The following is a 69,466-nucleotide window of genomic DNA, read 5'->3' on the forward strand; positions in this document are numbered from 1 at the left end:
CACAAGTCCAACTACCAAAATCTAAACTAAAACAACAAAAATTGAATATATTCTTTACAAAAAAAAATCAATAAATTTTCCTCAATTTCTACAATCATAAAAATAATGGTAGAGAAATCCAAATACAAAAAACTGTATCTTCATTTTAAAGCTCTTAAAATAAAAAAAATTCAATACACAACCTATATGACAGAAAGTGAACAATAGTTATGAACTGAAATATAAAATCAAATCAACTATATACAATAGATCAAATTTATTACTACTAAAAAAATAAATTAAAACTAAAACACATATAAAATACATTTTGATTATAAATAAATTTATAAATACACTACTATAAAATACTTATATAAACACCAATTTTAGAGGAAAAAAATAGTTGTATTAACTAAGTTTTTAGAAAAAAAATTAATATTTAAATTAAATAATTTTTAAATTGATATCTAATTAGTTATCAAAATTTTAACTATCTACAATATAATTTAATTTAGTTGATCTAATAACTAATTTTTTTTTCTAAAATAATTTATTTTTATTTAATTATTTTATAGTAATTATGTATGTATAAAATCTGTTACGAAGTGAACTTTAAGCTTAACTCAACCCCATAAAACCGACTCATAGGGTTGAGGTTTGCATCCACTTATATATAATGAAAGACTCTAATATCTAATCGATGTGCGATCTCAAACACACCCCTCACGCCGAGACTGCCAACTCGTGCGTGGGACTATATATTATGGGTGGTCTGATAGCGGCTCGATAGCAGGTGACCTGATAAGCCCAACAAACACTCGCTAGGATAAACTCAAAATGACTCTAATACCATATTACAAAATAGATCAGAGATGAATAAAAGAGAACAAAGATGAACAAAAGAGTAAAATGAAGGTAAAAGATATGAGAATGAATATCTCTTTTTCCTTTTTATTAAAATCAAAACAAATGGTCTGAATATATACAAGTAGTACACTCATTATAGGATTTAAATAAAGAGAAAAAGAATCAATAATTAAATACTAGAATCAAAAGTTATTCACCACTATAAAAGAACAACTGATAATTAGAAAAGACACTCAATTATTCTCTTCTATACAAAATTGATAATTAAAAAAAACACTCAATTAATATTAGGATTCTTCTATAACTCTGGTATCCGTATCCTTTAATAAAATCACGTATATTTTTCACAATATAGTACATCTCTATCTCTTTTAATTTAATAGCCTAAGAGAAAGAAATATAATATAAAAAAATAATTAATTTTCTTAATATTTATAAGTACTCATACTAGTATCTTTTAAACCAATATGAAATATCAATAAACATAAAATAAAAAAATGAGTTATAATGTGATTTACCCAATCATTGCAGGAAATTGGAGAATGACGACATAGAGCCACGAAAAATGTTTATTTAATGATAAGAAAGCATTTTTAAACTGTCTTAGAGTAAAAATATTATTGTGGAGAATATTGAAAACAAGTAGTTTATTATTGGATATCTCATCTGCAATTGAAGCTCTACTTAATGCTCAAACAGCAAACATGTACGATAACTCATTTCCAAAAGAGTCTAGTACTTTCCAAGAAGGTTCAACCCTTTTCAGTAATGCATTAAAAGACGTTTCACATCCCAGTAAATTCTACCTGTACACCTGTGTTTTTTTTTTTTCTTATTCATGTCTATATAATTTTTTTTTCACATGAATTAACCAAAATATACATAATTCCAAATGAATTTTGATTCATGATTTTCAAATTTATAAAAATTATTTTTTTAATAAAAGTTTGAATTATTTCACTACAAACAAATAATTAAATAAAAACTAATTTTAGAGAAAAAAATAATTAATTACTATATTAATTAAATTAGAGATTATTTTGGAAATTAAAAAAAAATTAATTTTTATTATTTTAAATAGTTTCTTGTAGTGTTTAGTACAGCTTAAATTATTTAGTTATATATCCATTTAAATGTACCTAGAAAAAATTATTTCATATTTAAATATTCAATATTTAGATGTAAATAATATTTATAATAATGTATATTTATTATAATTGTTACGTCTATTTAAAGTATTATTAATTTTTTTTATTCTTTAATCTAAATTAAAGTGTGTGTCCTACTTACTATTTATATTACTTAATTTTTATACAGTTAATACACACTTTAATTAATATTTTCAAACTTAAATCAATCGGTGTTATATATCAACATGTTCGAAGACCATTCAACTCCTAACAGTATATTTTCTAAATAAGAACATCTTTCAACTTTAAAAAGTAATTTTTTTAATAGTTCATAAATATTTTTTTTTAACTAAGTCAAATGACCTAGAAATTAGGTGGTGTTGTTTAAATTTTTTGAATTGTAAATTGGTTCATAATCTATGATATTTAATCTAATATTTTTAAACAAATTGATGTTTTTCTTATCACTAATGATGTAAATATATTTACAATTTTATACTTTTTTAATCTTTGAATCTTTATTAAAAATTATAAATTGTAATGAAATAATTTAATATATAAATATAATAATTATTTTAATTTATCTTATTAGATACATTAATTATTAATTAAAAATTAAAAATATTTATATAATTAAGTGTGTTTTGAATATTATATATATAATTTTTAAAATACAAAACTTTAAAAAATATTTTTGTCAATTGGTCAGTACGCTGATTCGTCTTTATGACTGAAAAGACTAAATTTTTTAACTCGTTTTATTACGAGGAGCTAATCCACTCTTCTCTTTTTTAGAGAACAACCACGAAATAGATATAAAAAGATGAGACATTTTTGTCATCCTTAACTAAAATCATCAAAATGTAAATAAAAAAGGTAAATTAGAGAGGTAAAAATAGACTTAGTAACTTAAAATTTATGCACATTGCTTTGATATAAAGAAAAAACATTAATATTCATGTGTGAGTCTATTTGATTTTGAAGAAAGTTGCTTTGATATAAATAAAGAGCATAATTATATTCATGTGTGGGTCTGTTTGATTTTGAAGAAAATTTTGCTTAACCAACATAAAGTGCTAATTTGTATAGAGATATTCCTGAAGAAGGTGTTAGGTAGGAAAAAATAATTTTAATTTCTCGAGAATTGGAGGTTGAGAAAGAATATTCTCATGTTTAATTTATCCTTTAAAACTAATACTTTTAGGGAACTATATTTTCCGAAACCATTTTTAGCAAAGTTTTCATAAACATTTCTGAAAGAGGTAAAGTCTAACTTCCTAGGTGAACACAGTTTTTTTTAATAAAAAATATCATATTATTTTTATTAAATTATTTAATGCAGTAACAAATTAAAGATTTGAATAAAAATGATATAAAAATATTGATTTTGTAGTCTAACAATCATCATTGCAACCTCAGTATTGATACTATGAATCTTGAGAGATGCATTGAAAAACTACTTCATAGATTTAAGAAGAGATTCTTTGTCCCCTGATTTAGTACTCTATGAGATTGTCTTAGTCTGATTAAGTGAGCTAGTTGTGAATTGAGCTTTAAACATTCGAGATCAAATTAAAAAAGAATCGAATATAATTTGTTGGATACGAATGTACTTCGAGCGTCATAAGGAATACTCGATAAAGAATTGTGCTTCTACTAGAACAGTGACTTACTTGGGTTAAATATGTCTCTATATGCTCATCAAGATAAGAAGAGTGATTTCACTACTCTATATTGTTGGAGGTTTTCAACCTAGAAGCATGAACCAAGAAGACACGTAAAACTCAACGATTTTCTCTTATCAATTATACATTTTTTTTGTCTTTAATACTAATATAATCTTCTTCTACCTTCTATAATGCTTAGCTTGATAAGAATGATTATGAGTTTGTTGTCCAAAATAAAATGATTGGTTTGATTCTATGAAGATTGAGTTTCATGTTGAGAGAATGTTCAAAATAATTATTGAGTTGTTACTTATCTATTTTTCTTTGTGATTTTTTAACAATGTTTTTCATCTCACTTTTTAATTCGGTTTGGTGTTGCATTTTAAGCATTCTCATGTTTTCTATTATCTTTCTTTGCATCTCAAGATTACGGATAGTAATAAAACAAAGTAAATACAAGTTTGATTATTTCATCTTTATTTTTGAACTAAAAATTCACCTCATTCTCATTCCTATATTTAATGGGTGTGAATTTTTTTGTTTCATCTTATCCTATCGAAGGATGTGTATACGTCCCTTACTATTTCAAATAATAATTAAATAATTTTTTTATAAAAATTAAAAATCACAATAAAGGGAACATAATATTATCAAGTATTCAATGTTAAAATAATACACATTTTATTTTTTCCAATGTCAAATATAAAAAAAAAATTATAATTGTATAAATATCAAATGAAAGCATCAAATAACAATTGAATAAAGGTTCAATAATTATAGAAAAGAGTAAAAATGATGAAATGTATGGCCAAAAAATAAGTTACAAAATTAAGGACTAAAGAAAAGTTAATATAAATATTTTAGGTTACCTAATAAATTAAAAGTGTTTTAGTAATTTAAAATGAAGACAAATATGATGATGAGAATGAATATTGAGACGAGTATGTAGATGATGAATATGTACATACTTATCGACATATCCATATCTAGTTTTTTTTTTTTAGTATTATTCATATCCATATTCATACCTAATATAAGAATTCTTCATCAAAATGGAGAGGAGTTTGAATAATACCCATAAGGTTATGTTTATTTATCATACCTACTTTAGATATTCATTATTTTTAAGTTATATGTCTTATGAAGTTAAAAAACTTTGTTATGTTGTCATACATATATGTGCTTGTTATGCTTTATGTGCATCTTCTTAACATGAGCTTTAAGGTTGTTGCTAATGGATTATCTCTCCATCTTGTTGGTTGATGAGTTTGACATTTTGACTTCTCATTAAAATTATGTACCTATGAGTTATGGTTGGTGTCAAATAATTTTATTAAAAATTAAAATATTTATGATTATATTATCAGTGAGATAACTTTTTCACTCTCTAAGTTAAGTTGTGGATAATAGTGAGTAATGAACTCAATAATAATAAAAAGAAAGAGTAACATGCTGAAGTTAATAAACAAAAAAATAAAATAATAAACAATTATAAATATTGAGGTATTAAATTGAAGAAAAATACTCCTATATAATCTTGTGTAATCTTATTTTTAAACTTTCAATAAGTTTTATGATAGAGTTATAAGAGATAAAAAAAGACAATTAAGTTATTAATTCATTAAACCTAAAGTCATCAGGTAAACATGCCATTTAATAAAAAAATTATATTCTCAAAAAATTGATATTTAAACATGAGAGTTTAAGTTCAATATTTTAAAGTTGAAGACTATAAAATACATACGCGTCTTTTAAAAATATTATTGAATAAATTATATATAGTTTTCCTTTTTTAATCACAAAGCCCCGAAATGTCTTATTTGAAGTTGATGTTGTCAACATTATTTCGAGCAAAGTATGATTTTCACTTGAATTCTAACAGTTAAAAAAAGACGTTTTATTTTGTTCAATGATCCACTTATTATGATATCACGTAATCTCTACCTACCCACTCGTAAAATATTTTCTGTCCCACATGAATGAGTATATGGTCTTATTCAAACTATTTTATCTGGTCCATGACTGGAACTGTGAAGGACAATTCATTAGTCACAGGATTCTACAGTAATAATAATCTACTTTCACATAATATATAACAGTAGTGAGAAAAACATGTAGGTTGTTACTGATAGATACTTCACAAAGTGGACATCACTCACCTTCTAATCTATAACCACTTTCGTTGTCTTTTATGGAAACTAAAACTTTTCTGTAACTTTAAATTTAAAATTATACAACATATTTAAATTTAAACTAATCACTAATTTGTTTTAAAAGGATCTTAATATTTAAATTAAATATAGTAATTTATTACTAAAAGAAGTTGTAAAGTGAAAGTAATGGAAAAAGATAGATTTGAAAGGATTTTTGTTGATTGTATTTTTTTAAATGAATATGTTACTAACGTATTCGAGTTATTTGACTGTTTTGAAATTTCAAATTTTATCGTAATTTTGTCACGTCAAAAAATTAAGAAAAAAATGTATATTTAATTAATTTTAAATTTAACAGTGAAACTATTTTACGTATCAAAACAAATCTCTCAAATAATAATTAAAAAAATAACAATTCACGGTTAGAACCTCTCTTCATTTGTTACAAACAATATTAATGTTTTGAAATTCTGAAATTTCAAAAAAAAAACACAAATACAATAATTAATCTCAATAATATTTTCTCAACCAATTTGAGTACAGAACAAATAATATTATTGATTGTTATATAAGAGTTCTTATAAATCATACGGTCAAGTCATCGTCCTATAAATATATCCATAGTTATATTTATCCATAGTTTACTTATAAGCTAAAAATAAATATTTAGAAATATATATATATATATATATATATAATTAAAAAAATTAACTTCATATATATATTTTTTTCTTTAAAAGTGTTTAAAAAAAAGTTACTTTTATTTGATATGATGTAATCTATACTATATATAAAGAGATTATTCATTATAATTATTTTTAGTGTATACAAATTTATTTATATTTTATTTTTATTAATATTTTATTTTATTGTTTTATTTAGATATTTCAATTATTTTCTATTTCTTAAGTATTTACTAAATAACTAATTATTTGTAAAATTTATTTTCATGCACCAAAATACAATGTTTGATTAATTATTTTTGAACAGTACATGAAATTATTAATTATTATTTCATTTAAATTTGGATTCTTAATTCTGGTTGACTCAATAATTATATGCTAACTTTTTTAACAATTGTATGATAGAATACATTTATTTTTATAAAATATATGAATAAATTAAATATATTCCTATTATAAAAGTAGACAAATATTATTATTCAATTTTATAAAGTTTATTTCAATTAAATATCCATCAACTCAATTTTATATAATAAATATATTCTATTTTTTTAAAGGTATATATATATATATATATATATATATTAGTAATGTACAATTTTTAGAAGTATTTATTAAATGAGATAATTAGGTTAACTATCTATTATTATTTTAAGGAATAAAATTAATGGTTTTCTCAATTTTTAATTATTTTATCAAGTCATATTTATATTTTCACAAAAAAGGCCTTCATTGCTCTCTTCGTTTCCCTACTCATTGATGTTATTTTTTGGTATTGTTTCTTCGCCTTTTTATAATGATATTGAACATTGGAAAAGAAACATTAAATGAAATTGATTACAATAATTAAATAATAAATTATAAATAAATTATTACATCTCAACAAATTGCTTCTAATAATTAAAAATATATATTTTCCATAGATTCAAATAGAATTTAGAGATATAATAAAAAAATGATAAAAGTTAGAGATATAATAAAAAATAATAAAAGTTAGAGATACGATAAAAAGGATAAAAGTTAAAGATATAATAATAAAAAAGAAAAGATAAAAGATTGAAACACCATGAAAGAGTAGCATGTGTTGGTCAAAGCATAGCAGATTTGGATTCATGCTTCTGGAATTTGATCTTTTCTTCATAATCATGTGTTTATTTCGTTACGTGGGGTTAAAAAAATATCATGGGAAGTGATTTTTGGTTTGACTCTTTCACTAACCTATTAATAAGTGAGAGAACATTGAGAGGAATAAAGGGTTAAAAATACAAGGAAATATACATTATTTAAATAGTGATTATTGGAAATACTAAAAAAAAAAAATCACAAAATAAAAACCAATTTTAGAGAAAAAAATAATTAATTGCTATAGTGACTAAATTAGAGACTATTTTAGAAACTAAATAATAAATTTTTGGTTTCTAAATTAGTTTCTATTATTCTTAAATAGTTTCTAAATTAATATGTAATTAACAACCAAGGTTTTTGCTACCAAATTTAGAATCTAAATAATTGGTAGTTAAAACATTGGTAGCTAATTAGATACCAATTTATAAATTATTTAACAATAATATAAACTAATTTAGAAACTATTTTTTTTTTCTAAAATGGTCTATAATTTAGTTATTATTGTGATTTGCAACTAATTATTTTGGTCTTTATAAATTGATTTTTATTTTTTATGATTTTCTTGTAAAATTGATTTTTATTTTTTATGATTTTTTTATAGTGGAATTTAATTTGATTAATATAGGTGGAGGAGGATTAAGCTACACATGCATTTAGCATCTTGGGACATATCATAGCTTTGGAGGATTAGAGTGTCTAATTGTACCACATAATACAAAATATTAAGACCCCACAAACATAAATTATTCTCTTTGTGCATTGCTTGTGAATTTTGACAACCAGAAACAAAGTAATGATTTTTCCTGTGGATGTACTATACAACAATTTTCTTTGTGCTGCTTAGTTGTCTTTATTAATTTCTTTCTTGTTGGAGAGTTAATTAGGTGGTCATTATTGCAAAAGATAAGACAATCTAATAATTTTTTTATAATTATTTAATATTTACTTTTTTCATTTTATTTTTTCCACTATTAAAAAACGTACTTTTATTAATAATATTACCCTTATAACCAAGTTATCTATCATTTTTCCCTACTGCAAATAATATACAGATAATTGTGTTGTGGAAAATTGGGTTGTAGAGTCCCTACCTCATCAAACAAAAATGTACTTATATAGTTATTTATCAATTATTAAGAATATCGCAACAAAAGAACAAAATGAGTTAAAATGGGGATTGCCGCCAAAAAAAAGTGTTTTTTTTCAGGAAAATATCTAAATTTCAGAATAGATTATAAGTAAAAAGGTTGACACTTTAACACTATACAATTTTAAAGCAAAACTTTGAAAATAAAAATAATAAATATATAAAGGATAAAACATCTTCTCGCGTCTTTTTATAGATTACTTCAAAATTCAACGAGAATGATGTTATTAAAAAAAAAAAAACTTCTCCTCACACTTACTTTAAATTCTTATAGTTTAATTTTATCATGTAAAAAATAATTATTTATTTTAAATTTTATTAAGTTTTATTTAAATTGAATTTAATCTTATAAAATTCTGGTTTATAAAGTGAGGTTAATTATATATTATAAACAAAATTATTCTCTCAAATTTATGTGACATCTTTAATACTCTCATCTTTAATACTCTCACGTCAAGATCTATCATTTATCAATTTTTATATTTTTACGTAAAACTTATATTAGTTTATAAAATAATATTTGAACTCAGTTATATATTATGAAATATATTTAATCTCTAACAAATTCTAACATATTTGTTATTATTAAAAATAACAAGTAATTTATAATTTATTCCTTTTTCATTTCAATAAATAAAATAATAACTTTTTATTTTTAAAATTGAGCTGTTTAAAAAAACTTAGAAAAAAAAAAGATTATTCTAAATAATTTCAGAATATGATGTGAGACCACCCTATAAGAAAAAGACTAGTTTCAAAATACTGAAAATAACCACTAATCATTTTACAGTTTGACGTTTTCTTTAGTTTTCTGCATTAAATTTCGACGTATCGATGTACTTGCTTTGAAAATTGTCTCACATGTAGGAATCTAATAGGTTACTGAAAAACGTGTGTACCTTCTCTCATCTTGCTTTGTACAAAATTCATCTATATTTATCAATTTTTCATATTTCCTTTAACTTTTATTTTATTTTGTTCAACTTACGTTTTCATTTACAGTTATTAAGCTTCTGATTCAAACTCAACATTCTACCGTACTCTGTCAAATGTCAAATTCAAATTCAATGATATTTCAACCTTATAAAAAAATATAATTACTCTCTCTAATTCCCTAATCTATCCTTCATCAACCAAAGATAATGTATAATAAGTATACACTAATAATAATATAAGTACACATTTTCATAATCATTCAAAGTCACAAAGTTAAACTCAATTAAATTTAATTATACATTAGACTAATGCAATTCAATTGGCTGTTTAAATATCAATATTTTAATCAAAATTGAAAATTAGGGTCTTGAGTCATTAATGTATCATTCAACAAAAAATTAACCAAAATAGATTTTTGTTCTAAATCTGCAATACCATCATTTATAATTAAATAGTAAAATATATAAAGATTCACTATAAGAAAATCATGAAATAGAAACCAAATTGTAGATACCAAAATAATTAATTATAAAAATAATTAAATTAGAGATATTTTAGAAATTTAAGAAAAAAATTAGTTTCTAAATTAGTTTATATTATTGTTAAATAGTTTCTAAATTGATCTAATTAGCAAGATTTTAACTAGTACTTATTTAGTTTCTAAATTTGATAGCAAAAATATTGGTTGCTAATTAAATACCATTTTAAAAACTATTTAACAATAATAGAAATTAATTTAAAACATTTTTTTTAGTTTCTAAGATTATTTCTAATTTAATTACTATTGCAACTAATTATTTTGGTATCTAAAAATTGATTTTGATTTCATGATTTTCTTATAATGGTTTTACATTTAGATCAAATAACTGAGGCATTATGGAGTCAATTTTATTAAAAATAAATTCTAAGTTTAGATATGAATTGCACAAAATACTCAGTCGTAGGGATTCATTTTTGGTCAAGGGTAATAATTTCTCATTTAAATAATTTTTCTTTTGTATCGGATATATTACAAAATAGTTTATACTTAATTTTATCCTATAGAATTATTTATAAAGTAAAATTGTCTTCATGTATATAATATAGCGTGACCTTTTTAATGAAATTTTGAATTTTTTCCATCACACACTCCCTTGTTATAATACTTTTAATAAATTTAAAATAAATTATAATCCTATATTATAAAGTGATTTAGGTTGAAGATGAATTTGGTGTAAATTTGTATACTATGTTTTAGTATTATTTTTGAATAAAATAATTGTAGTGGGTTAAAATAAGAACTTGTTATTTTATAAAAAAAACTTACACAAAATTCTTCAAAACGAATGTGTAGTGGACATGCTTAAAACTGTTTTTTTTTTCTGATTCAAAGTAATACAGCTTGGGACTCCCGTTGGGAAGCACTCAAAAGAACATAAAAATTGTTTTCTATATTATTTTATTTTTCTTTTTGATAAATTACTATTTTTTTTCTTCTATATTACCGTATATGAATAATTGGTAACATAAAATGTTGTACATACTGTCCTTTGATAAGCACATGTAAGTAGATGGTCCACACCTACTCTACAAGTCTCTAACTTTTTTCTCTAATTTTTTGCAAAATTTTATCCCATCTAATTTGGTTTAAAATTATACCATTTTTTGGAATTATAAATTACTTAAAAAATTCATAATTAAATAATTTTAACATTTTACTACGTTTATATTATGTATTAGAAGGTAGTGGATGTAACAACTTGATTGGGTAACTTAAAATAACTAAAAATGAGTATGAAAATAAAGAAGAATAGGAAAGGCAATACACAGTAGAAAGTGAAAGAAAGAGGAAACTTTATTATTAGATAAGAAAGTTAGAGATTAAAGAGATCAAATAAATGATAAAATAAAGAGTAAATGCGCACTTTTGTTTGTGAAATTATAGGTAATGTTCAATCTAGGTCTTTGAAATTGTAGTACGTGGATCACGTTTATCCACAGTAATGATTGTGAATGTTAAAATTGGATTGAATAATTTATAACAGTGCATATAAAAAACATTTTATTAAAAGAGATCTTATTTCGATAATAAATAAAATTATTTTATGATAAAAAAGTAGATATAAATTTTATTTTATAAGCGAGTTAGATTTAAAGTTTAGTATTTAATAAAAAAGTAAAGCTTATTTCAAGAATATCTAACTTATCAGGAAAATTAAATTGATTTTGATAAAAAATATTATTTTTTGTTTTGGAAGATATTCTTGATGCAAATGTAAAGACAAAATAAACCTTGGGAGGTACAGTAGATTCAAAAACGTGGTCGTTTCTTAAGGATATTTGTTTGTCCCATTTTGGTTGTTTATATATTAAGGGATGTTTGCGTGTCTTGTTCTTCATCCATGCATCTCAACCACCAAAGCATAGCCATAAATGAGTATCCCCTTTTTGGTACAGTAGAACATGGAAAAGTTGTGGTATGTGTGAATTTCAATTTCATGTGATTTCATTTAGCCAAATTTTGTGTTAAGAAAGAGGGTGTGAGAGAGGGAAGTAGCAGTACTTGAATGAAACAAACAACTTCATTTTAAGTCCATTGTAACCGTCCATGTTCTGACTTTACGCCAGAGAAAAGAAAATTTAAAGATCATTAGTATTATATAATGTAATGTGTGGCTGAGATGTTTCCGCACACATCCGTGCTTAGTACATCTTGCCCACATGATCAACACATCTTAGTACTCTAAGTAGCCGTCTTCACCTAGTCACCAAATTAACATGTAATTAAATACTACTTGTGAAATTAAAATATGAAAACTTATATATACTTAATTCAACTCTATAAATAGATTATCAAAATCAAGTCACGGTATATAATTATTAACATTTATTATCAAATTTTAAATACTATCTTAAATCTTTTTTATAACTAACTTAGATTCTGATGAAGGTCCAACAACCGAGATAAAAATTTGTGTAAGCTGAGATGCATTAGGAACACATAATAATTTAAATCGTAGTGCTTCATGAGTTACTACAAACTACTAAGAAAATAAAGTACTTTAGGCAACTTGTTGTTTTAGTCTTTTTTATTGATCATTGCATCATTATGTGATGTTTTGAGTTTTTAATTAGCATTCTATGTTCAAACCATTTTATTCACAGATTACATGACATGTATATAGATTTTTTGAGTTCTTATATTGCTCGGTTGTAATTGGATTATAGTTTGAGGACACATAGTCTCTTTTGTGTATATGCATTAGAATATCCTTTAATTATCACCTTTAATTTAACGTAATTAGTTCATTGGAAATAAAAAAACAAAATTTATCAAAAGTATGAGAAGACGAACAACAATAAATACAAATACAATATCTTTCCGATCCATACAAAAATGTATAATACTATAAAAAAATTATAGTTGTTAATAATTTACATAACTGAATAATATACCAAGTTTATTATTTTTTGAAATATTTTATTGCGAAACAAACTCTAAAAATAATAGTTCAAGATCAAGTTTTCATGCAAGTTAAATAGGAAATTGAAAAAAAAAATGATAGTCGTAAATCTTTTGCTTTAAGATTTTTTGAAGGCAAGACTTATATTTCTAACTCTATGTGTACGTTTACATTAATTAAAGAAACATTTAATGGATATATATTTTGTTAAAAATTCGTTTACTTCTGAATTAGTTTTTATATCTTTTTAATATAACCACTATTGTTTTAATTATATATAACAATGTCGTTGAAAAATTAGTATAAAAAACTAAAAAGACTTTTTAAAATAAACACGATTAAAATAACTGAATACTAAATTGACTATTGAAAGATGAGTGAGCTTACTAATATATTTCCGATTTTAGATAAATTGATTATTAAAAAAATCATTTACTCTCGTACAAATGATTCTGTATCAAATATAAAGAGAAACATGTGATTGTGTGTGAAATATCAAATATCCTAAATCTTATATATAAACAAATAAATTTCTCATAAAAGTTTTAATTACGGAAACATATACATTTTCTACGCCTCATTTTTTATACCAATTTAAATATTTCATCAAATTAAAACATTAAAAAAGTTATCTCTTTTCATTAATATATATTTAAAAAGGTTTAAATATATTTTTAATTCTGTAAACATAACTCTTTTGACTTTTATTCCTCCCAAAAGTATTTGTTAATTTGATTTTTTTTTTCTATATTTTCTAACTGTTGTTTTTAGTTCTTATTATTAATTATAGTTAATTAAATAAAATATAATAATCTATATAATTAAAAGTACAAAGAAAATTTTAAATTAATATAATAATTTTTTAGACAAATAATTTAATTAAGCAATACTTTTTAAATATAAATATAACTATGATAATTATACATTATTTTAAATTTTATTCAATAATTTATTTATTTATTTTTATTTTAAATGATTATATCTTACTTAGAGTTTATAAATTATTTTCTAAATTTGATATTGTAAGAACGTAGAAAACTCCAAGTTCCTTTTTTCTTATTCTCTCTTCATTTTTTGATTTCATGTGTCATTTATTTCAGAATCTAGTTGCACTTCAAAGCAGTTGAGGGGTCAGGGAGCATTCCTACATGAATATATTCTAAAATAGGATAATTTCATATTTGTTCAAAATATTTCTTATTCTTGTTTTTTTTCCTAGGAATTTAGTCATAAATTTTGTTGGGATCAGTTGAGAAAAAAGACACTCTCAAGTTATTCTACTAAATAATGAGTTTATGTTATGTTTGGATAACTTGCATTAGGTCCTCATAACTTGAAGCTTATCCAAATTAAAAAAAATAAAGTTCTAGAGGTTATTTGGAAAGCTAAATAATTCAGGTAAGGAAAATTAACTTTAGTTTTTTAATGGAGGGGGTGTGATCCCAAACTTGAATTTCTTCTACAGAGATGTTGTTTGATTATATGTTGTCTCAACTTGTAGAAATATTAGATTTTGATAGTTTAGTATTTAAGTGTTGTTTTTGTATGTTAAATAGGTTTTTGAATGTTGTGAATTGTGTTATGAATGATTTGGAGTGTTGATTTTGGATGAAGATTTAGAATTAAGTCAATTAGGTTACTTAAGTCCTGATATTTTTGCACGGGCACAAATTTTTGCTCAAGCGAAATATGGCTGAAAATTTACCCTACTTTGGGGTTCATTTTCGCTGAAGTGACAAATTTCGCCCAAGCAAAAATAATACTACAACCAAGCGTAGTCTTGGATCAATTCTCGTTCAAGCGAAACAATTTTTGCTCTAGCAAAAATATCACTGTAACCTGGTCTGGTCTCAACCTCATTTTCGCTCAAGTACTCATTCTCGTTTAAGCTAAAAATTATCGCTCAAGCAAAAGTTTATTATCGCTTGAGCTATAAATTCTCACTTTAGCTAAGAAAAGACATCTTCTTTCATTCTTTCTTTTCTTTTCTTTCAAGTATTTGAATTATGTATGAATATAAATTTTTTAATACAAATTGGATATTAATTTGTATTTTAAATTGGATTGTGAAATTTATGAATGGTATGTAATATACGAGTGATATTGTATGATTAATTGAATTGTAAAATTTCTAAATGATATGTAATGTATGCGAAAAGAAAAGTTTGTGTTAACTTGATGTCATGGATTTGAGATATTGTATGGGATGTTGTGCATTGGTACACTAAGTATGAAAAATCTATGTTTTAACATATATCCTCTAACTTCACAGATGATTTAAGTCACAAACTAAGATATCAGGTGGTAAGAAGCTGAAGAGGGATCGTGACCTGCAGAGACACACGGTATTGGATATCCTAGAGGTATGAATTAGATGTTAGTATCTGGTACGATCATTCTTAATGAGTCTTACGAAAGACAATAGATCTATATGCAATCATTGTGATTGAAATGAAATCAAAAGTACTAAGGATTGAAAGAAAATCAAGGTATTGTGAAACAAATGGATCTATGAGGAGTCAATATGAATGAAATGAAAATGACCTGATTGAGAAATTGATCCATGTAATTTGGTTTGCTCTTTTGATTGAATTGTTTATGTTATCTTTATTTTCACTATCTTACCCTTGTTTTTCTTGTTGCATTGTGAACTACGATGATTGTATTACATACACAAACAAATAATCATACCAGTACAAGAGTTTCTAAAAGACTTTAGGTTTTATTTTGAGCTTTGAATTATAATTATTTTTATTTATATAAGTCATAATTATGTCTTATGAATATTTTGAAAAATTATTGTATAGAAACTTGTGGAACTTGTATTTAATAATTAATTATATTTATGGAATATTATAGATATTATAATATTAAATTATTATAAAATAAATTTTCAACATATCAAAACAAAATATTTTATATTTAAAGACAAAATTAATATAAAATGTTATATATTTTTATAATTAATAATTATAATAGATGAAAATTATAAGTGACATAGAAAATAATCATTAATATTTTCTTTTCATCTTTGCCCAATTTAAAACTAATACAAAATAATTAAACGATGCTTTTAACTCCTAGAAAATATTATCCAATCTTATTTTAGTCTATATATATTTTTAATGTTAGTATTTCTTAATCCATATTATTCTATAGCTAATTTCGTATAAAAAATTATAAAATATTAATTAAAATATTTAGATTATTTTAAATGAATAATTCAATTAAATAATTCATTTGATTTTTTTTTATAAATGAAAAATATTACAAATAATTTTTTAAATTTACCATGAACAATAAATTTTGTAAGGACCGAGAAAAATAGTCTTAGAGTAGAAATGGTACAATTAAAATGACACCTGAATATTTTATTATTAAAGTGAAAAGGCTATATAAATAGAAATTTAGTTATTCAGGTTTCATTTTAAAAAGAACTATCATCTCTCTAAAAACTCCTTTTTCCTTTCCTCTGCCTTCTCTCTAAAATTCCGACCTCCTCGGTCATTGTTTGACGATCGGAATCCACCATTGGACTCCTGGCAGCGAGATCTACAATATTGACCGATCAGAATCTTTCATAGAGTATGTTCATTTTTGTTCCCTTTTCCCTTTCCTCTCCCTTCTCTCTTAGACTTTGACCTCCTCTTTCGTCAGTTTGATGATCAGAGTCTGCTATTGGACTCCTGGCAGTGAAATCTACAAGATTGACCGATCAAAATCTTAGATAGAGTAAGTTCATTCTTGGCTCTTTTTCCTTTGAGTTAGTTTTGAGCTGGTTGGGTTGCCTTTTAATGCCTTTTAATTTAAGTTTGCATGTGAGGTTTTTATCTTCAGAATTAGTCTCTGTTAGCTCAGGGTCCTAGTGATGTAGTTAGATTTGTGATCAGAACTCTGTGGTGCAGGTTAGGGTATCCTTAAGCTTTTGGCGGGTCTGGAGCTCTTAGTGAGCATCTGCTAAAGTCCAGGTAAGGGAGGGAAGCTAGTTTAAAATCTTCAATAGAACCCTAGGTTAGAAGATTTGAATGTGAGTGTGACGTGGTCACCAATTCCAAATTTTGTTGCAAGATTTCTTGTTTTGAGTATATTGTATTGAAATTGAAAGTGTTGTGATTGAGAATTAGTTGTTTGATTTAAATGGTTGTAGAATTAGAAATCATATATATGTATAGATGGAGATAATAACTCAATGATTCAATGAGAGTGATTGTATCATGCTGAACAGGAACTACCAATGTAATGTGTAGATTTATAATTTATGAATCGAATGAGATGTTGATTTATAATCTGATAGGTATATTAAGTTATGCAGAATTTTTCTGCATATTTCGCCCAAGCTAGCAAGTTCTAGCTCAAGCTAGAAAATTATGGGTGCTCTCTGGAGGATTTTAGCTCAAGCTAGCGAATTCTAGCTCAAGCTAAAATTTTGGGTGCTCTCTGGAGGATTTTAGCTCAAGCTAGCGAATTCTAGCTCAAGCTAAAATTTTGGGTGCTCTCTGGAGGATTTTAGCCCAAGCTAGCGAATTTTAGCTCAAACTAAAATTTTGGGTGCTCTCTGGTGGATTTTAGCTCAAGCTAGCGAATTCTAGCTTAAGCTAAAGTCTAAAAAAAATGATAATAATAAATAAAAATAAAATATATATTAAACTAATTTTTATTTGCTTTTAAAAGATTGATTGATTTATTTCTATATAGTTTTTCTTATAAAGTATGTAAACTTTTATTTCATGTATAGTTAATTGAAAATCTCTTTAATTAGACATTTATATGATTAGTCAATGAATTGTTGTGTATTTTGGAAATTTTAAACATTGGTATGATTTGATTGTTTGATGGTGGATATTTTGAGGTTCAAAATATGAATTCTAATCAAGACATAGTATTTTCAGGAAAGAAAATACCGTGTTAAGATTGTTTAGGATGTGCATTGACTAGGGATTCGTCTAGAAGGAGATATCCTGACTCTCCTGAGATAATGGAATCATATAGATGAAGTTATTCAGGTGGTGAGAGTCGAAGGAGGTTCATATGAATGGGTAAGTTGTTTGAAAGATAATTAACTTGACCTGTTATATGAATTAACCCTGTCATACTAGGAGAGAGATGATATTGAAATTAATTATGCGCATAGCTGTGTGGATTTCACAGTGATGTAGTATGACAAATGCAGATCTCTGAGTCTAAGTCAACGCACGAGTCTTCCGGAAGTAGAGTCAAGTGTCTATTTGTTATGAGTCAGTAGAAGTCTGACATAAGAAAGATGAATATTGAAATTGTTGATAGACACTTGATGGTTATGTGAAATGCATGAGAAATGATGAATTTATGTGGATGTTTAAACTCATATTTGTGTTATAAGTTTTAAAAATACCTAGTTTACCCTTTGTTTTGTTTTGTGGTTGTTTTTCTTTGATCTGTGATGATCGTGTATTTTACACGGGAGCAGATGATGTTACAGGTGATAAAGTTTCTCGGTGAGAAGATGGATAATAGAAAATGTTTATTTTTCTTTTGAAATTTTGTTTTAAATTTTATGTAAATGTTTCAAGTCTTATGAAGTGAGAGATAATTTGAAACATTATAATAATGAAATTTTAGACATATTTGTATTATGTTTATATATTTATTTTAATATTTCATACAGATTATGATTATAGATATGGGAAAATATAGGGATGTTACAAATTTTATATTATTTTTAAATTCATTAATTTTTTCTTTATAAAAAATATTAAACGAAAATTATTATATATGATTTTATTATATATCATTTTATATGTAAAGAATGATTCGCAACGAAATATATCAATATATTATTAATAAAAATATTTTATATTACTTTTAAATAGTATAAAGAAAAAAAAGAATAATAATAATTTCTTGACATAACATATAATTTTAACATATCGTAATTAGTAATTCTTTAAAATATAAAACATAATATATTACTTATATATTAAAAATAAATGGTTTTACAATATTAAAAGTTATAATATCAAAACTAATATATAAAAATTAAATTATAAGAATCTAAGTAAATTATAATTATTTTCAATATAAAATACAGTTTGAAAAGTAAAATATTGGATAAGAAAATAACACGTAATTATCTAATTTATATTAAGAAATATATTACTTGATTAAATCGCTTACTACAAAAATTTAATTATCTTATTTTGAAATATTATTTTTTATTTTAATTATAATAATTAGTATTTTCTATTTTTAATGCTAAACTAACTATTGTTTATAAGGACAAAACATATTATAAAATTTTAAAACTATCAAATTTTTTTATAGACACTATAAAAGCATATATTATTATATTTGATGGGACTAAAATACATATTTAAACTATTAAAAAATTACTCTAATAACGAATTTTATAACATAATTTCAGTTCTTAAAGATTTATTGTAATACATGAGTAGTATGTGTGCGTAAGGACTGTGCCGTACTTACATAATATTATAATGTAACAAAAAATTATAATATTATTAAAAAAACAATCTTCTATGATTACGAAAGCAATATTCTTTTTTCTCCATCTTGGCATGAATGTCTGCTCTTGAATTTCCTTTCTTTGGGTAAGGCTTTTTTTTAATCAGCAAAAATTATGTGATAGAATAAGCATGGAGTATCTTAAGCAATGTTAAGTTCATGCCATCAGTAGCATGAGTTCTGTATGCATGTTAAGATGTGGTACAATGTATTTTATCTTAGCTAACAGCATTGTATTTTATTAAAAGCAACCCTAATTAATGTGGTACAATGAATTAAATTTTTATGTTTGATATAAATGTTAATCTATGAAATAATGTTTTTATTATAGATTTTAATGTTATAAAGTTATAATATTATATTTATTTGATCTAATTGCTTCCGGATAGGGCTATAGACATACTTAATCCACAAAAAATAAAAAAAAATTAAAAGTATATATCTACGATGACAATTTTATTGGTGTCTATTTAATTTTCCATTTATAAAATTTATTATCGTGTTTAACTTAAGTGTAAAATACAAGAGTTTGTCTGGTGAGAGTAGAGTTACAAAATGATTCAGAGTCTAGCATTTCGAAGTTGTTGCTTCAGCATTGGTCGAATATATTCTTGAAAGCCGTCCGGCACAACTGAATCATTCAATGGATCCTTCCATGCCTCCTCGTACAGCTTTGGGTACACATCTCCATCATAACGCCCAAGAACCGAACCAAGGTAGTGATCAGTGTAGTTAAACGCGTCAACTAGTCCAATTGCATTAGGACGAAGCTAACCAAACAGATAATCAATCAGTTTCATAAATAAAAACCTACCACCAAAGCGACGCAATCGTTTAGGACAAACCTGTGAATACAAGGACCTCAGCATATCATTTGCAAGGGAACCCTGTGTGGGAGTGATGCAGCCAGTTGAAAGAAAATCACCCAAATGCTTATGAAGAAGAGACAAAGCATAAATGCTACAAAGAAGTTCTAATTGATGTTTCACTCCCTTTCCAGGAATATCTTTCTGCAACTTCTCAATAAATCTGAAAACCACAAGTTCGATCAACTTTCAATGAAGAATATCCAAGCAAATACTAGAATCAACTGTGTGTGGGTGTATATACGATTGATTTGGATATTTTGTATGGGTTGTTCATCCACAAAGGGCTATTCACCCAACAGACAATCCATCACATTACATAGATAAACGACATATATATGCAGACCGGTAAAAACGAGAAACTCACTTGGAAACAACAATTAACTGGCAATGAGCAACAGCTGCCTCAACTAGATCGACTGAGAGTTCTTGGAAACCTGCCATCGAAAAATTTATCAGCATTTATGATAATCATATCTAATTACACAATACACATGCACTCAAACATAAATGAATCGGCCAAGGTAACTACTACCCAGCCAATACCGTGGTTCAACAGCAGTCAGTCTCCCCCATCACCACACCAAGAAATCAAATCAAACACGAGATATAAGCATATAGCTTGTGAACTTAAGCGTTAAATCAATTACCTTCTTCAGGATTGGTAAACTTGCTAAGATTTTGAGCACAAGCAACAGACTTCTTAGCAGCCCTAGCTTCGAATGCTCCCAGCACTGCATTAGGCTTCAACCAATCCTCCTCTGCAAAACTCAAAATAATCAACTTATGAATTCTACAAAACATCTGGTTAGGATAAATTATGTGTCTAGACAATCCACTGCTAGTTTAGTAGTGTTGGTATGAATTGCAATGATTATAATTATTAAGATAAACAATCCTAAATTAGTCCCTAGGATTACAAATTCTACCATGACATACATTACAAGCTGGTATACATATATAAGATATTCTTGATAGGGAATACATGGGGAGGTAAAACACTGGGAAAATTCTATTAATGAACCATGAGAAAATCACATAAATAAACCTAACATCATATTCAACTCAAAACATAAAGGAATAAAATTGTATTTCCAGAAGTTACATTCCCATAAATATTATGCATAGGAATATTTTTTTCATTATAAGCAAATTTGGTTGCCATTTGTAATTTCAGAAAAAAATATTTAATTAAAAACTAAAAGTGAACGAAGAATTGTGGAAAAGTGGAGTGAGAAGACGTCGCCATTGTAGAAAATACACAATACCCACCCTTCTCCTTGGAAATGAGAAGTAAAACAATTGAGTAGTTGATATTCTTCGGAAACAACAATTCCTGGGGATGTGTTTACTAAAACTTGTACCAAATATGGGAATGAGATATTCACAAGTTCACTTCCCTAGAAATCTCTCCTGATACCCTGAAACAAGCACTACCTAAGATAATAGATTTATGGGTTTTTCAATTATACATTTCTTAACTTGTCCTTTTCTATAATGTGAAGCTTCTTGGCTCACTCGTCACTAACAATTGTAGCCTTAATTCTGTTAATTGCAATCTAATAGAGCAAGATGCCAATGTCCTGCAGAGGGCTATCTTTGAAGGGGCTAACTAGAAAGGTTGAGTAAAGCATCATATAGTACAATTGGGTTAGATAATCCTCACATTTTTACAAGCCCAAAAGCTAGCTCAAGAGATGAGAGAGTTCCCTTCCCACCCGACCACTTTTATGCATTATTAATCTCCAACAGAATCAATGCAAACAGGGCCAGAAAAACCTGATGCACCAAAATTTTGGCCTTCCATTATTCAGATAAATCAACGGGAGATCACCAAAAATCAGAGCCATATACGGAGTGTGTAAAAAAGTATGGGAGTAGGTATGGGCACACTAACACACAATGAACTGTTCAAAGAATATCAAAACCACGGGATTTATGATCCAAAACAACCATGAAATGGCCAAGATGGTAGCTGAAAGGACATGGGATGTCTTCTGCAAGTGGTTTCACTAAGAATCTGGCAGAGCACCGCCAGAAAAGTGCTCACTCTCTCAATAGGCAGCAAAAGTGTCTGAGTGCAGATGGCATCAAGTGATTCATGCCAGCCTGCCAGGTAACGCATGGAAAAGCAGATGGCAGCAAAAACTTCAGGGTTTGGGCACTTCAGATCTCATATTAGGTAATCAATGCTGTAAACTTCGTGGAAATTGTTGAGGCAGGGAGGATCACAAATATAGTGAAAGAATTTACTGATGAGCAGTAGGCGGATAGGTGCAGTGGATATAGAGTTTAAATGGGAAAACAGGTTGAAACCTGCCCTCGTACCAATTTCAGAATCATGGAAGTGGGAAAGACTTCTTTTAAGGATAAAACTATGTCTAGATAGTTCATACAGTCTCCATATATATTAGATGATTTCCGTTAATTATAATGAGTCAACTTCAATTATCGAGTAGAGAAAAAAAAGGCACCGTACCTGCATATTTTATTGAAAGAAAGAATAATAAATTATTCTTCTACAAGTTGACTTCACAGGTGGGTGGGGTTTTTTCGAGTTATGTACAGTAATTTGAGTGTACATGTGTAGTTATTAGAGGTAAAATGGGACAGAAGAATGTGGAAACCAAATGGAGTTATCCCCTTTATTATTAGTTGAATGAAAGAAGAGGGAACAACAAATTCTTCTTATTAAAGGAAAAGAAAAAATAGGGTAAATCCCTCGTGTATATTGAACACATAGGGTTATGTTTATATAGGAAAAAGAAACATATGGGCTAAGCCCATTACATAAATATGAGATATCTAACAATATCTATAATATCTCATAATATCAAATAATATCTAATTATATCTAATAATATCTAACACTCCCCCTCAAGCTGGTGCATATAGATCATATGTACCCAGCTTGTTACAAATGTAATCAATCCTAGGTGCTCGTAAGGGTTTAGTAAAAATATCTGCTAATTGATTATTTGAATTAACAAACTCAGTCTTGATATCTCCTGATATAATATTTTCTCGAATGAAATGACAATCAATCTCAATATGTTTTGTCCTTTCATGAAAAACTGGATTTGAGCTAATATGAAGAGCAGCCTGATTATCACATATCAGTGTCATTTGAGTAACCTCTCCAAATTGCAATTCTTTAAGTAACTGTTTAAGCCAAATAAGCTCACAAGTAGCCGAGGCCATAGCTCTATATTCTGCTTCTGCACTAGATCTTGCCACAACACTTTGTTTCTTGCTCTTCCAAGAGATCAAGTTATCACCAATGGAGACACAATAACCAGAAGTTGACCTTCTATCAGATGGAGATCCTGCCCAATCAGCATCTGAATAACAAACGACTTTAGTATGGTTATTATGACCATATAACAAACCTTTTCCAGGAGAGCCTTTAATGTACTTCACTATACGAATGACTGCATTCCAATGATCTTCACATGGAGAATTAAGAAATTGACTCACCACACTGACTGCAAAGGAAATATCAGGACGAGTAACAGTGAGATAGTTCAATCTTCCAACTAATCTCCTGTACTTCTCAGGATCTGAAAGAGGCTCCCCCTGATTGGGTAGAAGCTTGACGTTGGGATCCATGGGAGTATCAACAGATTTCGAATTCATCAACCCAATTTCCTCCAAAATATCTAATGCGTATTTTCTTTGAGAGATAACAATACCAGTATTGGATTGTGCTACCTCAATCCCCAAGAAATATCTGAGTTTGCCAAGATCTTTGGTCTGAAAGTGTTGACAAAGGTGTTGTTTTACTTGTGAGATGCCATGGTGATCACTGCCTGTAAGAACAATGTCATCAACATATACTACAAGATAGATACACCCAGCACTCGAGTGACGATAAAAAACTGAATGATCGCCTTCACTGCGAGTCATACCAAATTGTTGAACAACATTGCTAAATTTTCCAAACCAAGCCCTAGGAGACTGCTTGAGGCCATATAAGGATTTGCGAAGACGACATACCAATCCAGAAGACTCCCCCTGAGCAACAAAACCGGGAGGTTGCTCCATATAAATTTCTTCCTGCAAATCCCCATTAAGAAAAGCATTTTTAACATCCAGTTGATAAAGAGGCCATTGTTGAAGAGCAACCATAGCTATGAATAAGCGAACAGAGGCCATCTTTGCTACTGGAGAAAAAGTATCACCATAGTCTAAACCAAAAATTTGGGTATAACCCTTAGCCACAAGACGAGCTTTGAGACGATCAATAGTACCATCAGGACCAACTTTGATAGCAAAAATCCACCTGCAACCAACAACAGATTTCCTAGATGGTAAAGGAACAAGTTCCCAAGTTCCATTATTCTGAAGCGCATTCATTTCATCAAGCATGGCCTGACGCCAACCAGGATGGGCTAAGGCATCACCTACAGATTTTGGAATGGAATGGATACAGAAGAAATAGACGAAAGGCAGGTATAAAAGGGTTGAGATAGTCTATGGTAACTCAAAGCAGTATAATGTGGAGAGGGATTACGAGTAGAACGTATACCTTTACGGATAGCAATAGGAAGATCAGGTTCAACAGTCGGAGGTTCAACTATAGGAGCCGGAGGGGGATGAGGTGTTGGCACCAGAATAGAGTCTGCTGATGGACGATGAGACGGTTGACGACGACTATACACCTGAAGAGTTGGCGGCGGTGGTGAATTGTTAGGTGCACTAGGCACAACAAGAGGAATATTAACTTGATTAGATGAAGAAATTGAAGGAGAAGGACAAGACTTAAAGTAAAGGGAAGATTCACTGAAGGTGACATCTGCTGAAATAAAATAACGGTTTAAAGACGGTGAGAAACATTTATATCCTTTTTGTGATCTAGTGAACCCTAAAAAGACACATTTGTGTGACTTAGGAGATAATTTATCAAGACCAGGACTAAAATTATGAACAAAACATGTGGACCCAAAAACTTTGGGAGGTAAAGAGTGGAGAGGGTCATGTGGAAATAAAATAGAATGAGGAATTTTGTTATCTAAAACTGAAGATGGCATGCGATTAATGAGATAACATGCACTAAGAACAGCATCACCCCAAAAACGCTGAGGAACATCACCATGGATTAAAATAGTACGAGTTGTTTCAACAAGATGTCTATTCTTGCGCTCATGAAGTTTGATGAAGAATACCATGAGAAGCCATAAAATTTTTAAAAGAATGAGAAAGATACTCACGTCCATTATCACCTCGCAAAATTCGGATGGAAATTCCAAATTGATTTTTAATTTCATTGTAAAATATTTGAAATATAGAAAACAACTCAGAACGGTTTTTCATTAAAAATACCCAAGTACATCTTGAATAATCATCAATAAAAGTAACAAAATACTGAAATCCTAAATTAGACTTAATACGACTTGGTCCCCAAATGTCAGAGTGAACTAAGGCAAAAGGAGATGAAGCACGTTGTGAGACACTACGAGGAAAAGAACTACGAATGTGTTTCCCTAACTGACACGACTCACACGATAAAGTAGACACATTAGACAAACTTGGAACAAGTTGTTGCATCTTGGCAAGACTAGAATGACCCAACCGAGCATGAATGAGAGATGGAGAATCCATAATTGCGCCAACATGTGCAGAGATCTGTAGTTGATAAAGTCCATGAGACTCACATCCGGTGCCAATCATCCGTCCCGAACTCCGGTCCTGTAAAGTAACAGAATCTTTGGTAAAAGAAATAACACAGTCAAGGGAACGAGTGAGACGACTAATGGATAATAAGTTAAATGGAGACCCAGGGACATAAAGAACATTATCAATAGATAAAGATGAAAAAAGATTAATAGTACCAACACCATGTGATGGTACCCTATATCCATTGGCCATGGTAACTGAAGGTAAATAACCCGTAGTAGATAGGGAAGAGAAAAAAGATTTATTACCAGTAATGTGATCAGTGGCACCTGAATCTAGAACCCAAGGGCCATGGGAAGTGGAGTGAGTGAGGCCAACAAAAGATGTACCTGAATGTGCAACAGAAGCCGTGGAACTAGGGTTCTGACGATCCTCATACCATTTAAGAAATTCATTGAAAATAGCAGGCTGGCTTGGGGTATCAATTGAAGTATGGTCCATGGTAGAAGGTTGCACAGGGGCAATTTGAGCAACCGCAACAGATATAGGAGGACGACCATGTAAGGCATAACATCTGTCAATTTTGTGGCCAAGTTTGCCACAATGGTCACACTTGTGACGCCCTTTGCCCGGCTTGTGAGGGCGAGTACGATCATTATGCTGAGATACTAAAGCAGAAGAGTCATCAACATGAGACGTTATATCAGCGGTGTGTTTACCTGGCACGCGCAAAAGGGTAGAACAAGTGGAAGTAAAATTGGGCACAATAGGAGATCCCAAAATTTGATCACGAACGTGAGAATAATCATCAGGAAGACCATGTAAACCCAATAACATGAAGAACTTGGATCTTTGTTCTAGTTCTTGAGAAGGAGTAGAGGCAGGAGGTAATAACTCATTAAAATCATGAAGAAGAGCATGAAGTTTACCTAGATATTCTGCCATTGTACCATCAAGACGTTTGGGAGCAACAATTGTGAGAAGATTTTGACACACACCATAAAGACGTTGAGTATCATTGGTGTATAATAATTTTGCTTGTTCCCAAACTTCTGAACATGTTTCATAGGTACGAAAAATTTGTTTTAAAGATGAGTGAATGGTCGATTTGATAACAATGCATAATTGAGCATCAATTTTCGACCAACGAACAACCTCATTTTCAGCAAGAGTAGGATGAGTAAGATGATCAACATAACCTTGACTCTTAAGCCATAATTTAATATCTGATGCCCAAGTGTCATAATTGGTTCCATCCAATTTGTCAATGGAAAGATGAACATTGACGTAATTAGTATAAATAGATGAATCCGGCATAATGACGGAAGAAGAAGCCATAGTGGCAGCGGAAGCGGAAGAAGCCATAAAAGATAAGGACAAATCCAGTCACCGGTTAATTGGCGGGAGCAACAAAGATGAAGGCTCCGACAGCGATTCCGGCGAGATTCCGGCGAAGGTCCGGCGAAGTTCCGGTGAAGTTCCGGCGAAGTTCCGGCGAAGTTCCGGCGAAGTTCCGGCGGAGGTCCGGCGGAGGTCCGGCGAAGGTCCGGCGAGACAGTGGGGGTGGTGGCTGGAATTCACCAATAAAAATTGAACCTAAACCCTAAACTCTAACCTTATGCTCTGATTAAAGGAAAAGAAAGAATAGGGTAAATCCCTAGTGTATATTGAACACATAGGGTTATGTTTATATAGGAAAAAGAAACATATGGGCTAAGCCCATTACATAAATGAGATATCTAACAATATCTATAATATCTCATAATATCAAATAATATCTAATTATATCTAATAATATCTAATAATATCTAATAATATCTAATAATATCTAATAATATCTAACACTTCTTATACCACTTTGTGTTATAACGGGTAGGCTTTTTATGTGCAGTTATACCTTTCTGAACATCAGAACGATAGAGCATCAGCTGCTCCACTCGTCCAATATAAGATGTGGTACCAACAGGCTTTTTCCCAGAGCGCAACTGAGAAATACTCTTGATGAGATGCCTTGCCACCTATAATGGATTTGCTAGAAGTTATAAAAAAACTCAAGACAATTCTCAATTAATAATATCTGATAATAAACCTCACAAAAAAAACAACAACTAGGATGTATTAAGAGCATAACTGTCAAAGGGGCACATGAGAATACTTGCACAAAGAATGAAGATACAGCAATACAAGACAGTGTAAATAAGAATAATAAATGCTGATTATTTTAATTATTTCTATCCTTTGTGACTTTCTCTCGTTCCAAATAGATTTGATACCCCAAAAATCTTGAACTAAAAAAAAAAAAAGAATCAGTATAACAGTATTTTCTTTAATATAAAAATCTGCAAAATGTGAGAACACAATGAATACAAGCCAATTAAATGCCGGCCGTCAAAAAATAGACAAGCTATCATGCTGCACAATCCTATTTACAGATGAGAATTTCATTCACAATTGTATCAACAAATAACACACAATGTGATGGTAAAAGTGGCTGTATTTAACATTTACAAAAACCTGTAACAGCAGCACAATGTTGTCTCCTTCATAAGTGCAGGTAGGAATATAGACTGCAAATAACTCAGGGAGACCACTACTACAAAGGTAACCATGGCCACCACATAGTTTGCGACATTCTTCAATTCCATCCTGCAAATTGAAGTAAATTAATTTAATCCAAACTTCAAAGAATTAAAAGATTTTAAAAAGTGAACACCATATAATAGGATACGGTGTAATATTGATAAAAGTACATCTATAACATTGAAGCATCGTGTTATTTTGGTCTACTATGCTTCCACCATAATCTGTTAATAAGACTATATATTTCTAAAAAGATTTTTGGGTCGCTGATATTTTCCATTATCCAACATCAAATAGCACTTGGTGGCATGAATGAATGCCAACAGATTGTAAGTACTACAATGCAAAAATGCACAAACAAGAGAAATCAACAAAACAGCATAGCACAAATAACAAAACAAAATGCCTGAACAAGAAATGTAGACAAAAGTAATAAATCTGATTCAGCATGGGGTTCCCGTTACAGAATAGAAGTTCAACTTCAACATACAAAGAGAAGTAAAGAATAGAGGCACTAAATGATAATAAATTATCACAGGAAATCAGTGCAAGCGTCCAGCCAATGTTACTAATGAGAATATAAAAGAACTATATTGTATAACATGATCTAATTCAAGAAAAAATCCTCAAAATAAGTAAATGCAGGTTTTACATTCCATATTAAGCTGCTTAATAATCAATTAAATTCAGCAACTAAAATATTAGTGTAATGAGCATTAGTAATGAGTAATCACATACTGCGGTTGCTGAAGTAGTCAAGGACTTCAACCCTGCAGTGCATGCATGAGCCTCAGGTAATGTTGAAAAATCATTGGCTTGCAACCGTTTCATCACATCCATATAAAGCCATTTCAACCATTCACCAACAAATCTGAAAGCATAGGCTGAAGCTAACAAAGGGAAGAGCCTAGCTTGCTGCGTTTTATAATCAATCACCTAGACCAAAAAAATGATAGCAGAAAATGAGACCACATTGATGGAAACCAAATAGATAGGAGAGGTATAGCAATATATATGGAACCACATTGACACACCAAACCCTCAACTTAGTGTTCATAAAACTTTGATGAAGACATGTTGCAAGCCTAGCCACACAATTATTGTTTCTGAATATATATTTTAATACAATGTTTCATGATGTCCAAGATGGATGTAGGAAACTCATCAACCTTCCCATTACAAATTATTAGAAGTATAGAACAGAGTATGTGGGTGGTGGAAGGCATAGCAGCTTTGACTACAGACAATCAACTCAAATTTTAGCACAACCTGTGTTTGATGAAATTTTGTCTTCCCCGTAAGCATTCACTTTTTATTTTAAAAGCTTTCTTAGGAACTTACAAAAAAAATTGGCCTCAAAATATATTAATCTGAGTACACATAGTATTAAAGCAAACTATTTTGTTTTCAGATAGTATTACCTTCCACATATTCACTTTTACGAAAAAGGAAGATTGAAAATTCCCAGTTGCATTTATTGATAAAATAAGCATGTTGAAGTAGCAAACTGCATATTGGCAATATACAAATGCCTGTTACAACTTTACAACTTACCTGTGTCTCAAGACTTCCTTGTTTTGACCCAAACTGCCTTCGAACAGCACTATATCTTGTAGCAATGCAAACTGCCCGTGACATAGCTAATGATGCATCAGATACAATTGTTTGTCTTACATATACCATAGTACCATAAACTAATTGTCGTGGGACACTGGATTGTGCATATTTTCCTTCCCGAGTTACCTGTGAAACCCTGGTAAATTAAAAAGAGTCACCCCCAAAACAAAAACAGATAAGAACACAACAATTTATGAACGGAAAATAAAACAGTGGCACGTATCCTCCCTTGCAAGTGAGTTTCTTGATTCTTAAAAGGATAATTTCATCAATCCATCTTCCAATAGAGGACTAGCGGAAGAAAATGACTAGAATCTGTTCTAGTAAAAATCTTTGGGGGAGTCGAGGAGACTTAGGTTGTACTAAGATATTATACATCAAAACAATTGTACTCATTTATGACCACAGCGGAATCTTGTTCATATACTCAAATTTTCTTTGCTTAAGATCATGTATCATATTCAAAACGCACATGATTGCCTAATTAGGTCTTTCTAAGAACCTAACATCTTACTAGTGACTTGAGTTTGCCCTAGGCCAAAAGGATGAGAGCACAACATATGTGTAAAAGTGGGAAAAAAAAGACCTCAGGTAACCATCCTACTTGACATGTAGTTGTCATAATTCTTGAGTTAGGTTTTTGAACAAAGCCAATATAGCACAACCCAATATTATTAGGTAATGAACAAAGTCCAAAGGGGAAGGTCATCAATTAGGATTAATGCATCGTCTGCTTGGTCATCAATGTGTACGTGTGTGTTTTAATTTAAGGTTGCCTCAATGCAGCTATTGTTGGGAAGTCAAATTGTGGACAAATGTATTAATGGTTAAAAATCTTAATAGGAAGTGGTGAATGTGAATAGATCTCACTGATTTGAGCAGCACCTATCCTAAGGATTCATATCCATTACCAAATTACCAAACATAGATAGTCTTGGAGATGGCGCATCTAGATGCGAGCTCATGAGTTTCATGAATGTTTAGTCGAGTCCCCTAGACATTTTAACTAGAACAAAATTCATTTTTGTTATTTTGATTATTATCATAATTATGCGTGGATAATGGATGGACAAGACCAGTCATTCATCATGGAGCACACATGAATTGAATACCATAAAAACCCAAGTCCCAACTATGATTATTGGATTCTCCTCATGAGAGTAGGTAAAAATATGTAAAATGAAACTAACCTCATTAACATTTGATTTCTTGGAATTCGTACATGGTCAAACCTTAAAACCCCATTGTCCATGGAATTATATGCTCCATTTCCAAATTTCATTCCAATATCCCCCACAGTTATGCCTGGAAGAGGTAAGTGATCATCCAAGCTTCGCAGCTGGACAATGAAACCTACAAATTGGGCACACTGTTAATCAATTATGTCCGAGTAATAGCAAAAATTGAGGTGTTTGATGCATGTAACTACCATGCACTCCATGATCTTGACCATCAGTAATTAGTCGGGCATAAACAATAGCATGCGTTGACACTTTACCCAGTCCACCAGGCCACCACTGTTTAGATCAGCATGAGGAGAGTTACAATAATATCCAATAATTGGAAGATATCTTGTTAGCCAAATACCCATTAAAATGTAAATACAAAAAAAAACTAATTAATGTACACGCTGTTTTTCCCTGATTGTTCATGTGAAAGAATGAATAATTGAATGCAATTAGATATTCTATAATCTCATATCATGATAATGCATATCTTAAAGGACCCGTAAATTCTTCCATTAACCACCATCTCTCATTGAACTCACTTTGCTGGAAGTCAATGTGGGGCTATGAATTACAAACTCGTCTGTTTTGGGATCAAAGGTTGCAGTTGTTTCTAGCCCTTGAACATTAGATCCATGGCCCAGTTCAGTTTGGGCATAGCAACCAATTATTTGCATCTTTTGAGCCAAAGGTAACCATTTTTGCTGCTGTTCCTCTGTTCCTTGTCCTTTGATAGCAGGAATAAACATTCCCTGCAAAAGAATTTATGAGCTAGAATTTATGAGCGAGAAATTCCATCCGAATGTGTTTATAGAAATATATTAAATAAAAGAATGTCATTAAGAAAATTAATTTAATCGTACCCAATGTAGATCCGTAAAAGCAGGTTGGTCCACAAAAGATCTGAGCTTAGAAGCTTCCTCTTCTGTAAAAATTTACAGAAACCTCACATCTAAGACAACAACAAGATACCAATTGCAAGCTAAACAAAAAATAGAAGACAGACAAACCACTAAGACGGAGCTCTATAATCCTTTTCCACGCATAAACTGTTTTTTTCAAAGTGTTCTTAAATAACTCCTTCCTACCAAGCCTGGGCCTATCATCCTTTCTGAATGCCTGCATTTCGAAAGTCAAAATCATTTACATATTGGGATTTTAAATTCATATGTGAAACATGAACTACCAATCTAATTCCCAAACTGAAATTCTCGTTGACAAACAATTCCCGAGCAAATCCAATTTTCCAATTTTTTACGCAGTCTCTTCCTCACAATTCAAAACTAATTTCTTAAGGAAGTTTAACAATTAAAATTCCGATCATCTTCTTTTCCTAAAACAAAAGAAAACAAACAATTACTTTCCCAATGAATAAGTCTGCACGATCTTGAAAAGTTGTTTGGACCCAATATACACATACAGTACAGTACACCATACCAAACATCATGAGTAAAGAGAAACAAATATATAAGCAATACAATCGCACAAAAACAATTAAAAATGCAACAATAATAAGAACAGAGACGGTGATATAATGTTGTGAGTCTCCGTTCAAATCTGCAGAAATGTGAAGCTGAAGCATTAAAAAACGTCAAAAAAATGAGCGAAACTGAAGAACGAATGAAGAATTAACCGGATCGCTGGCAACGAGGCGAGCCATTTTATCGGAGACTTCAAGAGCGTGGCGAGAACCAGCCCAAATGATCTTCATCTCTTCGACATCGAATTGCGTCTTGTTCCGCTCGAAAGCCAAGTGATCAACGACGCCTTCCATCTTCTTCTTCTTCTCTCTCCCGATGCTAAACCCTAACTTGGTCTCTTCTAATCCAAATCACGGTGTTCGCGTTTGTTTAAATCGCTTCCGAAACCAACCTACTTAGCTCGTGTTTGGTATGGAGTGTAAGTGATATAAATGAGACATTTACCGATATCGTTGCACTTTATCGGCCAGCCAAATGTCATGACTAACGTGACTTCCTAATTTTGGCAGATAAAAGAATTTAAACAATGAATTAATACGCACGTGGTTGGTTATACTCTGCAGTTCCAATTATTTAAGACACACTATTCAATAAATTTATTGATAGTTCGAAAACACATGACCTTTAATTAATATATTTTTTACGCATAGAAGTTTACATCTTTTGTTATATTAAATATATATAATTTTATTATTTTATGAGTAATTAATTAAAAAATATTATAAAATTTTAAATATATATAATTTTGTAAGAATAGTATTAAAAAATTATGTAATCATTGATTTAAAAAAATTATTTAATTATTTTGAATAAAGAAAAAAATATTTATTTATTTTATGAAATAAAATTACTTTATGACACAAAAGAAAATTACATACATAGGGTTTAGGGTTAAATTATGTAATCTTTATATAATGAATGGCATAGATTATTTTTATTTATTAAAGAATAAAATTAAATATGACATAAAAAAATTATCAATTCTTTTTTATACAATGGTATAGATTAGTTTTTTTTAATTAAAGGATAAGATTATTCAATTAAAAGATGATAAACGGAAATTATTAAATGATGTGTCTTCTTTATGTAATGTTATAACTTATTTTTTATTTATTAAAAAATAAAATTTTCCAATTAAAATATAACAAAAAGAATTTACCAAATTATGTATTCTCTTTGTATCAGATGTTCTAGATATTCTAGATTAAAGTGTTTTCAATGGTGTATTTAAAGTGTTTTCTTTCTTCCGAATTTTAACTAGAGTTATCAATATGTAAATATGTAAAGAGTAGGCTTACTTAATTTTAATAAAAATGTAGTTATTTTAGACTTTATAAATCTACTTTAGTAGGAGAGTTGAAACCAAATTTTAAATTATTGAAATAATCATGAAAAAATATTAGAGTACAAATATACATAATATATAAATATATATATATATCACTTTATTTTTTTAAATTATGTTAAACTATTATTAGATTGTGTTGAAGTGTTTTTTTTATCACAAGTTGATGAATAAGGTTTTGAGTGAGTCAGGTTTGATTTTTCCCGCTAAAATAATTGTAATTTTTTAAGGTGAATCTAACTCCCATGGTGGATCACATTGGTTCACGACACGACCTTATCCTACTTTGAAAATTCTAATTTAAATAATCTTATTATCTTTATTTTTTGTTTTTTTTTCAATTTTATGGTTGAAGATAACTTTTTTTTGGTTAAAACTATTGAAGTAAAAATAAATAAAAGAGATTTTTTAAAGAATGACGTATTTTCACTTGTATTTTTTTTTGATAAATGTATAATCCACTCATTTCACTATTTTATTTACTATTTTGCTGGCTGTAACACCCAAAAATATATATTTAATTATTACAATACAAATTCTACATATTTATATACAAGCTTAGAGTTTTTCAAAACATTTATAATATATGATTAGAACTTATAAAAATACTAATATTTTTTCAAATCAACACCCTAAAGCTCTCCAAACCCTCCAGACCCTCCGACACCTACCTGTATGATTGATTATTTGTCTGTGTACAATCATCACAGTTCAGATACAACAAAAAAAACAAGGGTAAACTAGTGAAAATAAATTTGTATAATATACACAATTAAATCAAAAGAGAAAACCAAATTACATGAATCAATTTCTCAATTATTCAATTTTCTTCAAATTCAAACATAAAACAATCACATAGATCTCACATGAATCTACACATATAGGATATCAACAAACAGAATAACAACTAACACTTTTTGGAAGACCCGTATTAAGTAAGTTTTACCAGAAACTAACACTTGATCCAAAGATTATCAGCGAATCCAACGGAAAGGATAGAGTTCAATACAACCTAAGTCATGCATATCATATGTCACAGTGTGCATGAACTCTCCCATCAGCTTCTCACAACCTGATATCTTAGTTTATGTAATTTAGATTATCAGTGAAACTCGAAGATCTCTGTAATCACATACACATCAATACTTAATACACGAACAAATATCAATTCATACATTATCCCAAATGTATGAATACAATTTTATACCATTTTTATCGTATAATATCATTCAAAACACAATCCATAATATTCAAAAATCCATCCTATTTAACATAAGAAATAACACTGATTAAACCCTATTTGAAATAAAAGATATTTAGTAAGTAAAACATGTTTTAGAATAGAAAATCAGAAAGAAAAAAAAAATCATTCCAAAATATTTTTTGGAAACACATTTTTTATTTTTGATAAATACAGAATTCATATAATGTATTATAGAAAATATGTTCCGGGAACATTAAAAAGAGGAGAAACCCGAAAGTTATTTTTTAAAGGAATAAAATAGTCTTTTCTGAAAATGATGGAATGGAAGAAGAAATTTGTTCTGGGGTGCAGGAAGAAACACCCAAATAAATAAATATATATATATTGACATCTTTAAAATGTTGAGCTCTAAACTAAGCTTTAAACAAAATCCAAGGCAAATAAGGGTTTTTAAAACTTAACCATACCTGAAAAAAAACACATTTATATTAAATGGATTGCCCAACTTATATTAAATAAAACTAAAACAATCAAACATAGATGATTGGTGCAATTATTTTATATAATTTAAGATGATTGATAAGGTATTAATTGCACCAGTGTGATAAAGTTATTTGAACCCATGCATTAGATAGTTTAGATTTAAGGAAAAAGTAAGCTGATTCAAAGTGAGTTTAACCTATCTCAACCCATTTCAAACCCTACCAAGGAAGTACAGTTCTTGATTTTCTGTCTCACTCTGTTAATCACTTCAAACATTCTAATCCAGCACTCACAACTTGGTACATTGTCAAACTGCACAATCAAACATTAACTTTACATAACCCTGACAAATAAAATCACTGAACGAACATAAAGTTTTAGTTTAGACCCCAAGTAACTCCTAGACGCTACTGCCTACAAGCAAATAAATAAACTAGGTTAATCACTGTGAATGGACAAAGAAAAAATTATTTAGGTTACCCCACAAACAGATGTATGATGAACAACACAAGACCACATTCTGAGCCCGGCATTGAACGGTAATGCTTACATAACAATCCCTTCCTCGGAAGACGAGGCACACAGTTAAACTGCATGGATGGCACTGCCATTCATATTTGAACTGCCACATGTCGGTGTTGCATGGAAAGCTGACTGTCTCGAGGGTCCTTCTTCAAGAAGTTTAAGAGACAGGGAGGAGGGGCCTGCATCACCAATAGACTCCCCTAAACTCAGTTTTGAGATGCCAACCAGTTCATCAACATTGATAGGGCTTTTAGAATGTACTGCAGTTGGCTTCAGCACTTCATGCGTCTCCTTCTTGATGGGCTCTGGACTGTATCCGGACCAATAGGGCAGAGGAAACGGGAACACTGGAGAATAGTATGCAGGATATAAGACTGGATAAGATGATTGTGTGTTTTCAGGCTTTGATGGGGCAGGATCTCCATCATTTGAGTTTGTGGAATCCATGGATTCACACTCTTCGTCGAGGGGAGGAGGCGCAGGCAAGGGGTTATTGCCTTCTGTTTCAACCGGTAACTGATTAGCTGACAAGAAGTCTTGCTGTACCATTGGAGTGTCAGCTCCCTGAAAAATCACAACAAAAAATACAAGAAATCTAGAAAAATTAGAAGGGTTCAAGGACAAAGGGAAATTACATATTTCTAATAACAACTCGAAAAAGCATCCATGAGAAAATGCAACGTTTATCTCTAAACTACCCTAGGGCAATGTTATGAAATATAATCTAAACAAAAGCTATCAATACACGGAAGCTAGTAAAGATCCAAACTTGTAAAATCCACTGCAGAGGAAAGGAAATGGGAAATTTTCATCAATTACAGACATCAATATATTTTTTGAGATTAACTAACTTATTTGTCACAGGAGTCAGAACATATCACACTATCTTCAAAGAAAGAAGCATATTTGGATAATCTAATATATGCCCATGAAGTAATGAACAAATTATGCAGCATCAATTTCATGGTATGCATTTTGATAAATAAGGGTACAAACTTCATCTGCAACAATATCAAACAAGCTGGACCGTCTTTTCCGCCTGGACACGTTGCTTTGCCTGATGAAATATTTTTGTGCATGACTGGCCACTTGAGTAGGTGTCCTTGATATAACATAGTTCCTTGCAATTCCACGCCAATCACCTTTGCCCAGCTTCTGCAATCCAAGTAAAAACATTCTATGTTCCTCCTCAGTCCAGGGAACACCTGTACAAAAGAAATTGTAAATTAAACCTTGTCATAAAAACATAAAAAATTGTCCTTGACCAGAAATGGATGACAAATTAAAATCTTTTAGGCTTCTGTAATCCTCGTCAGAGCTAAGCTTACAACAACAAACCAAGGTTTTACCCACTGGGGGGGTCAGTTAGATGATATCAAATGACACCATAATGTTCTATTGTGAATCATATCTATACACAGAATTTACCTGAGTCATTCTTAATGGTTTCCATATAATTCTTCCTCCTCCATCTAATATACTTTTATTGCTAAAGCTCTAACAGGTCTTCTCTATCCATGTCAAAACCACCTAAGGAATATTCTAATAGATTTTCTACTACAGGTGCTATCCCAATTTTCTCTCTAATTCATTCTTTCCAAATCCTATCTTGTCTTGTATGTTCAAAACATCCACTGTCAAATTCTCATCTCAAATACATTGATTTTATTTTTTGGTTGGTTTCTAATCGCCTGACTACATCTCACCTTCATTGAGCTTATAGTCGTGCAGTAAGTTTTTCTTTATGTTTGAATACCTTTTTGTAACAAATAACACCTGAGCCACTCATCCCTTTTATCCACCCCACTTAATCCCATGGTTGACATCACCCACCACTTCTGGTTCTCCAGGTTTTCACCTCTAGGGTAGGATAGATGTGCCTCTAGCTAGCCTCACATTTCATATACTCTTTTAATTCTGCTTAAATGGAAGCCACAAGCTTCCAACTTGTCTCCACTCTCCCATCTCATCCCATTTAATTCTGCTCTCGAATCCCCAACTAGGACTGTATCATATGCAGGAAGCATGTAGGTGGCATCAACTATGCTCAGTAAGCTCATCCCATTTAATTTCTAATACATCTTTCAATGATATTTTATTCCATAGGCACATGTTGCCTTTTTCATCCTTCACACATTTTACTCTCTTCAGGGCTCTTTAGAAAGTGGGGAGTTAGAGAATCAGAAAAATGTGAAAGAAAATATATTGAAGATAGGACAATAGTTAAGCATAATGTGAAAATAAAATAAAAAACACAAAATTGCATAAACGTTCACACACCATTAAAGTAGGAAACAAAAGAGACAAGTTATCATTATGATCTAATTATTGGAACTATATGTAATATGAAAGCACTAAGAAATATAGTTTCCATGAAAATACTATAATTTAAATAAACGAAGTCAAGAGAAAAAAAATGGAATTTTAAAGAAAAATAAGATTTATAAACCCTAAGCCACACCATATTCTAATAGAGCACACATATTTGAGAAAGGAAGGAAGAGAAAAGTTAATGAATAGAGGAAAGAGGAATGGAAAATCTAGACACCCTCTTAGAGAATTGTCAATTGTCTCCAGGTAAGTCCCCCCCCCCCCCCCCCCCCCGTACGCTTCCCACTTCCCATATTGTATGGATAATTTATTTGAATCAATTTATATGTTTCCTAAACTTTATGAATGAATGTGTTAGGGTTCCATTAGAGTTTAGACAAATCAATACATTACTAGTGAGTTTCTATGGGATTTTATAGCTATTGATTGACTATATATATGTGTGTTCCTTTTCATGATTGAAGGGTTTGGGTGATATGAAATGCCCCTATTATTACGATTGTTAATTGTTATGTAATTCCCCTATATAAACAAATATGAATATTTTATTCCATATTCGACTGATATGTTGGCCTCCTAGTTGAAAGATGAATTGTATGTTTACCTCATAGAATGACTTAGAAATAATTGTTTATAAGAAAGCATTTATAAGACTGTACACCCTCTTTGGCAAGAGAAGGATAATAACTCCTTCTTTCTCCAAATAGTGGTTGACACTCCACAAAATATACATAAAAAGTTATGTTTAAAAGGAAAGAATATTAAGACAGAACGTCCTTTTTTACAAGAAAAGAATATTCATCTCCTTTGGTTCTCAAAAGATGGTATCACCCCTTGGTTGTCAAAGAGCCCCTTTAGGTTCTCTTTGACAAGGGAAGGATGTATGGCAAAATCAAGGAGGACACTCCTTGAGATTATAAGCTCAGGTTTGCCAATAAGACAGAAAAGAAAAGCTAGAGTAGTAAATGCTAAGAAAGATTATAAAGCTACGAGAATGTTATGTGTTTTGATGTCATGGTTTATATGTGATGACATGTTAAGCATGTAATGTTATAACAGTTTATGCATAAAATATATGATGTTATTATGTCCCTTGGATGCTCACTAAAACCTTCGTTTTATTAGTTTAAATTAAAACGTTTTAGATAAAACAGGGCTTGCAGGAAAGAGGTGAGTATCATGTTTTTGTAATTGAAGTCCTCCTGTGTGGGGCATTCATTAGTCTTTTTACTTTTAATTACAATATTATAAAGATTTATGACTAATTCGTAATCAAAGATTGAGATGTTGAGATTTTATTTTATAAGTTTTTTTAATGTAATTCTGCATTATACATATAAGTACGGTAATAACTGTGAATACAAGCACCAAACTAACCAAGTGATTGTAAAAGGCCCATGATAGATCATATGACCTATTCCTCCACCTACACTCTAGTACACCCCCAACATCATGCCTAGATGTTACAAAATGACTCAATCAACTTCAAAAATAAGGTGGAAAATGAAACTACAGTATCTAAGCCTATACCAGGTGTTTCCTTGAAGTATCAAGGAGTCAATTAACAAGAAGAATATGACTCAAGAACAAGGTGACCCCCTCCCCACCTTTTTCTAACAAGAGTTTCAAAAATATTTTATGGGTGGGTGAGTATGAGGCAAAGAGGGGACTAGGAACCAGACTTAGTCAATATATCAATCATGTTTACAGTGTGAATGAAACATATAGAACTGTATAATCAAATTGGTGTTCTCATATACCATCTTTTTTATGAACAGGACATGTCCTATTTGCAATTAGTAGTAAAAAATTTAAATGCCTTGTGACTTACAAGTGTCTTTTTGTCACCCTATCTTCTGATATATCTAGCATGAGCATCAGTCAGTATAGACCCTGCATCAATGCTTGTTAAACTTACATAAACCTCTTTGAACTAATTGGTTACCTTTTATATTATAAACAAAAATGTCCAAAAACTACAGCAGCAGTTTCCATGCAGCTGAAATAGAGAAATGTATGCACATAGTGTACCGCCATAATTACGGTACACTTTCAAATCAAACTAAAAGTAATCCAATAGAAAGCATAATAAACCTGTCTATAGGCGCATAAGATGTCTCTAGGCTAATCTGGCTCAAAACCTGGTCTTCTTCACAGGTCAAACTAGCAAAAACTTAGACAGACAAGTTCCTTACCGATTAGAACCTTCAGTGAGCCACACAAGCAACTTCTTCTCAGAGAACATGATAATTACAGAATACAAACACACTCAATCCATTTCTAAACATTTCCCAGATTCAAAATCTAGCCAGCCAAGCACAAATACATACTTCGCACAAACACTCAAACAATTCAATCATGAAAAAAAAAAACCCTTCATAAAGCTAACTAGTACCTTTCTTGTCTAGTTATTCCCACAGTGACACCAGACAAAAACAGAAAGATTATTTTGACCAAAACTGGCGTAATCCAAACTCAGACAAACCACACAATTATCCCAATTTAATCAACTCCACCTAACTCAATCAACCAGTGTAAACACACCAACAAAAAAAAACATTCCAACTACCAACCAATTTCCAAAAACCAGCATGCAATTCCCCGAGTAACCTTCAAGTCCAGTAAAAAAAAAGTAATCTTTTTTTAGATAAGGAATCCAACCCTTCTTTCTTTCACGGGAGCTAGAAGAAGAGCCGGGAACGAAGTCCTCGGAGGCGTAACCATCGGCCGCGGTAACGTGATCGGGGGTTTCACCAGGAGAACCCGGGTTGTTTGACCCAACATGGAGAGGTCCGGACCCGGAACCAGCATAATGGGTGAGATTACCCATACTAGCACTCTTCCGGATCGACCCGTCGGTTAATCGGACTCCGAAGAGCTTAACTCCACGATTGGGGCAGGTCCTGGAATTGTGCCCATTGTGGCTGCAATGGGAGCACCGTCGGGTCATGGCACGTTCGCAGCCGGATCCGCCTAAAGGACAGTAGGAGGCTGTGGGAGCGGGTCTTGGGGATCCGAATCACGGGATCCGAGACATGAAATGGAAGTTTTAAGGTTATTTAGGTGTGGTAAGAGGGAATAGGTGTTGTGATGTGTTGTTTTGGGTTATGTAATGTTTTTGTTACGGTGGGTCTCCCTCGGCTTTCGCAGATGGGAGAGAAAGAGATGACCATCAGCACAACACTATCCATTTATCTTGTCCTGGATAAAGAGAATAATTACCGTGCATCTGGCTGTATTTGAAACCGTGGTCCTTCTTCATTTTTGACTGTTCATTTGGTGGGTGGGATCTTGCGTGGCACTATTTCGAGACTTTGAACTCAGGATAGGGTGCGCTTTTCAATAGTTACTTATCAAGTTAATCAGAGTATCAGATAGTTATGCGCCTCCTTCCACATTACTTCCAAATAACTTCCTAAGGTCCTGACGCGTGTTCTAATACAAAGTTTTAAATAAATTATAATTGAATTAATATTTTTATTTTTTATATTTTCTTACCGCAACATTTCTATATTATTACTGATAAATTAGTATATACAAAATTTTATCATTCCATGAGCCTGGTGCGGTTATTGAAAATATTTTTTTGTAAATTAAATTTTAAATAAGAAATTATTTGTATTTGAAAATATTTTAACCACTTCAAAAATTTATTGCAAAGATAAAATATAACTTACACATTTAAAATTATGGATTGTAGAAACTAAAATAAAAATTAATTGTAAATATAAATGTTGAATAATCATTAAAAAGATTATCGTTTATTTGTAGTTTATAATTAAATGACAACATACAAAATTAATTATAATTGTTATGTTCTATTAAAATTAATTAATGTAAAGTTTAATTTCTATATTTGCTAATTGTAACTGCATAATTAGTTATAATAAAACTTTGATTATTTTTATTTTAAAAGTATGAAAGTAATTATTAAATTATTTGTATTTGCTTGTATTTTTTAAAATATCTCCTTGACTTTAATAATGAAGTATAAATTTATTTATATTGATGTAATTTTTTTAGATGTGTTTTTTAATGTTGTTTAACTAAAAATATTGAATGATAAAATAGGAAGGGTAAATAATAGGTATATAATTTTATGTTTTTTTGTCTTAAGTGTAACAGAGTGATATAAGCTTTGAATAAGTTTTGTTTGTTAAGAGAATGAACTAATGTGATATCCCACAATGACTATGTTTGTTGTAACCGTAGACATTAGGAAACAGATAACATATATATTAAAATTCATGATAAAAATATATTTTAATATACGAGTTATATGTTAACTATCCATCGAATAATTTAAATTTCAATATAAAATACTTTTATTTGGTAGTTAGTTTTTAAAATATTTAATTTGATTTTAAAACAATAACAAAAGTTATTTGATATGATTTACTAGGGCCATTAAAGAAACTAATTCATATGGGTATGCAATTGAACTAAACTGTATTAAAAAATTGAATTATTTTGAAACAAAAATTATGAGTACACTGAGGTAAGTTGTAAATTATGAAACTGAAAACATGCTTTAAAATAATATATTTGTTTAAAATCATCTAAACAATTTAGATAATTTAAAAAGTTTATAAACCATTTTGGCTACTTCCAGTTTTCACCAAACTTGAAATATAGTGGAATTAATTTTATTTAAATAATTATATAGTTAATAATATTTAATTAATTATTACAGTTGTATAACAAGTACATTAAACTCAAAGGGAATATTAATACTAACTAAATTTATTAAAAAATATATCTTAAAGAATATATTTTTAAATATGATATGTTTTATTCAATTTTTTTTTCTCAGCATGTGTTTATACATCTCCTACTAAATTTATAAATAAATAATCATTAACTTTTAAAAAAATAAAGGTAAAGAAAAACATATATGATTATTCCTGGTAAATATAATACTTTCTTTGGAAACAGAAAAAGGTCACACTTAAAAACAAAGAATGACAAAGATTTGTTTGGTCCAAAAGCTATCTTAAAATTAGTACCCAATAAAATATTAAAACGATAATTACGCATATTCATTTACTCCTTATCCAAACTCTTTTGGCAAGTTGCATGTAATAAAATAATAACATATTCTATCTTATCCGTTTGGAATTAATCAATGTCATTCCAATGCAACTCAAAATAATCACAATTTCTTAATTCTTATATTTTTTTTATAAGATTTAAAAAGTAACCAAACTATGATATGTAATTGTTATCTCAATCTTAAGAAACGGGTTATAAAGATTTTTTTTAGTTTTCTAATAATAGTATGATCAGAATGTTTGTCTTTGTATATAATTAATTTATTTTTTCTATAAAATTATAATATCTAAAAATTTTGTTTTTAAGGATTTTTTATCTATACTTTTCAAATGAATGTTTCTAAATAAAAGATGAATAAATACTATTAAATTAGTTAATTTGATAAACAAATAACGTTTTATACAATGTTAAGGTTTGAAATAATTAAATTTTTAATCAGTATAATTTTAACAAAATATTGCATCATTTAATATAATAACATGTATTTAATTAGTTTAGCTTTAATTTACAATTATGAACTGTCTTGATGGTGTATGTTAAATAATTTAGAACAAATAAACAACAACAATAAAAGGATAGAATCATTTACAACATGAATTAGGTATAAAGAAATTTTAAATATATATATATATATATATATATATATATATTAACCACAACAACAATAAATTTGTATTAATAGCAACACTAATTTTACTTTAACAGCAACAATAAATTCGCATTAACCACAATAATAATACAACTAGCAGAATGGCACAATGTTCTTAAATTAAGTAAATGTATGATTCTTTTTCTTACAAAGACAATTTTATTTGCTATAAAAAATTACAACATAATCAAACATATAATATAATTCATTATTTTAAAATCAATAAAATTAATTTCTTAATTCAAAATACAATAAAACTTTATTATTAAACCTCAAGAAAAGAATTTCAGAACTCATGTTAAATATCATGGGTTTAAGAATCTCCGTAAAATACCATGAGTTAGAAAATTTTCATAAAAAGTACAGGCTCAATGGTCATCGACAACAGTCTTAGCAAGAAATCACAATTCATTCACACTTATACTATTATATCTAAGGAGAAGAAACACTAAATTAAACACTATCTTTTTCTTACTCCAATATTGTTTCTTCCATCACCTTACTACTCCAAATTGGATTTCTCTCTTTAACTTTCCTCCATTTTTTTCCTATTTTATTCTCATATCAATATTTGATTTTATGGACATTGCGTCATTTCCTATATTTTTTAAAAAAATTAAATTTTTAAATTTTCAAACCCTAAAGCCTTTTCAAAACACTTAAAATATTTTAAATTTTAATATTTTTCAAAAATTTAAATTTAAATTTTTCAAAATTTTTAAATTTAATTTTTAAATTTTTTTAAACTTTCAAACCCTAAAACCTTTTCGAAATTCAAATTTTTTAAATTTTCAAAATATTTTCATCTTTAACTTTCTTTAATTTTTTTTCTTTCTATTTTATCCTTATATCAATATTTGATTTTATTTCATTACTATGGGCATGGCGTCATTTTCTATTTTTTCAAAAATTTTAAATTTTAAATTTTCAAACCTAAAACATTTTCGAAACACTTAAAATTTCAAAATTTTCAAATTTTCAAACCCTAAAGCCTTTTCGAAACACTTTAAATTTCGAAATTTTTAAATTTAATATTTTTAAATTTTCAAAATTTTAAAATTTTAAAATTTAAAATTTTCAAAATTTCAAAATCTTTCAATATAAAACTAAATTGAAAGCTTTATAAACCCATCAAACATCTTTTTCATTTTCCAGAGTTTGAATAAGTGAGGAAGAAGTTTTCCATTTGATATAATGAGAAATTTTCCATTTGATTTTGTCATATCTTACCATTTTAGTTAGTTCAATCAAAGAACTTACGATCGTATTGACACATGCTCTTTTTTCATGTTGATGTTCGTGTTGTTTCTTTTCTCTATCTCTTTTGAGTTTTATCTTCTGTTGAGTGAAAATTAGTGTTGTCCTTTTTGTTGTTGATTAGTTGTGGATGTTCGGGGGTTTTCTGCAGTGGCTATGGATCGTTGATTGGGAAAATCTCTAGAAGCTTTGGTGTTTACGGTATGTTATGTGAAAATCTCTCCAAGGTTGCCTTTTTTTTTTCAAGGAACAAAAGAAGTTGACAATTTATTAGCTTTAGTTTTGTTTTAGAGTATGCAATATACTGCTGTAAGTTATTGGGAAGAAGAATTTGTTGAAGACCTTCTTGAGCATCATAAGAGGTTTGTTTTCTGATAAATAGTTTAACATTTCTTCCTTTTAAAAATGAAAATAAAATATCTTCTACAAAAAAAACAATCGATGATAATTTCCCAATACATAGACTTTAGGAGAAACGAGATTTGATTGTATTTGAAATTATGAATGTCGTTACCTTGGGTATACATATTTGAGTTATTCACAAATTAAAATATTTGTATACTATATATACCATAAGTTAGAATCAATTATCATGTTGTGTTTTAAATATTACTCGAAGATTGTAACTTTAACAACAAAGAAACCACAATTTCTCTCCTTTTCTTTTCTTCATCCAGCAGTTCTCCTTCAAGGAAGACATCAAGGTATTGCTTTATCAAGTTCCAAAATTGAAAACTGAAGGTACCAACAATGCCAACAACACCAACACTGTAAGGAATACTTCTTTTTGACATTTGTAGGATACCAGTTGGGAAAAACTTTCTTGGATATTTTCAATTCCATGTTGTAAGCATACTAGTCCAAATCTCCATCATGAACATGACCCATGCTTTCTACCGACCCATCACAACATAGTACCAGTACATAAATGACCGAAGAATAACAAGTTTGTTGAAGATGGTTGTTGCCTCTTCAAGATTGTGTTTGATGAAGACCTATATGTTGTGTTTGATGAAGACTTTTATGTACATTTCATGTGTATTGTTGCTTTGCTTTAAGTATGTCTTAGTTAGTGCTTAGAGGTAGTCTAAGAGTGGGCTTTTTGCTGAGTAACTCACCTCATAACCACTGGCCATGTGTTAAGAACAAGCATAAGTTTTCTTAAACTGTTTTTCACATGTTTTACACAAAAACACGTTTACTGCATAAAAATAAATTTGTTCTTTTCTAAATAAACATATTCATTTTCTTCACTGATGCCTTGGCTAAAGTCTTGTGAAAATTTGATTTTGTGCATCAGGTATTTTGACTAAGTCTTCTTCTTTTCAAAACGACTGAGTTTTAAATTGTTAAACTTTCTCTGTTTTCGTTTTGAAAAATAAATCTGTTCATCTGTAAATGAATAGATTCTTTTTGCCTCTGGTGCCATGTCAAGCTTAAACGTTTTTCTGTTTTATCTCAGCACCAGAATGGTTGACTAAGTCTCCTCACTTAACAAATTCTCTAACTGCTTTTGAAAATAAATCAGTTCATTTTATTTTCAATCTGTTCATTTTATAACAGCTTTAACTGTTTTTCAAAATTCTGTTATAAGCTGGCTTTCTATAAAATGCAAACTTGTTTCTGAGTTTAATAACGATTCAAACAGTTCATACATTTGCAAAAAACAAGTTTTGACAGCAGAGAGTTAAGTGTTTTCAAAGGATTAGCATTTGTTCTTCAAAGATTTCAAAAATCACAAAGTGCTTGTTCTTGGTTTGGTTCCAAAAGCTTGGTGTGAGGTGCAGCTACTGTTCTAGCAATCTTGCCTACTGGTTTAAGGCAGATCTGTGTATCCTCAATCAGGTGTAGTCGTTTCACATCTCTATCTTGTAATAGTTTGGTTGAACACTCTTCTTGATAGGTGTTCTTGAAGAGTGGGTGTGTGTGTATGCTGAAATAGGTTTTTTCAGCAAGAGTACCTAAGTTCTTGTAGGTTTCAAGAACTGTGGGAATTGTACTTGGTTGTACTGTGTGTTAGTGATTTCCACCTGTTGTTGGTGAAGACTGGATGTAGCTCAGGTTGAGTGAACCAGTATAATTGCTTGTGTTCATTCTCTCTCACTCTCTGCAATTTCGTTTCTGCATAACTGATAAAACAGCAAAGAAATAAATCTGTTCAATTGAAAATAAATCTGTTCTTTCTAGGCATTGTGCATACTGTTCTTGATTTCTGAAAAAGCTGTCTTAATCTGATAAGAACATATATAATCTGCTAAAAGCCATTGGAACAGATTGACTGTGATAGGCTGCTCAAGAAACTGTAAATGCTATTAATTGAACCTTAAACAAATTGCTTAAAGTTGAAGCTTGCTGTTCTGTGATTCATTGTTCTTAATTTCTGGAAAATTGCTTGACATCAAGAAGAACACTCATAGTCTGTTAAAAGCCACTGGAACAGCTTGTTTGCAAAGGTCACTCAATTAATTAGCATGCTATCAATTGAACCTTAATCACTTGCTTGAAATTGAAGCTTGCTGGTTTGTGTTTCACTGTTTTTCAAATATGATATTTGTGTGTGCTGCTGGAAATTCTCACTGCATAATCTTGTGATTAACCTTGCTGAATTAAAAGCTTTTCAAACAAAAACAGTGTTGAAATAAATCTGTTCATTTTCACATAAATCGATTTATTTTCTGTAAAACTGTGTTAAACACTGTTTCTGCGAGAAAGTTTTAAAAGGTCAATTCACCCCCCCTCTTGAACTTTGGCACTATTAAACCCAACAAAGTTGACCCTCATTGACACTTCTTTATATCAGTAGCCATCTGGTTTTGCTGCAGCAAGTTCAACCTCACTAGAGTGCACACCATATGCAGTACCAACAATAGAGCACTTCAAAAAGTTCATCTTCAAGTTGGTCTCTCCATCCAAATTCATAATCTCCATTTTTTTTGGCAGATCATCTTGTTGCAAAATTTCAATTGATTTTTTCTCACAATCAACCTGTTGTTCCAAGAAAATACAAACATGGTTGTTACAAAAACAACCATGTTTGTATTTTCTAAGAACAATAGATTGATTATGAGAAACAACAATCAGTTGAAATTTTGCATCAGGATCATCTGCCAAAAAAAAATGGAGGATATGAATTTGGATGGTGAGACCAACTTGAAGATGAACTTTTTGAAGTGCTTTATTTGTTTTACTGCATATTGTGTACACTCTAGTGAGGTTGAACTAGCTGCAGCAAAACAAATGACTTCTGATATTTTGGAGATCAAGATGTAAAGCTTTATAAAGAAGTGTTAATTAAGGTCAACTTGTTATTCTTGGGTCATTTCTTTACTAGTACTATGTTGTGATGGGTCGGTAGAAAGCATGGGTCATGTTCATGATGAAGATTTGGACTAGTATGCTTGCAATATGGAATTGAAAATATCCAAGAAAGTTTTTCCCAACTGGTATCCTACAAATGTCAAAAAGAAGTATTCCTGACAGTGTTGGTATTGCTGGTTCCTTCGGTTTTGAAGTTTGAATTGTAAATTTTAATATATGATGTTAATTTTCGTGTATATTGTAATTTTTACATTTTCAATTACTTAGAATTATATATAAATAGGATTTCTCACTTTAACTTTCTCCCTTTTTTTTCTATTTTATTCTTATATCAATATTTGATTTTATTTCATTATTATGGACATTGCGTCATTTTCTAAATTTTTCAAACCCTAAAGCTTATTCGAAACACTTCAAAAAATTTAAATTTTAATATTTTCAAAAATTTAATATTTTCAAAAATTTTAAATTTAATATTTTCAAAAAAAAATTAAATTAAATTTTTTTAAAATTATTAAATTTTTAAACCCTAAAACCTTTTCAAAATTCAAGTTTTTTAAATTTTCAAAATATTTTCATCTTTAACTTTCTTTAAATTTTTTTTCTTTCTATTTTATCCTTATATCAATACTTTATTTCATTATTATGGGTATATATATTAACCACAACAACAATAAATTTGTATTAATAGCAACACTAATTTTACTTTAACAGCAACAATAAATTCGCATTAACCACAACAACAATAATACTACTAGCAGAATGCTAAAATGTTTTAAATTAAGTAAATGTATGATTTTTTTTTACAAGACAATTTTATTTGCTATAAAAAATTACAACATAATCAAACATGTAATATAATTCATTATTTTAAAATCAATAAAATTAATTTCTTAATTCAAAATACAAAAAATTTTTATTATTAAATCTCAAGGAAAGTATTCCAGAACCCTGTTAAATATCATGAGTTTAAGAACCTCCATAAAATACCATGAGTTTCAAAATTTTCATAAAAAGTACAGGCCCAATGGTCATCGAAAATCGTCTTAGCAAGGAATCACAATTTAGCCACACTTATATCTATTATATCTAAGGAGAATAAACACTAAATAAAACACTATCTTTTTCTTACTCCAATATTATTTCTTCCATCACCTTACTGCCCCAACTTGGATCACAAGTCATTGTTACTAAACTCAACAACAACTGATGTTTATAATTGTTTTATATATCAAAATAATTGCATTATCTATAAGATGTGAGCTTCAAAGTCATATGTGTTTTTTTGCTAAAGATTGCAAAAACATATTGCGAGGATAAATTAACTTTATTACTTCTCATTTTTACTGTGAATTAATCATTAGATGCATTTATTTTAAAATGCCTTAATTTAAAATATTTCAAAATTATGAGAATTAAATATTAAAAATTATAACTAAAACTAAAATTGTACATAAAATATACATACATCAAAAGATAAAATAAAATAAGTCAGACTTTTTTGAAGTATGAGCCCGTAAAAAAAATAGATATTATATAAACTAACTATTATCAATCATAAAAAATATGTAAATATGGTTGAAATACTTATTATCCAGGATTAGTTGTTGAAATATTTATTATCCAAGGTTATTTTGCTGAGTTTTTAAAATAAATTTTTGAAACTTTCGAAAACTTATTTGTAATGTAAAGTTACACTTTTAAAATTTTAGAGAATTTAGTTATAAATATATAAAATATATTAAAACTATGTATTTTTTAATCATTTATTTATAAATAAATTTAATTATATTTATTTATTAAAGTTTGAAAATATAGAATGTTTTATTGAGATTTTACGTTGAGTTTATTAAGATTCTATTTTGATTAGGTATAAAATCATCTTATATAGTTTGTGTAAGATTATTATACGACAAGGGTATATAAAAAATGGGGTAAAAAATGAAAAAAATATGTTAATGGTGTAATTTTAGAAGAAAACTGTTTGGAGAGGAAATATTTGTAAAATATGCAATAAATTTGATTATTATATATGAAAATATTTTTATTGTATTTTGAATTAAGAAATTAATTTTATTGATTTTAAAATAATGAATTATATTATATGTTTGATTATGTTAATTTAAACATTCTGGCATTCTGCTAGTTGTATTATTGTTGTTGTTAGTGTGAATTTATTGTTTCTGTTAAAGTAAAATTATTGTTGCTATTAATACAAATTTATTGTTGTTGTGGTTAATATATATATTAAATTGTTGTGGTTAAATTACATTAAATTATATATGAAAATTTTGGGAGATGGAATTTTAAGTATGGAATTTTGTTATTGAAGAAAGTTTAGATATTTAGTCAGAGAGAAGTAGAATAAATAAACTTTAATATAAGTTTTTTTAAATATTGGTTTTTTGAATTGATAAATTAATTAAATAGCTATGGTGATTGAAATATGTGTATATTATTTTTATAATTATGTATCCGTGTTTTCATTGTCAGTAACAACTGTAATGATCTCGTAATTAAATTACATGGAGGTGAATATTGCAGGTGAAAAGAAATAGAATAAGAGAAGTATGAATACTCTTCCATATTAATTAAGAGTGAATTTTTAAAGTTCATAGATCATAACATTCACCATTAAATGTTGGAAAGGGAATGTGAGAGAAACTTTTTTTCAATAAGAAAATGGTTCGGGATATCAATTGTTAGAAATTTTGAAGAGAAAAATGAGAGTTTGCTTTGATGAGACCTAGATGCGTTAATACTTAACCCTATAATTTTGTATAAAGAGTTTTCATGATAATAAATAATAAACAAGTTATATGAATATTCTTATATGAATATTCTAAGGCATGTTTTACATAAATTGAAGCTCATTAAATGTTTTAAGTAAAGTCATAATCATAAATGCTTTTTTAAGAGATAAAATGAATCAAAGATGAGTATAGATATAAGACTATATACGCCTTAAAAATGACTAAAAGTTTTTATATAGAAATTGTATATTCTACCATGTTCATTTTAGAAAATAAAAAAGAAAACAAAAGAAATGCATTGTGATTCATAATCATATTGTATCATGCTTTTATTATTTTTTTAATTGTTTCCTTACGAAGATAAGATAAAGTTATAAAATATTAAAATTTATTAAAACTTCTAATTAGCACAAGTATAGGAATGTAATATGTGATATACGATGATGTTGATAAAATATGATTAAAAGGATGCAAACTAAGCAAGTTTGAGATAGTTAAAAAAAATACACATGTGTTATTCAATTTTTCAATATTCATAAATTCTTACTTGTTTTTTTGTGAATGAGTTAAAATTTTGTATTTTTTCAATTAGTGAAATTAATCCCATGAGCTTAAATTACTCTTTTCTTATGAGTTCTTTATAACTTGTTTTATGGTTTTAATTTTAGAGAGAGATTAAGATGGAATAATCAAAAATGATTTATATACTTGTGATAGTTAGAAGTGATTTATGTGCTAGTAATGAGTTGAATAGTGAAACCTCCTATAAGTTATTATAGAGGAAAATTATTGAATATAATTAATGTGTTTGGATGAATCAATATAAAATTATTATTTTTTATTTTATTTTATTGATTTGCTACAAGATTTAGTATGGTTCTGGGTGAGAAGAGAAGAATTTAAGGTTCTACTCAATTTTCATTCTAAAATAAAGTGCTCTAACATATATTTAACAAAGAATGAAATGTATATTAAAGGAAAAAATACCAAACTCAATGTTTTAATAGTACCGACACACTAACAGCTCGCAGATATTTTTACGAAGATAAGTTGAGTTAATGATTTTCACCTACCAACTTGAACTTGAGAGTGTATTAAAGAAATAATAATTATGAAATTATACGCAATTATTGTATGCAATATTGTACTCAATTATTTAATAATGATAGAATCTCACTATGGATGGATAATAAAAACATCTTTTTTCTTTTTATATACAATTTTCTTATAAGCAAAAAATTAAAAAGATTGAAGACTGTTGAATTAACAAATTTGTGACATGTACATTGTACTAATCCCAAACATGAGGTTGCAAAAAGAACCAAAGGACTCCTAAATTAGTAATTTTACACAACCACAAGTGGTGAAAATACAAAAGTCGGAAGAGGAGATAACGGCGACAACGGTTGAACGTTGAAAATCTCCTTCACATCACTATCCCAAAACCCACGGCATTAACGACATCTCCCTAAAACAGTTCACCTCCTGTTCTGTCGTTTTCTCTTTCTTCACCTCCTCTACCTTCATGATCTTCCCCTACCAACTTTAGGGGAGTATTAAAGAAATAATAAATTATCAAATTTTACGCAATTATTGTATGTAATATTGTACGATATTGTACCCCAATTATAAGCAATTAATTTAATAATGATAGAATCTCATGATGAGTGGATCCCTACCTAATTAGATTGTAATTTGGAAAGAGAAAGTCTCGCTACACTAGTATATATTTCCTATACATGAAGTGTGTACATACAATTTCAATTTTCTTATAGTTTTGATTGAAGACTTCCATTATAACTACTCGTTTAGGGTAAAACCTCAAATTGAACCAATTTCACATACAAAATAACTCATTCAAATCATTTTCATACTATAAGTACCTTGATGGTCTAAAGTTTAGACAAAAACGAAAATCAATTTTATGTTATAATACATGAACAACAGAAAACATATTTAATCCTTAATTTATTAGAAGATACTACTTGAAAATAAAGAAAATTGAAATTGAAAAGTTTATATAGTTATAGCACACTAATAATTAGTAAAGGGTAAAAAAAAAATTTAGTCTTTTATTTATATTTCATGATTTTAGTCTTTTATTTATTAGAATATTAATTTAGTCCTTTTAATTTTTAAAATCATTCAAAATATTTTTCATTCGTTTAAAACTTTTAAAACTGAAAAATTGGACTAAGGTTGATTAAAGAAAGTGGGGGTGTGAAAACGAAATGAGAACAAAAATGATAAGTGTGAAACGCTAGATTGTGGGGTTCTGCTAAGTCACATGATGTTGGGTGTCCAAATAACAAATGAAAGGTTTTGTTCTTGAAAAATAGGTCGTCTTTGTGAATCAAGTAAGGAACTTCATTAATAAATCATCAATATCAGTAGAATGTAAGGGGAGAACATTTTGTTCCCTAAGTTTACCCTGAGATCTCAGGCGTTTGAACAATTGAGCATACCATGGAAGAGGTGTTTCATTATAAAACTTCTTGGTAAAAATATATAGGTTTCTTGATGATGAAGGATTTGGAAGCTTGATGGCAAATTTGACCTGATGGATATTTATATCGCAAGGATATACTTTATGGTGACTTTTGATTCAGAAATACATACGGATAATGTTATGAGCAAGGGTCCATGGATGATCTTTGATCACTGCCTCCTCATTTGATCTTGGACACCAATTTTCATTACTCCAGAAGCAAGAATTGAAATATCATTGGTTTTGTTACATACAAAAGTATCAACCACTTCAAACCTAGAATATTTAGTATATTAAGAAATAAGTGTATTCTTAGTATTGTCTTCCTTTATGGTAAATATCTTATCCCTTCTATATTGAGTCTTATTATTGACTCAATTCAATAATAAAGGCTAATTAGTAGAATTTTTTTATTTACGTTGATACAACATTAATCTCCGATATGAACATCGGCAAAAGATCTAGTACGCAACATCGGCTGGGACATGACGATACAGGTTTGGATATGTTTTATTGGATTAGGTTAGTGTATTGATGCCCTAGTATGACATAGGATCGATTTGCACGTGTTTGTGTGGAGATTGACTTCAGTATTCTGACTGTGGATAAATTGTACTTGAAACAAATCCTTTTTAAGTATTAACAGTGGATGAGAATTTAGACAAGAATATGGAGAGTGATAATAGTGAACAAGTAAGTTCCAAGAAATTGAATTTTCCATATGCAGATCCCAATTCATGGGACATTATTTAAAAGTAAGGCATACTGGACATGTGACAGCTTCTAGAAAGAATAATAAAAAAGGGTTAGAGTTGACATTTTGTGTGCAAGGTGTGGTGAATGCGAAAGGAAGAAGAGAAGTTTTATCATGCATCCGTTTTCATTGTCTTTCAAACACATTGTATGTTTGTTGCAAAGACTCCTTAAAAAATTATATTTGTTATTTATTTGAAGCCTAAAGCAATGTGGGAGCTATTTGGGTCCCCGTGGACAAAGCTAACACTTTTTAACACCAGGGAAGTCTGAGGCCACATGTTGTGACCTTCTTAACCTTTTATGCAGGGTTTCAATGGATGTGCACGGCAGTATATGCATCTCCCTAATATAATGGTTCTCGGGTTGTGTGGAGCTTTCATTCACTCCTTGTGGTTTCTTAATTATTTAGATTTTATTTAGATTTGAAGATGGATTTAAGAGAGTGAAAAAGAGTCGATATATGAGTGAGTGGAAAGTGAGATTATTTCGATCAAGAAAAAGAAAGTAAAAAAATAAAATAAAATAAAAAAATTATGAAAAATTGTGTTTGATGTAATAGGTGTGATTTACAAATTGTTTTATTAATTGATAAAAATATTAAATTAGAAATTTCTACATGAAAATCTTTTTCGCTCAACATTGTTATAGAGAGATAAAATAATGTCATTTTAGTATTTTCACTTCATTCTACATGATTTTCCTCTCCTTTCTAAGCATGTGAGCGAATGTCCCATATTTAAGCATATGAATTGATAGTAACATTGTGATCTTCGTACCTAAACCCTAAACCCTAAACAACATTAATGAAAAGAAAAATATTTTTTCTCTCACACAATTTTTTACCTACATTTAACAACTACTTTTCATAATAAAATATTATATTAAAATAATAATAATTATAAAATAAAGATTAATTAAGTTTCAATAAATTTGAGTATTTTTAATTATTTTTTTTTTTTTTTTTTGCCTATTGAGTACTTAAAAATTTTATATTTTTTATTTGAGTATTTCTTGTTTAGTTTTTTTGTCTTGTCATCTTGGTTAGTTGTCCCACATATTATTTTGTATTAATATTAACATCGTAATTCTGTAGCTAATATAAAAAATAACTTTTATTGTTAGATGAAGATAAAAAAAAAAAAACTAAATACAATTTTAGAATTATTAATTTTGACACACCTTAACTCTCTAAATAGTAAATAACAAATATTATTGTTAATGGAATTTAAACAATCCCAAATATGCACTTTCTCTAAAACAACACTTACTAGGTTGATAACGAGATACATATATATATATATAAAAGAATTATTAAATGGAATAAAGCACGAAAAAGAAGTATTTAAAAATTCATTATAATAGAAAAAGCAAAATTAATAATTGAAAAGAAGTATTATAATTTTTTTAATAAAAGTAATGTTTCAATCTGATTTAAAATAATTTTGAAATATAATAATCAATATATTATCCTCAATCTAAAATATTTTTCTTGTAATTAAGACATCTTGATTGTAGGGTAATGCATTATGAGGCTGTGACACTTCTCTTAAATGGCGTATTCGTGTTCGACATACGTATCGAACACCGACACTAGTATGTTACTCGTAGGACATGTATTGGTGAAGTGTCCAATTCAAAAAAATTTGTTGGATTTCTGAAAATTCTAACACGATTCTAACACAATTTTAAAATATATTTATGCTAAAAAACTGAAATATATTTTTTGCACATAAATCGTTATTGTCAACTTATATAATTATATAATATATAAATTTGCGTTCTTGTGTCCATATCGTATCATGTCTGTATCAATATTTGTGTGAACTAACTAATTTGGTTAAACTGGGTTTGCAAACAAAAATAGATAAACCATAAAAAGAAACTAATTTACAAATCATCGAGCTTCATAGCATATAAATATAAATTTAGAAGTAAAAAAATAATTTGGCGTGATATTCTAAATTCAAATTTGTTGTTGCAGGAGAAAAACATTGACTTGAGAAGAAACAAAACAATTCTGAAGCAAAAGAAGTTATTTTGGAATAACATATAAAAAATATGACAGTTAAAGTTACTTGGAAGAATAGAAAGGAACGGAAAATCCTGCCTATATCCAAGGAAAAGAAAATGAAAACAAAATTTAGACCTAACATTTCATTCAACATCTATTTTCTTAAATCTTACATTGCATATTATTTTCTTTTCCTTCTTTTTCTATTTTATTTTAACGAAATTAGTGAAATTAAGCGCACCTGTTGTTTTGCTCAGTATTTTGATGCTTTGGGTTTGTTGGGCTTGAGTATAATTCAGCCCAATACCTTTTTTTTAACACACCATATATATATATAACGCAGTTTTGCTACGTTACACACAATAATACAAAACTTTTTTTTTTCTTTTTCTACGTGTCTCTCACTTACAACGCTGTGCATGAGTCATCTTCTTCTTTCTTGAGCTTCTTGCGCTGTTCCCTCTAATGGAGAAAGTCAATACGGTAAAAGAATGAAGAGTATTGGTGGAGATGGAGAAAAGAATAATGATGAAGGTAGCATCAACACTGTGAATTTTTCTCTCTCTCCAAATTTAAAATCACAAAAATTTGGGAGCCAGGATCTAACGGTTCCCATTGGGTGTGATGCTTGTTATATTCATTTGAATGGAATTCAGTTTATTTTGTGTCTGACACTGGTAATCGTTCTTTCATCCTCTCTTCTCCTCTTCTTTCCTCTCTCTCGCATTCGCATTTCCCACGGTACATCACATTCCTCATTTTGTTTCTGTTTTCTACATTTTTAGATCTGTCAATTTTCTTCTTGTTTTTTCAAGAAGATGGCAGACGCTGACGATATTCAATCCCTTGTTTGTGATAATGGAACAGGAATGATTAAGGTACACGATGTTGATAAAATCCATGTATGGTTTTCAATTGGGCCATTTTCCTTCTCTCTACATTTATCTCCTTTTCGAATGCAATTTCATCATAAATTCATTTTATGCTTCTACATATAAGCCCACCAAAGTTAGTTTCAAGTTGCTTACACAACTTCTCTTTCTTTCACTTGGAGGATAGACAATTCTTTCTTTTCTTTTTCTTTAATTCTTTCTGTTGTAGTGTAGAGTACTCATTTTTTATGATTCCATTTTTAAAAATTCGGGCACAGGAGTTGCTTAAAAAAATCCTACAAAAGGTTCCATAGAGCACCATGGGTTTTGACTTTCGAATCCCGGTTATGGGAATCTGAATACTAGAATCTCTGTGAACACAATCTTCCTTGTGGTTATTTCTAACTGTTAAGTGTGCAAACATGCTATACATATTTGAGTTATTCACAAATTAAAAAATTAAAATATTCGTATATACCATAAGTTAGAATCAATGATCATGTTATGTTTTAAATATTACTGGAAGATTGTAACTTTAACAACAAAGAAATCACAATTTCTCTCATTTTCTTTTCTTCATTCAACAGTTCTCTTTCAAGGAAAAAATCAAGGTATTGCTTTATCAAGTTCCAAAATTGAAAACTAAAGGTACCAACAATGCCAACAACATCAACACTGCAAGAAATACTTCTTTTTGACATTTGTAGGATAGGATTTTGGAAAAACTTTCTTGGACATTTTCAATTCCATATTGCAAGCATATTAGTCTAAATCTCCATCATGAACAAGACCCATGCTTCCTACCGACTCATCACAACATAGTACCAGTATAGGAATGACCAAAGAATAACAAGTTGATCCTCTGATATTTTGGAGATCAAAATGTAAGGCTTTATAAAGAAGTGTTAATGAATGTCAACTTGTTATTCTTGGGTCATTTCTTTACTGGTAGTATGTTGTGATGGGTCGGTAGAAAACATGAGTCATGTTCATGATGAAGATTTGGACTAATATGCTTGTAATATGGAATTGAAAATATCCAAGAAAGATTTTCCCAACTGGTATCTTACAAATGTAAAAAAGAAGTATTCCTTGCAGTATTGGTGTTGTTGGCATTGTTGGTACCTTCGATTTTCAAGTTTCAATTGTAAATTTTAATATATGATGTTAATTTTTGTGTATATTGTAATTTTTACATTATCAATTACTTAGAATTATATATATATATATATATATATAAATAAATAGGATTTCTTTCTTTAACTTTCCTCAATTTTTTCCTATTTTATTCTTATATCAATATTTGATTTTATTTCATTATTATGGACATTGCGTCATTTCCTATATTTTTCAAATTTTTAAAATTTCAAAACCTAAAGCCTTTTCGAAACACTTCAAAAAAAAATTAAATTTTAATATTTTCAAAAATTTTAAATTTTAATTTTTCAAAATTTTTAAATTTAATTTTTCAAAAAATTTAAATTTTCAAACCCTAAAGCCTTTTCGAAATTCAAATTTTTTTAATTTTCAAAATATTTTTATCTTTAACTTTCTTTATTTTATTTTTCTTTCTATTTTATCCTTATATCATTATTTTATTTTATTTCATTATTATGAGCATTGTGTCATATTCTATTTTTTCAAAATATTTAAATTTTAAATTTTAAACCTAAAACATTTTCGAAACACTTAAAATTTAAAACTTTAAAATTTTAAATTTTTCAAATTTTCAAAATCTTTAAATTTAAAATTAAACTGAAGGCTTTATAAACCCATCAACATCTTTTTCATTTTCCACAGTTTGAATAAGCGAGGAAGAAGTTTTTCGTTTGATATAATGAGAAGTTTTCTATTTGATTTCGTCATATCTTACCATTTTAGTTAGTTCAATCAAAGAACTTACGATCGTATTGACACTTGCTCTTTTTTCATGTTGATGTTCGTGTTGTTTCTTTTCTCTCTCTCTTTTGATTTTTTATCTTCTGTTGAGTGAAAATTAGTGTTGTCCTTTTTGTTGTGGATGTTCGGGGTTTTTTGCAGTGGCTATGGATCGTTGATTGAGAAAATATCTAGAAGCTTTGGTGTTTACGGTATGTTATGTGAAAATCTCTCCAAGGTTGCCTTTTTTTTTCAAGGAACAAAAGAAGTTGACAATTTATTGGCTTTGATTTTGTTTCAGAGTATGCAATATATTGATGTAAGTTATTGGGAAGAAAAATTTGTTGAAGACCTTCTTGAGCATCATAAGAGGTTTGTTTTATGATAATTAGTTTAACATTTCTTCCGTTTAAAAATGAAAAAAAATATCTTCTACAAATGTCAAAAAAAAGTATTCCTAACAATGTTGGTGTTGTTGGCATTGTTGGTACCTTCGGTTTTCAAGTTTGAATTGTAAATTTTAATATATGATGTTAATTTTCGTCTATATTGTAATTTTTACATTATCAATTACTTAGAATTATATATAAATAGGATTTCTCTCTTTAACTTTCTTCCATATTTTTTCTTTTTTATTCTTATATCAATATTTGATTTTATTTCATTATTATGGACATTGCGTCATTTTCTATATTTTTCAAAAAATTTAAATTTTAAATTTTCAAACCCTAAAGCTTTTTCGAAACACTTCAAAAATTTTAAATTTTAATATTTTCAAAGATTTTAAATTTATTTTTTTCAAAATTTTTAAATTTTCAAACCTTAAAGACTTTTCGAAATTCAAATTTTTAAATTTTCAAAATATTTTCATCTTTAACTTTCTTTATATTTTTTTTCTTTCTATTTTATCCTTATATCAATATTTGATTTTATTTTATTATAATGGACATTGCGTCATTTTCTATTTATTCAAAAAATTTAAATTTTAAAATTTCAAACCTAAAACATTTTCGAAACACTTTAAATTTTAAATTTTTTAAAATTTCAAACCCTAAAGCCTTTTCGAAACACTTTAAATTTCGAAATTTTAAAATTTCATATTTTAAAATTTTCAAAATTTTTAAATTTAAAATTTTCAAAATATCAAAATCTTTAAATTTAAAACTAAATTGAAGGCTTTATAAACCCATCAAACATCTTTTTCATTTTCCAGAGTTTGAATAAGCGAGGAAGAAGTTTTCCATTTGATATAATGAGAAATTTTCCATTTGATTTTGTCATACCTTACCATTTTAGTTAGTTCAACCAAAGAATTTACGATCGTATTGGTACATGCTTTTTTTTCATGTTGATGTTCGTGTTGTTTCTTTTCTCTCTCTCTTTTGAGTTTTATCTTCTGTTGAGTGAAAATTAGTGTTGTCCTTTTTGTTGTTGATTGGTTGTGGATGTTCGGAGTTTTCTGCAGTGGCTATGGATCGTTGATTGGAAAAATCTCTAGAAGCTTTGGTGTTTACGGTATGTTATGTGAAAATCTCTCCAAGGTTTCTTTTTTTTTTTTCAAGGAACAAAAGAAGTTGACAATTTATTGGCTTTGGTTTTGTTTCATAGTATGCAATATACTGATGTAAGTTATTGGGAAGAAGAATTTGTTGAAGACCTTCTTGAGCATCATAAGAGGTTTGTTTTCTGATAATTAGTTTAACATTTCTTCCTTTTAAAAATGAAAAAAAAAATAATCTTCTACAAAAAAAACAATCGATGATAATTTCCCAATACATAGACTTTAGGAGAAACGAGATCTGATTGTATTTGAAATTATGAATGTCGTTACCTTGGGTATACATATTTGAGTTATTCACAAATTAAAATATTTGTATACAATATATACCATAAGTTAGAATCAATGATCATCTTGTGTTTTAAATATTACTCGAAGATTGTAACTTTAACAACAAAGAAACCACAATTTCTCTCCTTTTCTTTTCTTCATCCAGCAGTTCTCCTTCAAGGAAGACATCAAGGTATTGCTTTATCAAGTTCCAAAATTGAAAACTGAAGGTACCAACAATGCCAACAACACCAACATTGTAAGGAATACTTCTTTTTGACATTTGTAGGATACCAGTTGGGAAAAACTTTCTTGGATATTTTCAATTCCATATTGTAAGCATACTAGTCCAAATCTCCATCATGAACATGACCCATGCTTTCTACCGACCCATCACAACGTAGTACCAGTACATAAATGACCGAAGAATAACAAGTTGACCCTCATTGACACTTCTTTATAAAGTCTTACAACTTGATCCCCAAATATCAGAAGCCATCTGGTTTTGCTGCAGCAAGTTCAACCTCACTAGAGTGCACACCATATGCAGTACCAACAATAGAGCACTTCAAAAAGTTCATCTTCAAGTTGGTCTCTCCATCCAAATTCATAATCTCCATTTTTTTTTGGCAGATCATCTTGTTGCAAAATTTCAACTGATTTTTTCTCACAATCAACCTGTTGTTCCAAGAAAATACAAACATGGTTGTTACAAAAACAACCATGTTTGTATTTTCTAAGAACAATAGATTGATTATGAGAAACAACAATCAGTTGAAATTTTGCATCAGGATCATCTGCCAAAAAAAAATGGAGGATATGAATTTGGATGGTGAGACCAACTTGAAGATGAACTTTTTGAAGTGCTTTATTTGTTTTACTGCATATGGTGTACACTCTAGTGAAGTTGAACTTGCTGCAGCAAAACAGATGACTTCTGATATTTTGGAGATCAAGATGTAAAGTTTTATAAAAAAGTGTTAATTAAGGTCAACTTGTTATTCTTGGGTCATTTCTTTACTGGTACTATGTTGTGATGGGTCGATAGAAAGCATGAGTCATGTTCATGATGAAGATTTGGACTAGTATGCTTGCAATATGGAATTGAAAATATCCAAGAAAGTTTTTCCCAATTGTTATCCTACAAATGTCAAAAAGAAGTATTCCTGGCAATGTTGATGTTGTTGGCATTGCTGGTACCTTCGGTTTTCAAGTTTGAATTGTAAATTTTAATATATGATGTTAATTTTTGTGTATATTGTAATTTTTACATTATCAATTACTTAGAATTGTATATAAATAGGATTTCTCTCTTTAACTTTCCTCCATTTTTTTCCTATTTTATTCTTATAACAATATTTGATTTTATTTCATTATTATGGACATTGCGTCATTTTCTATATTTTTCAAAAGCCTTTTTGAAACAATTCAAAAAATTTAAATTTAATTTTTTTCAAAAATTTTAAATTTTCAAACCCTAAAGCCTTTTGGAAATCAAATTTTCAAAAATATTTTCATCTTTAATTTTTTTTCTTTCTATTTTATCCTTATATCAATATTTTATTTTATTTCATTATTATGGGCATTACACAATTTTCTATTTTTTCAAAAAATTTAAAATTTAAATTTTCAAACCTAAAACATTTCCGAAACACTTAAAATTTCAAAAATTTTAAATTTTAAAATTTTCAAACCTTAAAGCCTTTTCAAAACACTTTAAATTTCAAAATTTTAAAATTTCATATTTTTAAATTTCAAAATTTTCAAAATCTTTAAATTTAAAACTAAACTGAAAGCTTTATAAACCTTTTTCATTTGATTTCGTCATATCTTACCATTTTAGTTAGTTCAATCAAAGAGCTTACTAACATATTGGCACATGCTCTTTTTTCATGTTGATGTTCAGGTTGTTTCTTTTCTCTCTCTTTTGATTTTTATCTTCTGTTGAGTGAAAATTAGTGTTGTCCTTTTTGTTGTTGATTGGTTGCGGATGTTCGGGGTTTTCTACAGTGGCTATGGATTGTTAATTGGGAAAATCTCTAGAAGCTTTGGTGTTTATGGTATGTTATGTGAAAATCTCTCCAAGGTTGCTTTTTTTTTCAAGGAACAAAAGAAGTTGACAATTTATTATTGGCTTTGGTTTTGTTTTAGAGTATGCAATATACTGATGTAAGTTATTGGGATGAAGAATTTGTTGAAGACCTTCTTGAGCATCATAAGAGGTTTGTTTTCTGATAATTAGTTTAACATTTCTTCCTTTTAAAAATGAAAAAAAAATCTACAAAAAAAAACAATCGGTGATAAACAAGATCCGATTGTATTTGAAATTATGAATGTCGTTACCTTGGGTATACATATTTGAGTTATTCACAAATTAAAATATTTGTAGACAATATATGTACCATAAACTAGAGTCAATGACTATGTTGTGTTTTAGATATTACTTGAAGATTGTGACTTTAACAACAAATAAACCACAATTTCTCCCCCTTTTCTTTTCTTCATCCGGCAGTTCTCTTTGAAGGAAGACTCAAAGTATTGCGTTATCAAGTTCCAAAAGTGAAAACCGAAGGTACCATCAATGCCAACAACACTAACACTGCAAGGATTACTTTTTCTTTTTACATTTGTAGGATAGGAGATGGGAACAACTTTCTTGAATATTTTCAATTCCATATTGCAAGCATACTAGTCCAAATCTCCATCATGAACATGACCCATGTTGTTTACCACCCCAAAACAACATAGTACCGGTAGATGAATGACCCAAGAATAACAAGTTGACCTCCATTGACACTTCTTTATAAAGTCTTACATATTGATCCCCAATATCAAAAGTCATATGCTTTTCTGCACCAAGTTCAACCTCACTAGGGAGCACACCATATGCAGTACCAGCAATAGAGCACTTCAAAAAGTTCATCTTCAAGTTGGTCTCTCCTTCCAAATTCATATTCTCTATTTTTTTGGCAGATCATCTTGTTGCAAAATTTCAACTGGTTGTTTCTCAATAATCAACCTGTTGTTTCAAGAAAATACAAACCTGGTTGTTTCTGTGAACAAGTAAATACATAAACAACTAGGTTGTTTTTGGACTCTATAATGCGTTAATTTTGTTATTGCCATAACTCTGATACACTACATATTTTTGTTGCAATTCTGATATGATATCACAGATTTGTTGCTATATGCACTAATTCATACTGGTTTTCAATGATGAAAAACTCTGATGCAAAGAGGTTTTTCTTCTTAAAAAATGAGTGAGGTATTATTGATTCTCAAACTCTTTCTTAATTTTATTTTTATCCCTCATATTATTCTATTTGTGAAGACAAATAGAGAGAAAATATTTATAAATGCGATTATTTACCACTTATTATTATATGATTGGTGGTACACTTATCATTCAACAAATTGTGAACAAATCGTGTTTCACACAAATCTACTTTCACATTTATGCATTATATTAATTTATGCTAATTTATAATGATTTGTGCATATGAAGTCACAACACAAATATTGTCTGATATATATATATGGTAGGTGTTATAGCATGTATTTGCTAATTCACCTTACACTTCAGTTTGGAGGTAACCTTGATACTCCCTCATGCCATCTGATGCAGAGCAACACTAGTAACACCAACACCAGGAGAAAGTTGGAATGCTGAAGCAGAAGCTCTCATATTACATGAATTTATTCTCTTTATAAGTACCATCAGAATTTATATTTTAAAAAACTAAATTCGTACAATAAGTTATTTTACATGATACATACACTCACTATTACACATGAACCATTATTTGACAAGTGACTACTCGACTTGTAAATAGAAAAAAAAAAGTTTAACCTAACACATAATATATATTACAATATTTGTTAACATTTCATTTTTAACACAATTAGTTCACTTTGTTTATATTTAAATATATTATTTTTATTTTATAATATCAATTAAATCACTCATAAATTTTTCTCATTTTTTTCACTTTTTTTTTTTAATTTAAACAACATATTTTTTACCATCTTTGTCTCTTTTTTTCTTTCTCTTTTACATTAATGTTTAAGATTATTATATGATATTTAAGAAAACAACATATGAATTTCAATTTTTGTATTATATTTTATTTTGACTGCTCCAATGTTTCCCACTGCATGCAGGCAAATCACCACTTGTCAGTCAATTTTGAAAATGTGGTTTGATTATTAAGACACAGAAAAAAAAGACAACATATAATATGTATGGCCATTGTTTTGTTAATAAACCCAAGTATGCTGACAACTGTTCTGTGTACTGTTAGTTCTTATCTGGTTGGTGTCAAAACTCACCAACAAATAAAATGAGTATAGAAGACCAAATCAAGTGCCAGAAGTTGTCTCATGACAGAAATTTGAATCAACCTCAAAACCTATATCCTATTTTCTTTTCTTTTTCCTCTTCTTTTGTTTCATATTTAGATGCCATGGTAGTTACCATAGTTAATGATGTCCCAAGTTTTCTAGCAATATTATTTTGAAAAGAATCCAAACATCTTGGAGAGACTAGAAAGAATAAAAAAATTGAGTTCAAGATGAGAAAAACACAGAGATGTCTGTACTTTCTTTGTTATATAGTAATATTGGAAATAAAAATTGGTACGTGGGTTGAATTGAAAATCCACGAAAGTATTATACATCAATGTCTTCATCACCTTAAAAAATTCATGAAGTTTCAAGGATTTGATTGTAAAATTGTTTGATGAATAATATTTATGTTTCTTATAAAAAAAATTATGTGTAATTCATTGAAATTATTTTAAAAATAATTTATCAAAATATGTATCTTTTAATACTGTTTGACCTTTTATAAGTTTTAAAAATGTAAGTTAAGTAGCTATGGATTTAGTTGTCCTCTTAGAAAATTTGATTACTCTAATGGAATACTATACAACTTGATTATATTATTTAAAAGTAAAAATGAAATACCATAATTTATAAAAAGAAATTATTAACTTTTAAAAAAAATAATATCTTAATCTAATCTGCTATTTTTTTTTAAAAAAAAAATATCTATATATGTTAGGTGAGAATTAACACTCCAAGAAAATCATAAAATAGAAACCAATTTTTAGATACAAAAATTAGAGACTAAACAAACTTTGATTTCTAAATTAGTTTTCATTATTGTTAAATAGTTTCTAAATTGGTGTTTAATTAGCAATTAAAGTTTTTGCTACCAATTATGTATCAACGTGAATATATATATATATATATAAATTATTTTTAAACTACTTAACATATTTTAAATTTGAATTCTTTTTAGGTGAGGGTGATACATTATGTGTTTATTTTATGTTTTATAATTACATACATAAAATTCAACCTTGTAAAGATGTGGTCTGATAGTGACTCAATGGCATGATGCATTATAAGTCTGTCTAACAAATTCTCGTTAGGATGGTTGGCGTGTTGGTGATGCTCGAATGTCCACAAGTCTCCTTCTTTCAAAGTTGGTAGTCGGTCGAGTACCAGCGATTGCACTCTGACGCTTAAGTCAGTGTTCAGTTTAGGGATGTGTTATGGTGAGATTTGAAAAAGTACCTTTCTCCTTTGTCCAGCCCCTTTATATGAGTTTGTTTCTTGTCTCTATTTGTTACACCTTGGAGATATTGCATCCCTACTTATTCATTGTTAATGATCATTATTAATGATATTTGTTATTCATTTAACGCTCATGAAGGTTATTAATGATGCTTATTATTTATTTAATGCTAATGATAACTACTACTAACACCCATTACTTATGATGCTCTTTATGTTGTTACTTATTTCAGACGGTTGGTGTCAGACTCGTCCTATACGGACCGATACATTATATGTCAAAAGACATTTATTTTTTATAATTTTTCTTAAAATTTAATTTATATTAAAAGTATTTATTCATTTGTTATGAATTTTATTTGTATAAAAATAAATATCTATCGTTTGTGATTCTAATTATTATTATAAATAAAATTTGTCAAATAGGTAATTCAAAATTTCCCTCAAATTGAAAACATTTCCCTTTTTTTTAATTTTTAAAATAAATAATTATATTTATTAAAATAATTATAACCGAATAACTATCAATTCAATTGCAAATTTTCATTATTTCAACATTTAATTCAATGAATACATTTAAAACATAACTTAATTATAGAAAAGTTAAATTAAAACATTATAAGAATGCATTTAATTAACCACTTTTTTTATACCAAACAACTTTAAACATCATTTACTAATTTTATCATGTTTAAATTAACTTAATAATATATAAAACATTAAATTAAACCAGGAAAGTATTGCTGAAGAAGATGACATTAACATATAGCAATCAATATTATGTGATACCGTAAAACAAAATAATTAAATAAAACTTAATTTTAGAGAAAAAAATAATTTATTACTGTATTAATTAAATTAGATATTATATTACAAAATTAAAAATATATATTGTTATATAAATTAATTTTTATTATTAATAAATAGTTTATAAATTAATATTTAATTAGTAATCAATTTTAGAATATAAAATATTTGATAACTAAAATCTTATAACTAATTATATATCAATTTATAAACTATATTAATAGTGATATTTATATTTTACTTATATTTGCAAAATTGTTATATTTGAATTTGTTGCTCGATTGTTGTCCAATAAAAAAATCTCAATTTATTTTATATTCTTACGTGATAATAATTACATTAAATAAGAAACTATGCGTAATCATTTTATTTTATACTTAATTCATTTAAAATCATATTGTTTCATATCCAAAATATTAACAATATTTTGTTGTCTATTTAAAGATTAATTTTAAAAAAAAACTATTGTATTGTCATATAATTGAGGTAACTATATCATCAATATGATTTTCATAATTTAATTATATATTTTGATTCAAGATAGTAGATAATTTAAATGGAAGTCTAGCTACAATAAGTATCAAACAACATTAATAATGCGTATGGAAAAAATAACATGTATTTGAAATATGTAATAATAAAAATAACAATTGTATATAATATATTTTTATCACTGTCTTTTTATTTGTTTACTTTATGTTGAATAATTTTTATAAAGAAAAAATATAATTTAAATGGTTTTCTATTACTAATTTATGTTATAAAATTCGTAGACATATTTAAGCTATATTTATCAAGTTGCTACTTAAAAAACTATAAACGACTTTCTTCATATATATATATATATAATCAAAATTTTCAAATTTATATAAAAATTTGAAAAAGCTATATAATAAAATCTCTACATGTATAAAATAGTTTTACTCAACCAAAATATATATATATATATATTTATTAGCCTTACACTTAAATTACATGGATTAAATTAAATATGATAGCAGACGCATTAATGAAAGAATTTAAGGACAGATTGTATAGTGCTAGTAACCACATAAATTAATGTTTTAACTTTTGTTTTTTTTATAGTTATCATTTATTAAGACAATTATATTTAAGGTGTAACAACACAATAAATGGTGTCATCTCTTTATTTAGGTATTTCACCACTTGATGAACTCACTTTTTCATTAGAACTTACACAATGACATTAAATTCCTAGTTTAAATGTATCAAATTAATATAAAAGTATGACAACTAAAAATAGAATATATCTAATTCAAAATTATTTTTTCAACTATGATTTAGGTTTAAT

General features: G+C 28.5%; 2 protein-coding genes and 1 long non-coding RNA gene across 3 annotated transcripts; 1 reads left to right on the forward strand and 2 right to left on the reverse strand.

Moving 5' to 3' along the window:
• Positions 1-20,085: 20,085 nt before the first annotated feature.
• Positions 20,086-33,565, reverse strand: LOC137808101 (peroxisomal acyl-coenzyme A oxidase 1). The gene is made up of 14 exons (XM_068609051.2): positions 33,170-33,565; positions 32,547-32,655; positions 32,400-32,461; positions 32,079-32,288; positions 31,740-31,827; positions 31,501-31,663; positions 30,248-30,446; positions 29,432-29,629; positions 28,628-28,759; positions 28,011-28,131; positions 21,148-21,258; positions 20,865-20,934; positions 20,477-20,660; positions 20,086-20,401 (listed from the first exon to the last, which is right to left on the reverse strand). The coding sequence occupies exons 1-14, from the start codon at positions 33,308-33,310 to the stop codon at positions 20,192-20,194; spliced, it is 1,998 nt and encodes a 665-aa protein (XP_068465152.1). The 5' UTR covers positions 33,311-33,565; the 3' UTR covers positions 20,086-20,191.
• Positions 33,566-36,291: 2,726 nt separating this feature from the next.
• LOC137808102 (myb-like transcription factor family protein) lies at positions 36,292-42,287 on the reverse strand. The gene is made up of 3 exons (XM_068609052.2): positions 41,567-42,287; positions 37,571-37,779; positions 36,292-37,138 (listed from the first exon to the last, which is right to left on the reverse strand). Exons 1-3 carry the CDS (start codon positions 41,853-41,855, stop codon positions 36,635-36,637), a joined length of 1,002 nt encoding a protein of 333 aa, XP_068465153.1. The 5' UTR covers positions 41,856-42,287; the 3' UTR covers positions 36,292-36,634.
• Positions 42,288-57,974: 15,687 nt separating this feature from the next.
• Positions 57,975-60,311, forward strand: LOC137808103 (uncharacterized). The gene is made up of 3 exons (XR_011080667.2): positions 57,975-58,067; positions 60,102-60,151; positions 60,241-60,311. It is a non-coding gene; the product is annotated as an uncharacterized LOC137808103 (long non-coding RNA).
• The last annotated feature ends 9,155 nt before the right edge of the window (positions 60,312-69,466 follow it).

Source organism: Phaseolus vulgaris, chromosome 3 (assembly GCF_051622355.1).
Source record: "Phaseolus vulgaris cultivar YP4 chromosome 3, ASM5162235v1, whole genome shotgun sequence".
NCBI lineage: Eukaryota > Viridiplantae > Streptophyta > Magnoliopsida > Fabales > Fabaceae > Phaseolus > Phaseolus vulgaris.

Bases quoted from the DNA above. Each gene is read 5' to 3' on its own strand.
- LOC137808102 (XM_068609052.2), bottom strand. From the start codon at position 41,855: ATGACCCGACGGTGCTCCCATTGCAGCCACAATGGGCACAATTCCAGG. The intron at 37,780-41,566 runs GTTGGATTCCTT...TCTTTTGTACAG, and splicing joins CTCCCGTGAAAGAAAGAAGG to GTGTTCCCTGGACTGAGGAG. The intron at 37,139-37,570 runs GTTTGTACCCTT...GTGATTTTTCAG, and splicing joins TTGATATTGTTGCAGATGAA to GGAGCTGACACTCCAATGGT.
- LOC137808101 (XM_068609051.2), bottom strand. From the start codon at position 33,310: ATGGAAGGCGTCGTTGATCACTTGGCTTTCGAGCGGAACAAGACGCAA. The intron at 32,462-32,546 runs GTTTGTCTGTCT...AAATTTTTACAG, and splicing joins TATAGAGCTCCGTCTTAGTG to AAGAGGAAGCTTCTAAGCTC. The intron at 20,402-20,476 runs GTTTGTCCTAAA...CTGTTTGGTTAG, and splicing joins TGAGGTCCTTGTATTCACAG to CTTCGTCCTAATGCAATTGG.